Genomic DNA, 72089 nt, shown 5'->3' with positions numbered 1-72089 from the left:
AGAAACGTAACAGAAACCCATGGGGGAGGGGAAGGAGAAAAAAAAAAAAGAGGTTAGAGTGGGAGAGAGCCAAAGCATAAGAGACTGTTAAAAACTGAGAACAAACTGAAGGTTGATGGGCGGTGGGAGGGAGTGGAGGGTGGGTGATGGGTATTGAGGAGGGCACCTTTTGGGATGAGCACTGGGTGTTGTATGGAAACCAATTTGACAATAAATTTCATGAAAAAAATAAAAAAATAAAAAATAAAAACAAAACAAATGAATAAACAAAAAAAAATCAGTATCAGACCTATAAATACAGAGAACAAATTATGGTTGCCAGAGTAAGGGGTATGGGAAGATGGGCAAAATGGATAAAGAGACGTGGGAAATACTGGCCTCCAAATACAGGAATGAATCAGTCACAGGGATGAAAGATACAACACAGAAAATATAGTCAATGGTATTGTAATAGTGTTGTATGATGGCAGATAGCAGCTATACTTGTGGTGAGCATAACATAAAGTTTGGAGAAGCTGAATCACTATGTTATAAACCCCAAACTAATGTAACATTGTGTGTCAAATATACTCAAAAAAAAAAGGAATAAAGAAAATGTTATGACTTTTTCTGGGTTGAGTTCCTAAAATTATTGAATTAACATAAGTGAATTAAGGATCTAGTTTGCTCATTTCATTTTAGCTCCAGATTATGTACCTAAACATTAAATTTCAAGTCTCATAAGTAGGAGGCTAGAACAAGGGTGATCATGAGTTTATTTTAGACAAAGTGAACAAATCCATTGGTCCCACAGCTTCTAAAAAACAATTATTTTGAAGAGTCCACTACAGGCCATCTCAGAACTCATATAGGCTAGCATCCAGGAATACCTATCAGGCAACCAAGGGAGTAACCTAGAAACAAGCTTAATTAAATGCATACTAGTGGATAAATTGGAATCACTTGCACTGTTAAGACCCAGACTCTGGGTCTCTCAAAGCAGAGAGAAGAAAAAATAAAGACAACTTATCTGTTGTAATTCCAAGAGAAACATGTTGTGATTGCTAGGATATTCCCCCAGAGAGCATCTGCATCAGACAGCTAGATCTGAAAATCACTGTTCTGTTGGGTGTCCAACACTAGAACCAAGGCTTTATCAGGAGATTTCTAAAGCTGCATTTGAAAATAATGACTGTGTCTTTGGGGTACAGTGAGACTTTCAAAACTTATGACTTGATAGGCACTGTTTTGTGGCATGTACTGTGTTGGCCAAGAAAATAATGGAAGGTGGGCCATGGTTTCATTGACACTGGTCTCCTTGACCTTACTGGATAGATGAGGCAGACTACCCTCTCAAGATAAGGATCACCTGATGTACCAAAACCTCGTTACCATCTAAATGAAACAGCGAGTACAGGAGGAATCCAAGTGAAGAGACTGTGTAGTTGGCGGGGAATGAAGAAAGACTTCATGGACTAGGCTCAGTTAGCACATTCCCACTGGTACCCACTTCTTGAATCCTTCTCTTCACCCATTTGGTCTTGGCATTTCAGTTTGAAGTATATGTCCTTTAGCCGCTGGTAAACTTCAGATTCCGATTTAGGGCATTTAAAGAAATTGCAGCTATAAGTTCCTATTCTTAGCTCCACCTTTCTGAATGTTCAAATGTCTGCCCAAGAAGCTCTTCTTCAACTCAACACAACACTAGCTATGCTTCCACTCACATACATTCTAAGCCCTTTGGTCTTCCTCTGGGACACCTTATCTCCATCTATTCACTCCCTCTACTCCATATTTTAATGTGTTTTTACCCTAATAATGCCTCTGGAACAGTCATGTTTTCCCCCAAAACAGGTATTGCTTATTTGTGCATAAACCGCTGGAATTTCTACTTTTCCTTTTGCTCACCCCTTTGAATGAAACAGTTCCTGAATGATACATGATTTTTGCTTATCTGTGAAATACCAGAGAATCTCTTCACTCTTATAGTTCACTTGTCAAGTTGGATTTAAATATCACAGTTATCTATCCACAACACAAGATAAAAGTACTCTGGGAGCCTTTTAAATTTTCCAAGACATATGCTATAGTTGTTATCCTTAAGTGGTACTGTTAGCATTATTAAATAGTCCACTAACCGCTGTGGGAAAAAGGCACTTGAGAAAACCTTGGAGTGTAAATGGGAAGAATGTTGATGAGAAGTGAAATCATTATGTAGGGTTGTTTCAGCAGTGTGGAAGGAAGCATGTGCATTTGTCTTTAGGAGCATTGCTTTGATGACTCTAGTGAACAGCAAATTAGTTTATATTTGTGAAAGGCTTTGTTGACTTATTTAAAAAATATTAATTTATTTTGAGAGAGAGAGAGAGAACACAAGCCAAGGAGGAGCAGAGAAAGAGGGAGACAGAACCCCAAGCAGAGCAGGCTCCTCACTCTCAGCTCAGAGCCCGGTGAGGGGTCAAATCCATGAACCCTGAGATCATGACCTGAGCCACAATGAAGAGCCAGTTGCTTAACTGACTGAGCCACACAGGCACCCCTGTTTACTTATTTTAATGAAAGTATTTGTTAACGGTTCTATTTAGCTATTACCAGATACATCACACCTTGCTATAAATAGGCACTCCTTTTATTATAATCTGTAACATGCACAGTTACTTATTCAACCTAAGCGTGCAGGAGTCCAAAATGCAGTAGGCACAGAACAGGAACAAAGGGTAGGATAATGAACAAAAGGTCTCTGTCCTTACATTTTAGGGAGGAATCTATTTATATATTTACTAGTGTGAGTATGTGCTTATACCTATTTTAGAAGAAAAGTGCTGGGTCATAATGGAAACTTAAAATAAATGACCTAGTGTGAGAGTGATTGTTATTCGAGGAAGATTTTCCTGAGAATGTGAAATCTACACAATGCTCCCAAAAGTAAGCAGGAAAGAAAGAGGATGAAGTAGGGCAGAAGAGGAGTCAGGAAAATCCAGTGAAGAATGGTAGCATGTGGAGACCTCTGAAGCAGGAGGTGGCATGGTGCATTTAAAGAACTTCAGAATATCCAGTGTGGCCAGAAAGCAGAGAAGACTGGTTAGAAGTGAATGTGGAGAGACAGACAAGGGTCAGGTCATGCAGTGTCGTGTTCATCATATTGACAATTTTGAGTTTTATCCCAAAAGCAACGTGACCCAGTAGATCTGGGCTCTGGCAATTTTAGCATTACATGTATATAAAATATAGCATGAATTACCTTTGAATTAAACATGCCTAATTGAAACATGTGAATGAAATAATACTGTGAATCTCTCTTCTTTTAGATATCTTTCCCAAAAGTACCCTAAGAATTTTACCTGAGGCTTTTATAACACTCATCAAGAGAAACTGTCCTTGATTATTGAACAGGCAGGGTAGAAAAGAAGCTGGTTCCATAGAGCTATGGCTTGAATGTCTGCTCTTGTGTTATTACATTTTAAAGTCCATTGTGTGTGTGTGTGTGTGTGTGTGTGTGTGTGTGTGTGTGTGTGTGTGTTTTAAGTGTATTTAGTTTTGAGAGAGAGGGAGCCTGAGCAGGGGAGGGGTAGAGAAAGAGAGAGACAGAGGATTTGAAGAGGGCTCTGTGCTGACAGCAGACAGCCCACTTCAGGGCTTGAGATCATGACCTAAGCCAAAATTGGATGCTTAACTGAGCCACCCAGGCACCCCTAAAATCCATTGTTTTGAGGACTCAAGGTTCAAAGAAGATCGTCATGGAAATGTGACAAGAGAGATGGGGGTGAGTGGGTGTCAGTGAGAATGTAATAGTTCTCTTAAAACCTGAAGAAGAGAGGAGCTCCTGGGTGTCTCAGTCGGTTAAGCACCCAGCTTTGGCCCAGGTCATGATCTCAAGGCTCGTGAGTTCGAGTCCCACGTCAGGATCTGTGCTGACAGCTTGGAGCCAGGAGCCTGCTTTGGATTCTGTGTCTTCCTCTATCTCTGCCCCTTTCCCACTCATGCTCTGTCTCTCAAAAAATAAATAAATAAACACTAATTTTTTTTTAACGTAAAGAAGAGTTTTACCCACTCCTAACACAGACTCATCATCAGTCAATGTTTGTCATGTTATACCTGTCAACCTGGAAAGATGTGGGTTTTAAATGGATTCAATATTAATTTGAAGTTTACAATCTGAAAACTAAACACACCCCTGAATGTTACTAAAGTCAGCGTCTGGAGAATCCTTTTAGCTAAGAGAGTACCAGCATAAGGGAGAAAAATTTTTATTGATTGCACTGATAGTGCTGCTTTCTAAGATTCATTTGGAGAATATATATATATATATATATATTTTTTCCTTTCTTTTGATGTAGACTTGTTGTACCCACCTCCTTGCCTAGAATATACTGTCTCAGTATTGCTTCCCCCATTGTATCTCACAAACCCTCTTTCTTCATCCATCTGCTGAGTGCTTTTTTTTTTTTTCTGGTTTTGACTCCCATTGATTTCTTTACGGAGGTGAAATTGTACAGAGGAGATTTCCTCAAGAATTGAATCCAGGAATATTATATGAAGAAGAACTTCCTACTCTTCAGTTCTATTACGTGACAGAACAAGTTTCCAGGAGCTATAGTATGAGACCAATCACATGACTTATTTAAAACTCAACCAGATAAAGTCAGGGTGAATGTGCTGTCAGGAATTCCCTCTTTTCAACTACAACAGAATTACAAAGACAAAAAGATAATAAAAGGATTTTTTTTCTGCCATTTGTTTTTTCTCCTAAGCTGAATTCTGTACTTTCTACTGAAATCAACTGATACAAATCAGCAATAATAAAAACAAGATTCTTCACTTTTCTGATGCCAAATTTATCAAGAATTGGAACAAAAGAAGGATTGAGCCACTAAGGAAAATCATCAACTATGAAGAAGTAGTCCAATCTCATGAATGAAAATCTGAACTCTGTGTTTTGGAATGTGGGCCCTAATTCTCCTTCTCTTTCTGATTCAGGAAGAGAATCACAGATCAAAGAAAGAAAAATTGCATGGGAACGGGCAATAAGTCCTGACAACATCTTATGATAAATATGTCTGATTATAAGTCACTTCCTACAATGTCTATGTATCAATTTTGTCTGCCAAATGTGTAATTAACTTAAATTAGTATCTGTTTTGCTATTAGGGACTGAGATGATTTCTCTCTTATCCATTTAATACTTATAGTGCCACTACTCCTACTACTACCTGCTTCTATTACTATGACTATGATTTTGATTATGGCACACACCCACCTAGAAGAACATCCCAGAAAATTTTCCTAACCCAAATTATGTAAACTATATACATTTCAGTTTAGAATACAACTATGCCTCTAGTACTATAGTGTCATGGTTTTTCACTGTGATATCAGAAAGAAAATACATTCTTAAAATGCCCTGAACTTTTAATAAAAATGCCACTATGGTTTCATGAATCAGCAGACTAATTAAATGTAACTTTTAGTTTCTGGAGCACTTTCCCAAACACTCCATCATTTAAACTTCAGGACAATCCTGTATGGCATGTATTATTATTAACTTTATTAACGTATGAAAAAACTAAGGTTCAGGAAGAGGAGAGGTTTGCTCCGAGGGAGAGTAAGTCCAACCTAAATCCAGCTTGGACTCGACGGCCTTTTACTCTTCCCCTTCTAGATACTTGCCCTTCTCAAGCATTTGGGGGGCTTCGTTCTTTAAAAACCATTCAGGTGGCAAATTGTATGTGCCAGTTACACTTTCCTTCTTCAAAGTCCTCCTCTACATGTTCTGTTTCAAAACTACACACATAAATATAGGTAGTATTTCAATGAAGCGCTCAGAAAAAAAGATAGAGCCTTATTTATTTGAAAGTATTTTATTTTTCATTCACTGGGAATTCACATTCACATACGAATTCACAGTTCCTATGAATTGTATGCCTTTTGGATGAAGTAATTAATCCTTCACTTCACTTCATCGCCCAATAACTGGATATATTCTTTCTGCTCACTCTGTAGCTTCCTCTGACCCTTAGTCTTCTTAAATGGTTCTATTTACCCACCAGGTCAAAGAATGTAGCATGTTTCTCTGTGATTTGAGAAAAGAGTCTATGATTGAAAAAAACGACTAAATTTTGGTTAGTTTCAACAGGTAGAGGGGGTAATGTCTATCTTCACTGAGATATGAGCAACAGATATTTGCATCAATTCATTGCTTATTGTCAGGTAACCATCAAAAACTAAATCTTGATCTTAAAAACGAAAAAGAATAAAAGATATAAACTGGCAAACAATGAAATAATGAATGCTTTGGTTAATGTGGAAAGAGCAGAAAAGAAACAGTTATTTCAACAAAGATCATACATAGCACAGTGTTTTATCCATTGGCAGGATGAACTAGTTCTACATAAACAATAATGTAAATGGATGTCACAAATATTATTTTCAGTGAGGGAATACAGACACAAGAGTAAATGCTGTGAAATTCTGTAGGTAATTTCCAAGAAAAATGTAATTTAAAGTGATTAAAATCAGAGTAGAGGATACCTCTGGGGAAACATATATATTATATTTATTATTTATATTATATTATTTAATATATTCAATTAAATTTGTTTATTTAGCATGTCATATAATATATATACTATATAGCAACAACGTGATTAAATTTGCATTTTAAAAGAATGCTTATTGGGCGCCTGGGTGGCTCAGTCCATTAAGCATCTGACTGAAGTTCAGATCATGATCTCATGATTCGTGAGTTTGAACCCCGCATTGGGCTCTGCACTGACAGTGCTGAGCCTACCTGGGATTCTGTCTCTCTCCCTTTCTCTCTGCCCTTCCCCTACTTGCACTATCTGTCTCTCACTCTTTCTCTCTCTCTCTAAAAATAAATAAAGTTTAAAAATAAATAAATAAATAAATAAATAAATAAATAAATAAATGCCTGTTTGTTGGATCTCTGGAGGATTGAGTGAAAGAGTAGAGGAGCTGGAGTCACAAACCTACTCTACAGGCTATTTAAATAGACCAAGTAAGAAGTGATGACAGCAGAGACAGAAAGAAAAATGGCAATGACTATTAATAATGCTTAATGGATACCTAGCTGTGAAAAATAATGGTAAACAAAAAAAGATAAGGGTTATTTTCAATAATGATAATCTTAACGAAGATGATTCAAACTAGGTAAATAATTCATCAAATTTAAGAAGGAGCTCATTGTTTTCCTCCTGTGTTTTCTGTGAAAATATAGAAGTGAGTATGAGTGGGATTCACCAGGAAGATGTTTGTCTGGTGAGGTAAGCCTGTGAGTCATTAGCACGATCACATTCTAAGTGATTATCACATTAAATATTATCCAGGGATACTGTTTAGGGCAGGAAATTTTTAAAAATAAATAAATGAATGAATAAAGGATTAGCAAAGAAGTAAAAAGTGAAGAAAAGAAAAGAGGAACATCTAGGGAAGCACAATAAGATCCAGATGGTCACAGAAGACAAGGGAAAAAGAGTGTTTCAAAGATTAAACGGTCAGTGGGATCAAATCTACAAAAAATTTACAGATGTGCCTGGGTGGCTCATTCAGTTGAGCATCTGACTCTTGACTTCATCTCAGGTCATGATCTTACAGTCTGTGAGTTGGAGCCCTGAGTCTAACTCCATTCTGACAGTGCAGACCTGCTTGGGATTCTTTCTCTTTCTCCCTCTGCACCCCCTTTCCCTGCTCTCTTTCTCAAAATAAACTAATAAACCTTAAAATAAAAGAATCTACAAAGCTCAAGTAACTTGATATTTTACTTGTGGTTATCAGTTATACTTGTAAGTGAAGGGAAATTGGTAGTGTGGGTGGTGACGGGAAAACCGACAACTATGCACCATGGAAAGATTTACAGGTGAGACATAGAATATGTGAAAATGACTGTTCACATAAATTTAGAAGATAAAAAAAAGAGGTTAAGAACTACATGCATAGGTTTTTAATTAATGTCATTTTAATAGTAGAGAGACTTCTGGCACTGTACTGGAAGCCAAAGTATAGCTGAAAGAGAAAAAATTAACAAGAGAAAATGAAAGAGCATGGGATTAACAACCTTAGTGACAGAAGTGCAGGTTTCAATGCCTTTGACATTGGAAGAAAGACCTTATGGACATTGTAGACATAGATAGACTGCACACAGAGACAGAAGAGGTACCTTCTCAAAAAGGAGGAGATGAAGGAGTAAGTCTAGTGTATACAGCAAGCAGGGAAGGTTTAGATTAGATTGAGCAGAATGGAAGAGGTATTACAACTTTTTGTTCCTTATTGCTTTTTGTTTAATGTTTATTTATTTATCTAAAGACAGTGTGAGCAGGGGAGGGGTAGAGAGAAAGGGAGAGAGAGAACCCCAAGAAGGCTCCATGCTGTCAGCACAGAGCCCGACACAGGTTTCAATCCCACAAACCATGGGACCATGACGTGAGCCAAAACCAAGAGTTGAATGCTTAACCGACTGAGCCACCCTCACACCCCTCCTCTTCAGCTTTCTAATACCTTGCCTGAAATATTGAAACATAGGAGTAGGTAACCATTCAGATTTGAAGGGTAATTGTAACATAATGAGAATTAAATGCTACAATTCTCTAAGATCAAGAAAAAGCATACCAACTATTCATTGTTCCTAGTCCCAAACATCCACAGCACTGGATGTGAACCCACCCCTCTCAATCAATGGCAGCCCCTCCTCTGTATGCATGCTTTAAATAGTGTGGGACTAGGGTGAGATGAGTCAAGCACTCATTTCAGAGACAGAATTTAAGGAGGTAACAAATAACTCAGTAATCAAGACAACATTATAATGCATTATCTGAAACAAGTGAAATTAATGAACAACAACATACTGAAGAAAATACAATTTTTATTAAAGATAGGCTCCAGTCCTAAACTGCATTACCTTATCTCACCCTAATTTCCCTGCTTCTGGAAGTCAGCCAGTCTCCTAGCTCCCATTATCACTTCACCCCCCAAAAAATATATATATATATATGGCTGGTTCCTTGCTTTCTTCTAAATGACTGAGCTCTGCAACCAAACTTGCCTTTTTCTTAGCAAGCAATAAAGAGGTTTGTTTCAGATATATTTGACTACTCATCTTTTTCCTCAATCCAAGGATAATAGAAGGACATCTATATTTTCTGTGTTAGTCAAGGGTTCCTAACCCAATCTTGCCATTAATATGCTTTGAGACTTTGCTAAACTTTGTCCTCTCTGGGTATCTTTTCACATGTATTAAGCAGGCTTTTAGGTTTGTAATAATAAATGATTCTTTGGACACCTTCAATGAAGAGCATTACTAGAGGAATCGCAGAAATAAACTTGGGGTTGCTATGGTCATGGACCCTTAACCCTTAACCCTGAGGCATACAGCAAAACTTGGAGAAAGCCCAAGGAAATAATTCTGCTTCTTCTATGACAGGGCCAAAGCACTGGTGACTTTCTTTTATTTATTCTTTAATAACAAAGATACAAACATTTAAAGTGAGGCACTTCCCTGGTAGTTATCTTTCATAAAAAAGAAAATTAACCTTTGAGAGCTAACAAATTATCTCCAATCATCACACTAACTCAGTTACTTTTTTCTACACAAAGCAAAACTAACAAACAATTTTGGGCAAGACATATTATTATGAAATTACCTCAGTCATTGTTAGCTTGGAATGCTAATAAAAACAGAATGCATCAAGCACTAATAATGCTCAAGGCCCTGATCTTTATTTAAATTTTCTTTTGATCTTTATATTAATTCTGCAAGGAAGTTATTGTTATTACCCCATTTCACACATGAGCAAACAGGGAAGAAAGCAATCCAAGTTTGAACAGTTATAATGGAGAAAAGCCAATATTTCAGCATGGGCCATTTTGCTCTGGAATGCACAGTGCAAAACACTATGGGCTTTTGCTTATAAATAAGGTTTATCACATCAAATCAGATTTAAAAAATAAGTTAAAAAGGTGGACTAACGGGGAGGGGTCAAGATGGTGGAAGAGCATAGAAGGTTTTTGTGTGTCTCTCATCCCTGAAATGCAGCCATACCAACACTAAATAATCCTGCACACCTAGAAAACTAATTTGAGGATTAACACAACAATCTGCGCAACCTAAACCATAGAATTTGGCAGGTACACAGCACAGAGAAGTGAAGTGGGGGAGAGAGAAGCCAAGGAGGGCAAGGAGCTGTTTTTGCTTGCGGAGAGAGGATGGAGATGGGGGAAAGTATGAGAAAAGCACACCCCCCCCCAAGCAGCTGGAGAGAAAGTGGAAAAGTGGAACCAGCCACAAGAACTGAACAAAAAAGGGAGAAAAGAGAAAGGAGAGGGTTTAAATTCCATTAAGACTCTATAAACAGGAGGGGGGGGCAGGCATACAGGATGAAACTCCACAGCTTGATACGTGGTGGAGCTCTGGTGGGAAGGGTGAATCCCCAGGACAAATAGTGAAGTTCATCCAAGGGGTCCTCAGGCCACACGGGGAGAGGCAGTTACCCTGCTGGGAGGACATTTGGTAGAGGCTGTGTGCCTTCCCACAGGCAAAGGTCCCAGTGCACCCCAGAGAACAACCACATTCGCTGGTGTTAGAACAAGGACGTTAAGGGGGAAGGCTGGTGTCAGATGTGTGTTGTGATTTTCCATAATCCCTGAAATGCTGCTGTTACAAGATCCTGTGAAGGTTTTCTGGGACAGGATGGCACCCAGCTGCAGTCTCTGGGCATCGGCAGCACTGCAGTCTCACAAGTGTTCCTGGGCATGGGCTGGCACCTGGCCATTGCTCAGTGAGATCCTCCCCCAGAAGGTCTGAGGGGGGTCAAAACCACAGTCCCTCAGAAGTGACGGGTTGGGAAACAATGCCATTTGGGATAAAACTCAAGAGAGAGGTGCCACCAGACAGCCTGATGGCTTAGTTACAGACAGTGTAGAAGCAGAGAGTGGACAGAAGCTGGAGACAAAGCAGTGGTGCTTGACTCCCAGTCATGGAGAGACGGAGTTCCATTACTAGAGACTGGGTAGCAGGGAAACCAGGTGTAATTTCTATCGTATTTCATTCTGTTCGCTGGTCCTTTTACTCAATTTTTGTTTTGCTTTTCTTATTCTTAAATATAGAAAGAGAAAAAAATCTATTCTTATTTTCCTTTTTTATTAAAAAGATTTTTAATTTTTTCTATATTTTTTAATTTTTGTAATTTTTTAAAATTATATTTTACTTTCATCATTTCATTTTAGTCTATTTTATTGTATTCATTTTTTCAAATATTCAAATGTTTTCCTTTTTTTTTCTTTTTCTTTCTTTTCTTATCTTTCCCTTTTTTCTCTAACCTATCAAGCTTCTTTCAACAACCAGACCAAAACACACCTAGGATCTAGCATCCTTTATTTAATGTCTGTGTGTGGTTTTCATATTTTAATTTTTTTTTTACTTTATTAATTCTTTCTCATCCTCCAGAATGACAAAATGAAGGAATTCACCCCAAAAGAAAGAACAGGAAGAAATGACAGCCAAGGACTTGATCAACAGAGATACAAGTAAGATGTCAAAACCAGAATTTAGAATCACAATAATAAGAATACTCCGTAGGGTGAAAATAGGTTAGAATCCCTTTCTGCAGAGATAAAAGAAGTAAAAGCTAGTCAGGATGAAATAAAAAATGTTATAACTGAGCTGCAATTTCAAACTGATGCCACAGCAGCAAGGATGGATGAGGTAGAGCAGTGAATCAGAGATATAGAAGACAAACTTATGGAGAATAATGAAGCAGACAAAAAGAAAGAGACTAAGGCAAAAGAGCATGAAATAAAAATTATAGAACTCAGTGACTCATTAAAAAGGAATAGCATCAGAATCATAGGGGTCCCAGAAGATGAAGAGAGAGAAAAAGGGGCAAAACAGTTATGTGAGCAAATCATAGCGGAAAACTTTCCTAACCTGGGGAAAGACACAGACATCCAAGTCCAGGAAACACAGAGGACTCCCATTAGATTCAACAAAAATTGACCATCAACAAGGCATATCATAGTCAAATTCACAAAATACTCAGGCAAAGAAAGAATCATGAAAGCAGCAAGGGAAATAAAAAGTCCTTAAACTACAAGGGAAGACAGATCAGGTTTGCAGCAGACCTATCCACAGAAAATTTGGCCGGCCAGAAAAGAATGGCAGGATACAATATGCAGCCAAGAATTCTTTATCCAGTGAGACTGTCATTCAAAATAGAAGGAGAGATTAAAAGCTTCCCAGACAAACAATAATTAAAGGAGTTTGTGACCACTAAACCAGCCCTGCAAGAAAATTTAAGGGGACTCTCTGAGGGGAGAAAAGACAAAAAAAAAAAAAAGGCCCAAAGCAACAAAGACTAGAAAGGACCAGAGAACACTACCAGAAACTCCAAGTCTCCAGGCAACATAATGGCAGTAAATTCATATCTTTCAGTACTTACTTTAAACATCAATGGTCTAAACGCTCCAATCAAAAGACTTAGGGTAACACAATGAATAAGAAAACAAGATTTATCTATACGCTGTTTACAAGAGACCCATTTTAGACCTAAAGTCACCTTCAGATTGGAAGTAAGGGGATGGAGAACCATCTATTATGCTAATGGTCACCAAAAGAAGGCCAGAGTAGCCATACTCTCATCAGACAATCTAGATGTTATTTTATTTATTTTATTTTTTAATGTTTATTTATTATTGAGAGACAGAGAGAGACAGAGCATGAGCATGGGAGGGGCAGAGAGAAGAGGAGACACAGAAATTGAAGCAGGCTCCAGGCTCTGAGCTGTTAGCACAGAGCCCGACACAGGGCTCAAACTCACAAACTGAGAGTTCATGACCTGAGCCGAAGTCGGACGCTTAACCAACCAAGCCACCCAGGCGCCCCAGACAATCTATATTTTAAAATAAAAACTGTAACAAGAGATGAAGAAGGGCAGTATATCATAATTAATGGGTCTATTCACCAAGAAGACCTAACAATTATAAACATTTATGCTCCAAACATTCCCTCCCAAATATATAAATCAATTAATCACAAACATAAATAAACTCATTGATAATAATACCATAATAGTAGGGGACTCCAACACCCGACTTATAGCAATGGACAGATCATCTAAATAGAAAATCAACAAGGAGACAATGGTTTTGAATGACACACTGGTCGGGATGGACTTAACAGATATATTCACAACATTTCATCCTAAAACAGCAGAATACACATTCTTCTCCAGTGTACATGGAACATTCTCCAGAATAAATCATACTAGCACACAAATCAGCTCTCAACAAGTACAAAAAGATTGAGATCATAGCGTACATATTTTCAGATCACAACATTATGAAATCCGAAACCAACCACAAGAAAACATTTGGAAAGATAACAAATACTTGGAGACTAATGAACATCCTACTAAAGAATGAATGGGCTAACCAAAAAGTTAAAGAGGAAATTAAAAAGTACATGGAAGCCAATAAAAATGATAACACCACAGCCCAAAACCTCTGGGACGTAACAAAGACAGTCATAAGATGGAAGTATAAATAGCAATCCAGGCTTTCCTAAAGAAGGAAGAAAGGTCTCAGGTACATAACCTAATCTTATACTTCAAACAGCTGGAAAAAGAACAGCAAATAAAACCCCAAACCAGCAGAAGATAGGAAATAATAAAGATTAGAACAGAAATCAATGCTATCAAAACAAAAAAAACAAAAAACAAAAAACAAAAAACAAACAGAAAACAAAACAAAACAAACAAAAAAGGTAGAACAGATCAATGAAACCAGGAGCTGGTTCTTTGAAAGAATTAACAAAATTCATAAACCCCTAGCCAGTTTGATCAAAAAGAAAAAGGAAAGGACCCAAATAAAATCAAGAATGAAAGAGGGGAGATCACAACCAACACAGCAGAAAGCAAAACAATAATAAGCGAACAGTATGAGCAATTACATGCCAATAAAATGGGCAACATGGAAGAAATGGACAAATTCCTAGAAACATACACACTACAAAAACTGAAATGGGAAGAAATAGAAATTTTAAACAGACCCATAATCAGTAAGGAAATCGAATTAGCAATCAAAAATCTCCCCCAAAACAAGAGTCCAATGCCAGATGGCTTAACAGGGGAATTCTACCAAACATTTAAAGATGAGTTAGCACCTGTTCCCTTGAAGCTGTTCCAAAAAATAGAAATGGAAGGAAAACTTCCAAACTCTTTCAATGAAGCCAGCATTACCTTGATTCCAAAACCAGACAAAGACCCCACTAAAAAGAACTGCAGACCAATTACCCTGATGAACATGGATGCAAAGTCCTCAATAAGATACTAGCCAACTGGATCCAACAATGCATTAAAAGAATTATTCTCCATGACCAAGTGGAATCTATACCTGGGATACAGGGCTGGTTCAATATCCACAAATCAATCAATGTGATACATCACATCAATAAAAGAAAGGACAAGAACCACATGATCCTCTCAATAAATGCAGAGAAAGCATTTGACAAAATACAGCATCCTTTCTTGAAAAAAAAACCCTCAAGAAAGTAGGGATAGAAGGATCATACCTCAAGATCATAAAAGCCATATATGAAAGACCCACTGCTAATATCATCTACAATGGGAAAAACTGAGAGCTACCCCCCGTCCCCCAAGGACGGGAACATGACAGGATGTCCACTCTCATCACTGTTATTCAACATACTATTGGAAGTCTTAGCCTCGGCAGTCAGACAACACAGAGGAATAAAAGGCATCCAAATTAGCAAGGAAGTCAAACTTTCATTCTTTGCAGATGACATGACACTCTATATGGAAAACCTGAAATATTCCACCAAAAAACTGCTACAACTGATCCATGAATTCAGCAAAGTCGCAGGATATAAAATCAATGCACAGAAATTGATTGTATTCCTATACATCAACAATGAGGTAACAGAAAGAGAAATCAAGGAATCAATCCCATTTACAGTTGCACCAAAAGCCATTAAAATACCTAGGAATAAACATAAACAAAGAGGTTAAAAACCTATACACTGAAACTATAGAAAGTTTATGAAAGAAATTGAGGAAGACACAAAAAAGTGGAAAAATACCCCATGCTCCTGGATTGGAAGAACAAACATTCATAAAATGTTGATACTATCCAAAGCAATCTACATACTCAATGCAATACCTATCAAAATAACACCAGCATTCTTCACAGAGCTAGAACAAACAATCCTAAAATTTGTATGGAACCAGAAAAGACCCCGAATAGCCAAAGCAATCTTGAAAAAGAAAACTGACGCTGGAGGCATCACAATGCCATACTTCCAAGCTGTATTACAAAGCTGTAATCATCAAGACAGTATGGTACTGGCACAAAAACAGACACATAGATCAATGGAATGTACCCACAAACATATGACCAACTAATCTTTGACAAAGCAGGAAAGAATATCCAATGGAACAAAGACAGTCTCTTCAGCAAATGGTGTTGGAAAAACTGGACAACAACATACAGAATGAACCTGAACCACTTTCTTACACCATACAACAAATAAACTCAAAATGGATGAAAGATCTAAATGTAAGACAGGAAGCCATTAAATCCTAGAGGAGAAAGCAGGCAAAAACCTCTTTGACCTCGGCCACAGCAACTTCTTACTCAACATCTCTGGAGAAAGGGATACAAATGGAAAATTGTACTATTGGGACCCCATCAAAATAAAAACCTTCTGCACAGTGCAGGAAACAATCAGCAAAACTAAAAGACAACCAATGGAATGGGAGGAGATATTTGCAAATGACATATTAAATAAAGGATTAGTATACAAAATCTATAAAGACCTTACCAAACTCAACACCCAGAAAACAAATAATCCAGTGAAGAAATGGGCAGAAGACATGAATAGACACTTCTCCAAAGAAGACAGCCAGATGGCCAACCGAGACATGAAAAAATGCTCATCACTCATCATCAGGGAAATAACAAATCGAAACTACAATGAGATACAACCTCACACCTGTCAGAATGGCTAACATTAACAACTCAGGCAACAACAGATTTTGGCGAGGATGCAGAGAAAGAGGATCTCTTTTGCATTGTTGGTGGGCATGCAAGTTGGTGTGGCCACTCTGGAAAACAGTATGGAGATTTCTCAAAAAATTAAAAATAGAACTACCCTACGACCCAACAATTGTTCTACAAGTATTTATACAAGGCATACAGGTGTGCTGTTTCGAAGGGGCACATGCATCTCAATGTTTATAGCAGCACTATCAACAATAGGTAAAGTATGATAAGAGCACAAAAGTCCATCAAGGGACTAGTGGGTAAAGAAGACGTGGTATATATACATATATATATATATATATATATATATATGTATGTATATGTATATACCTATACACACACACATGTGTATATATACATATACATATATATACATATATATGTATATGTATATATATATACACACACACATGTGTATATATACATATATATACATATATATGTATATATACATACATATATATATGAATATATATATACACACACACATACAATGGAGTAATACTCGGCGATGAGAAAGAATGAAATCTTGCCATTTGCAACTACATGGGTGGAATTGGAGAGTACTATGCCAAGAAAAATTAGAGAAAGACAAATATCATATGACTTCACTTATATAAGCAATTTAAGATACAAAACAGATGAACATAAGGGAAGGGAAGGAAAATAATATTAAAACAGGGAGGGGGACAAAACATAAGAGGCTGTTAAATACAGGGAACAAATGGAGGGTTGCTGGAGGGGTTGTGGGAGGGGGGATGGGCTAAATGAGTAAGGGACATTAAGGAATCTACTCCTGAAATCATTGTTGCACCATATGCTAACTAACTTGGATGTAAACTAAACAATAAATACTTTTTTTTAAAAAGGTGAACTAGAAATATTAAAAAACTCTAGTACTTGGTCAGAGGACTATGTGTCTACAATTGCAAATCATATTATTTATAAGTAAGCCTTTTAATGATCGTACTAGAAAACAACATGGTAAGCTATTACTGTGAAATTAAATTCTAGAGATCATAAATGCATGTTTAAAGGCTGTTTAAAATTTGCTGTAATATTACATAAAAGGGTACTTGTGGCTTAGTATAAAATCTTTAGTATTCACATCGGATACTAATTCAAAAAGTGCTGTCTTGAGCAACTGCACTTTATAAAACATGACATACTCCCCATTTTTTGTGTTATATACGTAAAATGTGGATCTAGAAATGAAGTTCCTAAGATCGAAAACAGCAATGACAAATTTAAATGTCCACCTACATTCGCTACTCATAAGCTTTGTTGCAGTAGTTCAGGTTGTCTTAAAAGTCTTTATAACAGGGGTGCCTGGGTGGCTAAGCCAGTTAAGTGTCTGACTTCAGCTCAGGTCGTGATCTCACACAGTCCGTGAGTTTGAGCCCCGCGTCAGACTCTGTGCCGACAGCTCAGAACCTGGAGCTTGCTTCGGATTCTGTGTCTCCCTCTCTCTCTGCCCCTCCCCTGCTCATGCTCTGTCTCTCTCTGTCTCAAAAATAAATAAAAACATTTAAAAATTTTTTTAAAGTCATTATTATGTGTTTTCTTGCTGTGAAACAGGATACACACTTTACATTCAATGTGGTCACATATTTGAGCATACATATATATTTTTTAGACTCTCCACAAAGAAATACTGATTTCATTGCATCTTTACTTAGATATAGAATGACCTTTTTCAGCAGAGATTGAGACCACGTCTCTGAGAGACCATTGTTCCTCCTCTGCTCTGCTCATAGGTGATTTGCCTTAGTCCTGATGCCATCATTTGTGGCCACATAAATGGGCTCAGTTCCCCTCAGAATGCACTGAGACTGAGTCTGTAGGCATGACAAGCAATTGAGGCTTGATGGACACCTCCACTATCTGACCACAGTTCCCCACCTCTGCCAAATGCAGGTAGTATTGCCTGTTCCATTAGCTCCCAGAGAGATAGCAGAGCTTTCTCATTTCTTTCATCCAACTATTAATATTAGAGAGTACTGTAGGTAGGCAATTCTTCTTTGCAGTACTTAGTGGAATACCGGAATATGTACAATTTTCTTAGTCTGGAAAGCCTCTACAAATGTGAAGTGTTAACCACAACAGTCAGCAAGCCTGTCATGGTTTTTGCTTGCTCCCAATCCTGTCAGACCCTGGCCTGGAACTCTCGACATATTCTACTATTTACTGGTATGTTTCATGAATAAGGGAAAACTCCATCCAATCTCCAATGCCAGGGATACATGCCTTTTGGTTCCCCCACATATTTCAAATGCCAGCTGCATGCCTTTATATGCTTGTTATTCTTTCTCAAAGTACTGGATGTCAGAAAATACTACTCAGAACAGCGTGTTGTCCTCCCATTGCCTCTATATTCTGTAACTGGCTGGTGAATATAGGAAATGTGGAATAGCTTCAAGAGAACCAGGATTGTTTTTGGCCACTCTGAAGTCCAATCCTCCTACTTGCTTTGTGACTTTGAAAAGGCAGTTTACCTCCTGAGTATCATTTTTCTCCTTTGTAAAAGGAAGGGATTTCATGAAAAGATCGGAAAGATATCTTCAAGGTAAACAAATCTCTAAGTCTGTGATTGCATAGATATCAATAAATGTAATTTTCTCACTTTTACTAAAGGAAATTTGGGAAGCTAAATATTGTGGGGTCATTTGCGAGGATGTGCTCTATTTCATTGTCACTGCTACTATGACATGACAGCTACTTAACATCCCTATTCACATGTCATTGATTTATTTGTGTGCATAAAGTCAGCAGATGTCAGGCACCTGGGATTAGTGGAAGAATATGGTATTATGTGGCAGAAAATCAAGGGATCAAATCTAGGCTGTGTCACAGATCAGGAACTTATGTCATTTCACCTCTCTCTACCTCAATTTCCACATCCATAAAATTAAGGTAGTTATACCTAACTCCCAAGGTTGCCGTGGGGATTACATGAGGTGATAGATGTGAAAAATGAAGCATTTTTGCTGACCCATATTGAGTACCCATGACAGCTTAATTTTCTTTGCATCCTTCCTTAACATTAAACCTGGACAAATCTATAAGATCTATAATTATCCATTTCTCAAATAAATTTCTTGTCAAAACTTAGGCTGAATGAGTATCTCTCCCTCCTGATTACTCTAAGAATTCAAAGATATAAAATCATTGGAAATCACCAATGTTACTTCTCTCCCAACATTCACAGACAGTAAAATAAATGACTTAATGTTTGCCATAATGGTATATAAAAAATTATCTTTGGGAAGTATACGTGGAATAATAGAATCCAGAATTTTTGATGCAACATTATAAATACTACCACTTGACAGTCAATACTTTACTGATTTAAAAATATTTTTTTTTAATTTTTAAGAGAGAGACAGAGCATGAGCTGGGAAGGGTCAGAGAGAGAGGGAGACACAGCATCCGAAGCAAGCTCCAGCCTCTGAGCTGTCAGCACAGAGACCAACATGGGGCTCAAACGCATGGACTGAGAGATCATGACCTGAGCCAAAGTTGGACACTTAACCCACTGAGCCACCTAGACGCCCCAATACTTTACTGATTTTAAATATTATGTTTATTAGAAAGATGTACATTTCTTAAATATCACCCAGGAATTCTCCATTATGTCATCCTCCTGTTACATATTGCTTTTGGACACGTACTGCTATTTTCCTCTATTTTAATTCACATATACATTTATAGAAAACTGAGATACATATCAGTAGCTCAGACGTTAAGTCTCTCAATTATTATGTGTTATTTAATCTTGAAAGTGGTAAAAATCCAGGCTGTGTGATTGTTATTCCTGATATTATAGCCCCTGACTCTACTAAAATATCTACATTATCCTTGGCTCATGATAAGAAAGCATTCTGCATAGCCTTTCTTGTTGGACGTCCATATTCCTGACCTGAACAGCTAATTACTAACTGTTTTAAGGTCAGAGTGTCAAGTCTGGCAGAATTATTCCCTCAAGGATCCCATCACCATGTTCATACTTACTTTGAACTTGAGTCATATGTTTAATGCTCTAGACACTTTCCAGAGCTATAGTTCTCAACCTGGATAATAGATTGTAGGGAAGGTAAATCATTTTCTGTCTCTGTTTAGTCAAGCCAACAAAAGTAATCTGTTGCTTTGATAACTATGGGAGAGTACCTTCCCCCACTTTTGATTTCATTATTGTCATCAATAATATAAAGGAATTGGACTAATTGACGTTTGCCGTTACATCATCTTCTATATTTTCCGACTTTAAGTATTTTTGAGTAGCTATTTTGTACCAGGTTCCATGGGTTTCTAAAGGAAGTAAATGCCCCTGGCTAGAGGTAAGTAAGTAAGATTCTCCTACTCAACGACTATGTATGGGTACTGAGGCTGTGGTATAATCAACCAGGAGAGAATGGAAACAAAGAATTAATTGCTCTGGCTATGTGTCTTCTTATCAGACCTTCACCCTGAGAGCAACAACGAGGAAGTGCTTAGGTATGCCTGTGCTGGGCACACAAATAAAGATACTTCTATCTCCTTGTTGAGGGCATATAGGACAGTGGAGAAGTTACCAACCTAAGTATGAATTAGAGGAAGTTAAATATTCCTAAACCAAAATAACTTCACCACTCACTGCCCATCTCTCTGATCTAACACACATTTAATGAGCAGCCATTCTGGCCCGACATTGAGCATGGTGCAGAGTACTCCAGAACAAATGAGAAACAGCCACCGCTCTCCAAAAACCCAAAATCCGAGACAATGACTATTCTTGCAGGAAGGAACCTTGGAAAGATTAACACATTAAGAGTTATATGTTGAAAAGTCTTGTGTTCAGAATAGGACCTCTAAACTGTATGATTTAAGAGCAATTACTTAACTCTCTGACCCTCACTTTCCTTAACTATACACATAGTCGATAATGGTTTTAAAGACCTTAGAGGAGAGTAAGGCAATGTGAGAAGAGAGCTCCAGAGTTATGATATGATTCAAACAGCTGGGGTAGGAGATTCCAGGAAATCAGATACACACATATGAACTACATATTGGATATTTAGCCATCAGGGCTGAACAAGGATTCAGTTAGCATGATCAAAAATATGCTGAGTCATCAACAGTGGGAGTAAGGAAACAATCTGAGATGTCACTGTGGGAGTCTTGGTACGCTCTTCACAACTCATGTCAGCTTCAGTACTTTTGAGATACAAAGTTAGCTAAGCATGGATGTCAGCTGCATGGTCATTGCCTTTTAGATAATACAGTGTGGGCTCTGGGTGCTATTTTAGCCTCAGGTGTTTACTCTTCATGTTTCATGTTGTTTTCATATGACGTAGTTCCTGGAAATGAGGTCAAGGCAACAGACCAGAAGTTAATATCCTTATTTAAAATTTTGTGCACTTGGGATGCATTTGAGAGTGGTGGGAGAGAGAAGGGAACAGGTCAGTTGCCTGCAAAAGCCACTGCATTTCAAGAATATGGATACCTTTCTGATTCATTCTGGGACTGATATGCACAACCTGGGAAAACTAGGAGAGAGGGAAAGTTCTCAAAATATCCCCTAGAAGAAAGAGCATATTCATCATCTGATGACAAGGCAGGGATGTACCTTCCTGACAGTATATAAGATGTGATTGCCCAGCTGCCTCCTGGGTTTGGACTCCCCACCTTCTGGCTGTTTGGCTGCTGCACCATCCAGCCTCAGGAGCCCATACTCTTCATGCCTACACAGATGATGAAATGGAGACATAGAGATAAAGAAAGAGTCCACGTTTGTTCAGCTTGAATTAGTGAGTATCTATTTTTTACCGATTTAACCCTTGTTTTGAAGTCTGGCTGCCTGGGATGCCCTCTCCTTGAAGGCTCTGCTGAAATGACTGGGGCCAGTGGAAGGGAGAGCTTGCTAACCAGAGAGCCTTGCTGCAGGTTGCTCTGGAACTCATGGGGCCTTCCCGGTAACCAGAGGGCACCAAAGTTTCCCTCTAGGACATGATTTTGCCCCAGGCACAGTCAGAACCAGCTTGGGGTGCTCTTTGGTCAAGGGTGCCAAAAGACTTTTGGTCTTTTTCACCTGGTCCAGAGGGACCAGGAGCAAATACACCCCAGCCTCACCCTCAAGGAATATAAACCTCCACCCAGACTGTCCTCACACTCTTCCTTCATAAGAAAGGCTGGTCAAGGTTGCTGGTCAGCCTTGATCACACACACAGACAGAGCCTATGCTAGATCTGGCCTTGTGAGGGTGCCTGGGATCTTGTCCTCCCTCATCACACCTTCCTAGTTCTGCTGTTCATTCCTCTAAAATAAACAGGTCTTGATCAAACACACACACACATGCACACACACACACATATGCACATACATACACACACATAAATACACACACACACACAGTTTAGGCGCATTGTGTAGTTTTTACCAAGAAAAAAATGTTCAATGACTTTAGACAATTTCCATGCAAGGTCAATTATTGGGGCCATTTTGGTATTATTAACTATGCTAGTAAAGCCGTTTCTGTTGTGGTGGCAGTTGTGTTTTAAAAGGCATTTGCAAATGGTCAGTGTAAACCCAGTGCATGTTTGAGTAAAACTATTCCTTAGGGCCAGCTGCCACCTAATAATGGTTATGCAAAGGTGGGTGGGCCTACTCTGTTACCTTAGAATCCCCTTTTTGTTTTGCTGCCCAAATCTAAGTAAATAACCTTGCGAAAAAATAATTACCCTTTTACTAAGAGGTAATTTTTACCCTCAGAACGCCCTCTAAAAACTCATTTTACATAGCAATTTTTTTTAGCCATCGAAACTAACCTTTTATAAGTAAAACACTATTGTTTAGATATGTTTAAAAGTACTTTTTGTAATTTATGTTTTATTTAAGAATTGTGCCCAATTTTATTATTTCACATGAAGGAAGCAAGAAATAAAAGTAAGTTTAACCCTTCCTGGCTCCTGACCACTGCTAGTCCACTGGCCACTAATGGTACTTCTTATTCACTAGAGTACTGACGTTTAGAAAGACAGTTACAAGATGAAGGTGTGTCTGAGCTATTATATATAATTATAAAAGCTGATGCTGTAAATTCCAGTCTCGACAGTAGAAGTGAAAATTCCATCAGAAGTAGGTAAGATTTCCTTTGGTGGGTCACACCTTCTCCACTCTTAGCCCACATGTTCTGAGTAGAATTGACCTTATTCACGTTTGCAGGAAATGATACTGAATAGTACAAGTTATTTCTCCAAATGTGGACTATAAACCATGTCATGAGCATCCCTTGGCAACCTATTAGAAATGTAGTGTCCTGGGCCCTGCATCAGACCTACTAAATCAGAATCTGTCTTTTGAAACATTCCTCAGGTTAATGGACATCAATCATCATAGTCCAAGTCTAAAACAAAGGTTCTTAAGTCTGGGCAGACACTGAAATCACTAGGGAGTTTCAAAGGATACTAATGCCTCAGTCACAGACATACAGGCTTAATTAGTCTAAGGTTGGTGTTTTATTTATTTTTGAGAATGAGAGCACAAGTGGGGCAGGGGCAGAGAGAGAGAGAGAGAGAGAGGAGGACAGATGATCCAAAGAGGGCTCTGCACCGAGAGCAGAGTGCCCGACACGGGCTTGAACTCACCAATCCTGTGGTCATGACCTGAGCCGAAGTCAGACGCTGAACCGACTGAGCCACCCAGGTGCCCCTCAACATAAGTATTATTAAAATCTCTGCAGGTGATTCTAAGGTGCACACACCAATTTTCAACCATTGGAGAGCTTACCTCCTTACCTATAATGATTGCTTCAGATGTAGGAATTCAATCTAATCCAACCAATGAGAGGCTCACCCTGGGTATTTGTCTGATTCTGAAGGAAAGATAAGGTCTCTCTTTCAAGCTGGAGGTGAAGTTAAAAGTATATGGAATTCAGAAGAGATGTACAAGTGGACAGAGATCATACCTGCCTGGCAGCAAAGCCAACACATGGAAGAGAACAGAGCTGAGCAGTGAAAATGGAATGAAGTGGGTCCTGGTGAGAGTTTTCAAGCCTCACTTGAGGTCATTCCTGAAGCATTTAAGCTTTGCCTTGTCAGCTGGTACATTCCTTCACAGCTTATAATCATTTGGTTGTTTTTCTGTTTTGGGCAGCAGACAGTGCCCTAGCTGATAAATTCAGATCGAGGACCCTCTTACTAGACTCAATCTTTAAAGTAAAATATATTAACCCATAATAAGGTTATAGAATTTAAAGCTTAAAACTAGAAAGGAACTATGAAGTTCTGAATCAGTACTCGTACTTTATAATTGAGAGGACTGGGGGCTATAATGGGTTGAGAAAGCGTTCACGACAGGCAAGGGATGAGACTGGCCAGTAGGATGGGATGTAGAGCAGCAAGGTGGATCCCAGTGCCTTCAGGACACTTGAACTTTACTATTTGTAATACTCTCTACCTCACTGACATTCATCCTTGACATTCATAGCATGGACCTTTTAAATTCTCAAATTCTGAAACTCTCATAATCAATTACTAACCAGTGCTCTAAAAGTCACCAGCAACCTGGTAGATAAATGCACAACAAAAGGATTCTTTGATCAAGGAAATTTGGAAAGTGCTTTTTAATAATTTTTATCTCCTCTGGGGTTGTCTCAATTCACTTAAGTTTCTGATAAATGCTTCCGTAAAGGAAAACTGTTTAAGTTATCCTTCTCCCTCAAAATACCTATTAACATAACAGCTTTCTGAATTGAAGATTTAGTACACAGCTAGTGAGTAGTAATATGGCTCTGGAAGAGTTTTGGTTCATAAAAGGAGAAATGCCTGGATTCAGTTTCTCCCAAAGCAAACCCTGACAAAAAGATTTGCATAAAATGATTTACTTAGTAGGTGATCTCAGGGAGCAGAGCAGGACTAAAGGAGTAGATGAAGGAGGGGTGGGAGTAAAAGCCAATTAATCAGTCCCCATTTGATGGGGCTCGGACTTCTGAAAGGATAAGAAGGTAACAAAATGCTGCTTTCTTTTTTTTTAATTTTTTAAAAGTTTATTTATTTTCAAGAAAGAGACAGACAGAGCATAAGCAGGGGAGGGGCAGAGAGATGGAGACACAGAATCCGAAGTAGGCTCCAGGCTGCAAGCTGTCAGCACAGAGCCTCATGCAGGGCTCAAATCCATAAACCGTGAGATCATGACCTGAGCTGAAGTCGGATGCTCCACCAGCTGAGCCACCCAGGAGCCCCACAAATTGCTGCTTTCAAAGTAATCTTTAGTGGTGCAGATTTGGGGGTGATCACCTGCTTGGACAACTGAACGGATGGAGCGATTTCTCCTCTGCTCCTAGCTGTTTGCTATAATCCTGGGGCACAGTTCGCAGGCCTCTCCCCTCCTATCTTAGCAACAGTGGTCATCTCTGGAGCTTATTAGAGAATTTCAAGTCACGAAAGAAGAAAAGCCCCCCCTCCCCCCCACGCCCATCCCCACCACCTCTGATGCGGTCAGACTTCGTTTGTATTGATGTTTTGGACTCCAGTATCCTGGGTCTCACCAGAAGATAGAAATCTGATATTAGTGACTCTGGAGTCATCAGGATGATTTTAAATTCAAATAATCCTCTTAGACAAAAATGGTACATGTTGGTACCAAAGAAATGAAGGTTGACAGTTTAATTTCTCTAAATACTTTAAGCAAAAGGATGTCAGCTCCATTGACTCGTGTGGGGCAGGGTGGGTGGTTGCCTGGGTTGAGTATAATAGACTATGGCAGAGAAATATAATATTAAAACATATCTTTATAAAATTCTACATGGAGAACCTGGCAGGGACTCTTCTGGGTGAGCATTCCAAGTTGTATTTTGCCTCTTAATCTGGTCCCAGTCTTTACAGCAGGCTGAAATGGGTTGATTTATTTACTACTGCCTAAAACCCTAAAATGACCCTTTCTCTTTATCAAAATTTATCAAAGTGCCCCTTGTGTCTTCTGTACATCAGCACTTACACCATTCTTAAGAATGATGATGCTTCAAGTGACAGATATTTATAAAGGGCTCCTATCTCTTCCATTTAGAAACATCTCAATTTACAATCCCTCAAACATTTTGGGTGCAAGAGCCCTGACGTTATTGAAATAGGCAGAAGATTCATGCCACATCTAAGTTTTCTTTTCAAGACAAGGATTGCAATCTCAAATTAACTTTTTAGGCCAAATTTTCTCAACATGGAGAGCAGGGCTCACTGTGCACACAGGACACTAGAAACTACATGGTGGGGGAAAATGACAATGTGAAGAAAATCAGATCTTTTAATCTTGTATTTAATAATTTTGAGGGTAATTAGAAGAATGCCATTTTGCGAATGAAATAATTTGGGGGTGGAGAGATGGAATCATCCATAAAAATAAAAAAATATTTCTTCTTTGTTTATTTTAGGACATCTACTTTAAAGTATATACAACTGCCCTTCAGCCCAAGTATACTGAACACCATGATGATGATAATAATTACAACTACAATTTATATTAGCTGTATAGGAGAGTTTTTATACTAGAGACTGAGCTATGGTTTTTACCTATGTTAACTCTAATACTTACATGGAAGTTAAACTAGCATAGTATGTAAGTCATGAGGATGAGGAGAAATTAAAAAAAAACTTATACAAGAGGTAACATGTGTTTATACCATTAACTATGGCATTGGTATCGTTAAAATGAATTTCTAGGCTCAGGATGGAGCTCCTCCTGTCCAAGGTGTCACATCAGCAACCTGGAACTTACATAACTTTAGTGTGTCTGTAAATAATGCTCTGCACTGAGCCTCCCACATATATGACAGCTATTCAATGAGGCAATAAGCTTTCTTTCAATTTCTCTCTTTCTCTTTTTTCTTTTCCTCTCTCTCTTTCTTTCCCCGTGTCTCCCCCATCCCTCTCTTCCCCCTTTCCCTCTCACTGTGTACTTCTCTTTTTCTCTCTTTCTCCCTCTCCTTTCTCTCCTTCTCTCTCTTCTCTCTCTCTCTCTCCCTTCCTCTCTCTCTCTCTCTCTCTCTCTCTCCTATCTCTCTCTCTCTCTCTCTCTCTCTCTTTCCTTTCCCTTTCCCTCCCTTCCTCTCTTTCATTCTCTCAGTTTGGACCGTTAGTCTCTTCACAGGAAGATAAGTTTTCCCTAATCACTCCAAATGAAGAAGCTGAGTCACTTAGGAAAAACACAACAAAACAAAACCAATCAAAACTTTCCAAAGGATGAATTGTATTTCAGGTGGTATCAGTTAAACTGGATTTGAAAACTTCTAGTATAAGGAAAATACTTGCAGTTTTGCCATCTGGAATGGCAGAGGTGTGAAAATGTGGAAATAGACCGTGCATGTGCAAAAAAGACTGTGCAAGAGAGAGGTTCCACTCCGCCTGAGCTACAGTGGTGGAAGTTAAAAAGAGCTGCTTCAGTCTCTTATTCTGGAGTTGTTTGCATTTATTCACTCTCATCTAGGCTTGGTGGGGCTGAAACCAGGGCTCCACAGTTGATTTCTACAGCCACAAATTGGGACCTGTGGCTGTTGAGTCTGGGACTTTGGGGATGAGAAGGAATGCTTTTGCAAATGTGGACATCTCACAAAATTAGAACACTCTTTACCCGATGGACACCTTTTTCATGACATGGAACTTGTGCCTTTGGTCCTGGCTTGGACAGGAAAAGAGACAACAATGGAGTGGAAGAAGAAAAGTTGCAATACATGAAGAAAACATTTTCAATCCTGTGATAACCTTGCCTTCTCCAAAGTCTGAGTGTAAATTCTAGTTATGCTCTTTTGCAGTCTGAATCTACTTATTTATCCCTAATAAATGTATGATGCTGTTCTGAGAGGTTTGGGCACTTCTTTTTTAACAGGAAAATTGGTTCCTAATGAGAATCTCTTCTCATTTGCATGGGGATGGTGGTGGCCATGTTTGACTCTGACTCTCCATTACCTACCATGATGCTTAGCATGTAGTGGTTTCCCCATAAATGGTTAAATTATTTAATTAATTTATTGACTATTTAATCATTTGTTAGTGTTATATTTCTGGTAACAGATTACCACAAACAGTGAATTAAACAACACTCATTTATCATCTTATGATTTCTTCAGATTAGGAGTTCAGCAGGTACAGGTTTGCTGGTTACTCTGCTCAAGGGTATCATCACGCTGAAATCAGGATGTTGGTCAGGGATTTAATTCTCATTTGAAACTCAGGATCCTTTTCCAAGCTCACAGGTTATTGACAAAATTCATTGTTTTGTAGCTATATTACTGAGATCCCATTTTCTTGCTAGTTGTCAACCAGGGATAACCCTCATTTCCGAGAAAATGATCTCAATTCCTTGTCTCATGGCTCCAAAGGCAGTTTACAACAAGGCTATTTGCTTTCTTCCAGGCAATAGGATTACATATCTCTGGCTTCTTAATTCTTCTTTAGTCTGCTGTGAAGTGGTCTAATATAATGTAACATAATGGAATGACTATCCTATCACCATTTGCCATGTAGCACATAATTTCATCAAGGGAGTCCATCGTACTCATGGGCTCTGTTTCAGGAGAGAAAAGGACTATACAAAAGGTTGGGAAACTTGGGACATCTAAGAATTCTACCTACCACAAGTGGGGGTATTCATCATCTACATAATGAGGAACTTCATACATGAATTTCATGTGTCTTGTTTAAGATATCGTTGCATCAACCATCATGGTTAGTCTATTTCCCATATTTTTAAAAATCTATTTTTGTTATTAGTATGAAAAGTAAAAATTATCACTTCACCTGAAGGCATAGGAGTTGCAGGAAAGCTTACCCAAATTTGCACAGGTAGTTTGGTTTCTCAAATAGTCCCATTCTTGGTTAGAAGGGAGGCCCCTTTACTCAAAGCGTTCTCCTAATATTACCTACTGAATTTTGGTGACCCCTTGATAGAGAAAGAAATTGTTCACATTATATACTTGCACACACACACACAAAATTGGATTTTCCATCTATGGTTATCCAGTGTGACCACAAACCTTTTTCACTATTCACTGGACAATGACTGGTAACCAGAACCAAGATGAGCCAAGGTTCATTTGGAAATCAAACATAATGACTATACTTTGTAGAAAGGTCACTATGTGCTCAGGCATGTACCAGCCACCATGAAAAACACACACTTAGATAAAAATATCCCTTTCTGCAGATACAGGTGTAAAATACCTCCTTTCCTAGGGAGAGATACACAGGTCTTCATCAGTAGTAAGATGTAATTGCCATTCTCAGGGCCTTTTTAAGCATGGATTTTGATCATAATAAGGAATTATTGTTCTATTACAGAAAGTAAGGGCCTCTGGAAAAATACAAAAAAAAAAAAAAAAAAAAGGGAATAACATCTTCTGCCACAGTATCATACCACCTAGCCCAGACCTCCAAAGATGTGATTTCCTGGAGCTGCCAAGTCTAGGCCATGCTCTTCATCTGGTTTGTTCACTTGGACCTGAGAATCATTTGGAAACCTTCAAGATCATCCCTTTAATTTTCTCCATAGTGGCAATGTTGTCTAACATTTCCAGGGTAACGATGAGTGACTGTTTCCTCATGTAGTGAGGTCAGATTAATTCAGGTCCTACCTACCATGTCTTATTTTGTTCTGCTCAGATCTGGTTGTCCAAGGGCAATGATTTTCCTCCTGGGATGTAAGCTTGACCGTATCATTTTGCCAAAGTGTGGGGTGTTACAACATCTATTTTCATAGCCTCCAACTTACTAAGACTCAAGGATACCAGAGTGCTTCAGCTTCCCCACAATGAGTTGATAAACAAATCAACTGTAGGATGCTGAGTACCTATTGCAAAGGGCACAAAAAAAGTCAAAGCCATTATGTATTCCATTAAGAGTTTTTACATTTATGCAAAGTTTTACATTTATGCAAAGTTTACATTTATGCAAAGTTAATTATGATACATTAAAAAGTAGAAATCACAGTGTTTATCAAGTGAAAAAATGAATTAAAACACCCACAGCTCTACTGAAACTATGATTGGGTCACAGTCTGAGTAGACAAGGGATGGACACCTGGATACAGCTGGGTCAGTAAGAGTCTCTTTCCCACAATATTTGAATTATGGGAGTTTTTACTGGACACTTATTTATAATATTTACCCCCCAAAACACATAAAAAATGAAAAAAAAAGATAAGGAAGAGAGGGAGGGAAGGAGGGAGAGAGAGAAAAGAAGAGGTAGCTTTAAAGCTTTGGTTCTTGAAGGCTTTCTGCTGTTGGTTCCAGTCCCTCATAAGGTCCACATTCATGATGTCTCTTGGGTTGTAAAAGATACACTTGTGTTGTTCTAAGTCTTCTACTTGTTTACACTAGTTTCACTAACATCTATTACTTTTAACTAAAGGTATCTCACAAAGAGAGGCAGTAATCTCAATCTTCCAATGACACTTGCAATAGGAACTCAGAGAAAGGAGAGGTTTAGATAGACTGGAAATGTCAACATGGGATTTAAGTTAGTCCTGAAAGAATAAGGGTTAATTGAGAAGCCCAAAGGGATAAATGGTATTACAGGTAGTGTGGATAGTATGACCAAAGGCAAAGAGATAGTAATTGACATTTTGTGTATGGATACCATGAACCAATCTTGTCTCCACAGAGGGTTCACATCATATACCTATGACACATTTAGGCTGGAATATCAGAAATTCTAATTTTGTGGGAGATCAAAATGTTTGCCTGTTTTATTTAAGTTCAAACTGTTAGGTTTGCAACAATGAATCCTCATTTCTAATCAATGGTCAGTTACCCTTTTGCAAAATATTGTCACAAAAATGAGGAAGTCTTATGTGATTAAAAATGTCATGTACTTTGGGAGGCAGTTAGACCAGGGCTCTACACCAAGCTCCATCACTTAGTAGCTGTAAGATGCTGAGCAAGTTACTTAGTCTTTCTGAGTTTCAATTTTCTCATTTACGCAATAGGGGTAATAACACCTAGTATATAGAATGTAATAAAACTATGCATATATAATGATATTAGGGTCACTAAGATATATGATGTGACTTCCTTCTTGATTCATTCATTGTATACCTGCACTGTTGCTAACTCAGCACTGATCCAAAATGATGATGATAGTTATTGTCATGACAAAATGTGACCCAAGAGTTTTGCTAAATGCCTATGTGTCTTATGTATTTAATTCTCACAACAATCTCAAAAAAGATAAAGAGATCCAGTACAGAGTTATTGTTACAAAAATTTTTTGTTGTGCTTACCTCTGGAATTTCTTCCAGCTTGTTATTGATTCAGGGTAAGTGAGGATCTCCGGACGCTGAAATGGAGTTTGATTCTGCCATAAAAACAAATTCCCCTCCAACTTAGGCCATTTGGGTGGGCTTAATGAAAGTAAAATGTCACCTTCAGAACAACATGTATTTATTCTTAGGGCAAGTGTTGTATGTATGTTGGCACGGGGTATTCAGAAAGCATGAATAAGGATGCTTGTACTTGATAATTTGAGAAGAAAGAAAGAGATAAGGAAAGGAAGGAAGGAAGGAGTTGGCCTCCAGGTAGAGCTTTACTATAATTAGATTCATCTGTGACTCTTGGGCAAGTCACTTCACCTTCCTGAATTAGCCTTTCTTATTTGTAATAGGTAATTAGTTTCATAATGCACAATGTAATGAAGTTCATTGGTTTGAAACCATGGTTTTAATGTCCAGGCCCCCACCTCAGATCAATTAAATTGATTTTCCAGAAAGTAAAACCCATAAATAGATATTTTAACAGTATGCAAGTGATTTAAATGTGCAACCAGACTTGAGATCACTGAATGGATACTTTTTAATGTATAGTTTGTGTCTAAAATTCTAGGTACCATATAGTCATTACATTCTAGAAACAATGAGTAGGGGCAGTATTGTTGGAATTGAAAGGGGATAATGAAAATGATGTCTTTCAAATAGAAGTTATAATAGCCTAATTAGTTTGGGGAACTATTGTTTCAAGACTGAGTCAAACCTAGTGAAAATAATTTTGAGATACAAGCTGGTAATGATAATCAATTGGGAGATGATTCTTCACACAGATTAGTTTAATTCATTTATTCAGTAGAAGTTTTCGACCACCTATCATGGGCAAACCCCTACTGGGCATCATAGTAGGAACAGAGATAAATTAGACATGAATCCTACCTACATAGAATTTAACATTTGGTGGAAATTCATTATTAGCTCACAAGACATGCTAACATTTCTTTCCATGGGCATTTGAAAATATTTCAGAGAGGGAGGAGGTGATATTTGAGTTGAGCCTGAGCCTGTAAGAACAGATAAAGACACACATATATGTGGTTTGGGAAATGGGTGAGTGGAAGACCATTCAAAACAGAATTGTGTAATTCATGCTTTTCACTTTTTTTCTCAGCAGTACTGATTTTTGCATTTTGCCTCATGGGGTCTTATAATTCCATATCATTAATCAAGCTATTCACTTGATCTGTAAAGCCCTTTGCTTCTTTTTCAGCTGCCTCCTCCAGGAAACCTTCCTCTTACACCAGATTTGGTCCATCTACATACATCCCTGTGCTTGTCTCCACCATTATATTCACAATGTAATATCTTACCTGGGTTGAGTTCTTCCAAGTAGGAACTTTGTTCCAAACTGTCATTTATAGGTTTGTTTCTTTTACGTGACCTGGCTCAAAATAGGCCATAAATAAGTTAGATTGAACTGTAAAAACTAAATAATTTTTTAATGTGATAAACTATAATGATTCAATCCCTAGCTGGTTTGTCTAATATGATTTTTTTTTATGGCTGTACTTAACACACCACCAAATTTTAAGTTCTTTACAGGTAGGATCCTTTTCCTTGCCTTAACCTACAAAGACCCATGTGATATGCCTTCTGAATATTGGCCTACTATTGTTTAATACCCTTGTCCTTGTTTTTCACCCTGTGCTCTCCACACTGTTCTCTTTTATCCTTCTGTAGCTTCGTCTCTTCTTAGCATCATGGCAGTTATTTCTATTTCCTAAGACACTCTCCCTTGTCACATGGCTTACTCTTTCCCATTATTCTATTTTTTTCAAAATTTTATTTGTACATGTTTTCCAGCTTTACTGAGGTATGATTGACAAATAAAAATTATATATATTTCAGTCATACACTGACTTTTTTTAAGATGTCCAATATGATGATAATGTACCAATACATCCTGGGTTGATTACCACTATCAAGTTGGTTAACACCTCCATCACCTCACATAGTCACCATTTTTTTGTGTGTGTGGTGAGAATACCTGAGGTCTACTCACAGAGAGAATCTCAAGTATACAATACCACTATGCAGAGCATCAGATCCCCAGAACTTACTCATCTCATAATTGCAAGTTTGTAGCCTTTGGCCAACATGTCCCGATTTCCCCCACTCTCCATCCATTTTTATAAATAACAGGTAATACATAATACAATAAATAAATTAGTAAATAAATGACATATACAATAATAAATAAAATAAATACAAATATTATTGTTTGCTTTTTTGAACTCTTCTTTCTAAAAATGAAATAGATTTTTGGGGCGCCTGGGTGGCTCAGTCAGTTAAGCATCCGACTTCAACTCAGGTCACGATCTCGCGGTTTGTGAGTTTGAGCCCCGCGTCGGGCTCTGGGCTGACGGCTCAGAGCCTGGAGCCTGCTTCCGATTCTGTGTCTCCCTCTCTCTCTGCCCCTCCTCTGTTCATGCTCTGTCTCTCTCTGTCCCAAAAATAAATAAGCGTTAAAAAAAATTTTTTTTAATAAAAAAAAAATAAAAATGAAATAGATTTTTGAGAATCTGTGTTTGGCATCTCTGTTTTTTTGATAAATACCTGTGCCTGAGACATTTAGGGGATGAATAGCATCTGGGTAAGGATAAAAATAGGATGAGGAGGAGGGAGTAGATATGGCTGATAACCTTTAGAATTGCCTCCTGCCATTGAAAGCACTATGGAATGTTTCCAGTCAGGGTTCATACTACATTGTTTTAGAATCTTTTAAAATGACCATTGTGTCCCGAATTTCTAAAACATTTTAAACTCTTCAGTGTTATTCAAATATTAATATTTTTCAGTCTACACACATTCTGTAGGAATGTAGGGCAGTCACTTTAAGTAGAAGGCAATGAGGTTCAGAGAAGGTAACAACTTGCCAAAGGTCATATTACAAGTAAATGGATAGAAGCAGGAATTCATATTTCACTCAGACATTAATACCCTTAGATAATTTTGTAGTACTGCATCCCGTCTATATTAAAAATCACCCACACCAGTAGTTCATTACATGGTCCTATGAAATGTGTAATGCATTCTATACAACACAACTAAAGTATGGCAGAGTTAAGACTTCAAAAAAAGGATTACACTGAAAGGCAGAAAATCTTCATTCATTATGCTGAATTGCCGTTGCAAAATTACTCCAAATCATTACAAAAGGTTTTAAAAATTACACTCACAGCTGATGCCGCCTTGAAAATCTGGCATTTGTCCATGAACAGACTTGCTATTAGCTGAGCTCTGGCTCATTAAGCATCCTGAATTTGAGGCAAATTGTTTAAGATGCAACATGTGTGAAACCAGTATATTGATTAAGCATGACTTATGGCATAATCAAAATGCAACTTTATTTTATCTCTCATTATTCCTTTACAATATTGAGGAGCAGATCTTTTTCTTGCCCTGAGTAAAAATCCTCCAGGTTCATGACTTTTATGTTCATTTTTGGGGAAGAGAAAATCTCACTTTAAGTCACAAAGCAAATTTCAATCAAAAATTAGAATATCCAATCCAAGTTGAGTCAAAAGTTTGAATTTAATTTGCCATTGAAATCTCTCCTCTCCTCCAGTTGAAGACTACATCAACTCAAAATCTACTGTGAGAAAGGGATTTTACTTCTCTGCCACTGCAAAGGCCACTACTCAATTTATACAAATATATTCTGTTGGAACAGTAGGCCCCTAAATCTAGTGAATTGGCTTCAATTAACCTCATTCATCTTTGGATAAGCTCTTTGAAACTAGATGAAAAGAACTAATGTCTTCTCCTGACATGGCCTGTCACTATTCCTTAGGGAAACATTTGGAAAGATGTCTACCTCTCTTGCTGCCCTTCTAGCTAATGATCCCAAAGAAATTATAATGAACAATTTGGGCTCTCCAATTAGTTCTTTCCATTTATGCTTTACAGAGTTGGCTTTGTGAATTTGATACATCATGTTTTTTTGTTTTGTTTTGTTTTGTTTAATTTGGATTAGTATGTTAGAGAACTACAGGGTTTGCTTGGGGATGGTTCATTTCAAGACTAATGTATGAAATGGAACAACAAAAATAAAATATGCTAGGCGATTTCAAGATTATTTTGATTTAATAGTGTGTTTTAAGCCATGCCATAAAATAAATATTTTGGAAAATCTAATAAGGTTATGTTTCTTGGATATGTAGATTGAAATTTTCAAAGAAATTTGGAAAGCTTTCTATCATTATTTCTTTAAATATTTTATCTGCTCCTTTCTATGACTCCTCTCCTTCTGGTACTCTCATTATAACATGCTGGGGAGCTTAATAGTGTCCCACATTTATCAGAAACTTCGTTTATTTTTCTTTATTCCTCTTTTTCTCTGTGTTCTTTGGATTGTGTAATCTCTGTACATCTATCTAATGTCATCAAATGCTTTCTTCTGCCAGAAGAAATCTACCGGTGATCACTCCAATGAATTTATTTTTGATTGTATGTAATTTTCAACTCCAGAATTTACATCTGGTTCTTTTTTATAATTTCTGTCTCTGTTTTTGATATTACTTATTTGATATATCATCATCATACTTTTTTAACTTTAATCAGTGTTTCTTTTAGTGTTTTTGAGCATATTTATAATGACTATTTTTTTCTTTGAGAGACAGAGAGAAAGAGAGAGAGAGAGAGAGAGAGAGAGAGAGAGAGCGCTCATGCACATGAGCAGAGGAAGGTCTGAGGGAGAGGGAGAGAGAGATTCTTAAGCAGACTCCATGCCCAATGCAGAGCCTGACAGGGGGCTGCATCCAACATGGCCATGAGATCATGACCTGAGCTGAAATCAAGAGTTAGATGCTTAACCAACTGAGCCACCCAGGCCTCCCTAATGAGTACTTTTAGTGAGTAATGAGTACTCTAATGAGTACTTTTTTAAGTCTGTTAAATTTGACGTTTGATAAATCAGACAGAGAAAGACAAATGATTTCACTTACATGTGGAATTGAAAAACAAAACAAATAAACAAAAACAGACTCTTAAATACAGAGATCAAATTGATGTTTGCCAGAGGGGAGAAATGGGGGGGGGGGGGAGGGGGGCAGATAGTTGATATAGATAAAGGGGATTAAGAGGTATAAACTTCCAGTTATAAATAAGTCATGGAGATGAAAAGTGCAGCATAGGGAATATAATCAATAATACAATAATAGAATTGTTTGGTGATAGATAGTGATTATATTTCCTGTGATGATTATATTTATTTTGTATAGAATTATTGAATCACTATGTTATACATGGGAAACTAATACCATATTGTATGTTAATTATACTTCAATTAAAAAGAAATATGGCACACTTGAATGTTCTCACGGGCGCTTTCCATAAACTGTTTTTTTTTTTTTTTTCCCTAGTATATCGATTATTCTTTTCCACATTTTTGCTGGGCTCCAGTATTTGTGTGTGTGTGTGTGTGTGTGTGTGTGTGTGTGTGTCTGTGTGACATTTTGAATAATACATTGGAACAATTCTAGCACTTTCTTTCTCTTCCCAGGCCTTAATATTACTATCTTGCTTGCTTGTCTCTTTGTTAACTGTCCGAATTATTTTCCTAAATCTATCTTCCCCGCAACCCCAGGGCCCCAACACACACCCAATGTGAAGCCTCGGATTTGCTCTTCAGGGTACACCGACTTGTCCACAGTTACCCTAGGGTGATGGTGCTTATGGTGGAGCACTCTCTTTTCCTAATCACACACAGTTGTTAGCTCCACTAAATTGCTAACTAGTTGCTCTGTGGTTTTCAATAGTTCCTTGAGAGGTAACTTCCTTTACAGACTAATCCAATCAAATTTAGACTCCTTTCAAGGGATAGTTCCTGAAGTCTGTGACTGATACTTGACTCAAGAGAGTTCTTCCCAGCTGGCACTGTCCTCATTTGTCTCCACCAAAATGAGGACAACTCCCCGGTAGCCTTTGTCACCAATGAATCTATAGGTCTCCTCCCAAGTGCCTTTCACCGTGATTTTTACTGCTTTTCAGAGCGCTCTTAGGCTTGAACTTCTCTGTACTTCATTGCAATTGCAATCAATTTCTTGGGGATCAGAGATGAGATTAGAGCTCTGTTCTCTGGGCTGCCTCGCCCTGTGGGCAAAATATCTGACCCACTGGTCTGGTCTTGGAGGTAGGGACAATGACCGGCTTCTTTATGAGTGAAACTCCACATCGAGTTACTGCGTGTTCACTTGATACAAGGTGGGCGACGGTCCCAGGTCGCCTCTTCCTGCCACTCTCACCGAGGAATGCCCACCTTAAGATCCCACTCTTTGAATATCCTTGTAATTCTTCGGTAAATCCACAACAGCTCTGCAAAATACAGTTAAAATTTTTAAATATACATCAAAAAATGCCCATCTTCAGTAAATTTCCATAAATGAATTTTTGGACCACATCTATAAGTGAATTGTCCTAGAAAGTGTATTTGGGAGGTTGGGGAAAGTAACATTTATATGGAGGAAAACCCAAACCAAAACAAAACAAAGCATGTGTATCTTTACCAATTTTCTCTGGGAACTATTTCAGTCTGGATATCCATTTTTGCTTTTATGCTAGGCAGATAATCAATAATCTCTGACTAGAATATTAAAAACATTGTTTCAAAATCAACATTAGTTCTTATCTTTCCAATGTATTTATTCTCTTTCTTTTTTCATTTGCTTTATGGGTAAAACAAAGTTCCATATTTGTATAGGGACCTACTTGCAATCTTGTTTCCCAGCTGTGAAATAATTTTCACACATTTATCATGCCTAGAGAGGAGGTAGGAAGGCTTTTAGAAAGGACACTAAACAAATGCATCTGCGAATTTCTAAAACCATTGTGAGAAAAGAGAGAAACAGGTTTTCTGGGTTTTCACAAATAGTACTTGTGGCTCAGGGAGGTGGAAGGACCACAGGCATGTTGCTTTATTAGCAGGGCACAGGTCTGTTTTCCAAGGATAAGCTCTTACTCATGAGTAGTATGGGTATTTTTTGGAAGAATATTCTAGGTTCCTGTAATGATTGAACTAATCTACAATTTATGACACTTTCTTGTTCATAGAAACACTGAAATTTAATGGCTGAGATGGCTGTTTTGTTTACATTTGCTCATATTAGATTAATCTAAAGAGTAAATCTGAAGATTCTTCCAGGGACACCTGGGTGGCTTAGTGGATTAAGCATCTGACTTTGGTTCAGGTCATGATGTCCTCCTGGTTTATGGGTTCCACCTCCAGCTGGGGCTCTGTGCTGACAGCTCAGAACCTGGAGCCTGCTTTGGATTCAGGGTCTTGCTCTCTCTCTGCCCCTCCCCCATGTATGCTCTTTCTCTCTCAAAAATAAATAAACATTAAAAAAAAAAGATTCTTCCAAAAACACATCTTACAGAAGTAAAAAAAAAAAGGTTTGATTATTAAGTAATGGTTCCCCTGTTTTCTTTAAAGTGGTCCCACCATATTTTTCAATGAAGTTACCGCAAAGGAAACAAAGTACATATTTAAAAGATGTTTTTACTATTTTATTTTTGTGGCTATTACCTTTCTGACACTTACTTTTTGAATATTAGGTGCTTACATGTGCATACAGGAGTGTTATTACTTTTGTGAAGGCTGTGCAGGAATCTGAAGGCATTTCACCCTTCTAAAAATAAACTGTCAATTTGAAAAGTTTTAGAATTTAAAAAATACTTTGCAATTTCCGAAGTCATTTTTTCCTCCCTAAAATCTCCATTTGAACTTTATAACAGCAGCAGCATGAGAGCTGGTTTGGAAGCTATTATATTATACTCCCACAGTGGAAGAATTCTGGTCTCCAAAAGGTTTTAAAGGTCATTTAATCTAATCATTTCGTCATATTTTTTAAGACCATTTTTTCCACTTTCATTTGAAAATAGTACCAGACTACAAAAAGTGGCAAAAGTAAAATTATTGTATACTTTTTATTCAGCTTCCACAAATAAAAAACATACAACCATAGTACAATTTCAAAACTGGGAAATTAAATGTGATTTAATACTGTCAAGTGATTGGTAGACCTGATTCCAATTTTGCCAGTTGATTCACTAATGTCCTTTTCCTGGTCTAGGAACTAATCCAGGATCGTGCCATTTGTTTTCTTGTCTCCTAAATTTCCTTTAACTGGGGGAAGTTCTTCAATTTCTTTGTCCTTCCGGATGATGACATTTTTAATTCTATTGGTCCTTTATTTTGTGGAATGTTCTCCATTTGCAACCCTTTCATTTTCAAGTTTAAGCAACCAAGCTGATGACTCCTGAGATCTCACAGCAAATTAGTGGCAGATTTATAAACAAATATAAGGCTGCAAATTGTATGAAAATTTATCCCAAGATTTCAGAAGGCTTGTCTCTTACTAGAAGGGTAAAGACTGATACAAGGAACCGGTGAACCTACTCAACTATTATAACAGGTGCAATCAATACATGTCTCTAGTATATTCCTGATTTCCTATTAAATCTTGGATTTTGTGCTAAGCCACGGGACTGTAATAGTTTGCAAAAGCCAAAATGGTCCCACGCCCACAGTCTGAGCTCCTTTTTTGTTTCACCCAGGACTTTATCTTGTCCTAAAGAAGGTGGAAGGGTATGTTCACAAAACATTTAGAACATGGCTAGTAGCAAAGTGCTCTTTCAAATGAGTTATGCAAAAAGACTGGGTTTAGAATGAATGCTATAGAAGATCACGAAAAGGGAGCAAAGCATGGCGAGTGATGGAGAAACCTCTAGATACACATACCACCATTGGAGAGATAGATGATGGAATATCTATCTATCTATCGTCACACATACAACCGCACACCATTCCCTCTACTGTCCCTCTGGCGACCGTCCCAGGCCAAGATACATTGCCTGTGCTCTGGGTTAGATCAAGGTTCCAACTGACAGAGACTAAAGGGAAAGACAAGGAATCCCTCAATCCCTCTCCAGCCAAAGACGCTGGCAAGAGTCCTGGCTGCAGAGGAAATCTGGACTCCAGGAGGAGAGGACACAAGGGGAACAAAGGGAGAGGCGGAGAGCAGGAGGGGAGGGTCCCAGGCGCTCCCAGCCCGCTCCCAGCCGTGGGGAGAGCAGGGCGCGGACTTGGAGTCCCCGCCACTCAGGAACCGCGCCTGCCGGGGTCGCCAGACTCGGGCTCCCGCCCACGTGGCGCGCGGGATTCAACGCGCGACGCCGCCTCCGCCCCCGCCCGCCCCCTCCTCGGCCCAACTCGGACGCAGTCCGGGTCCTGAGCGCCCGACCCGCCCCCCGGCCGGCCAGCGGAGAGCCCCGCCCGGCGCCGCCTCCGCCCGCCCCCTCCGCGGCCCAACTCGGACGCAGTTGGGGTGCTGAGCGCCCGCCCCCCACGGCCGGCCGGCGGAGGGCCCTGCGCCGCCGCCTCCGCTCCGGCCCGCTCTCCGCTGCTCTCCGCTCCCGCGACGGGGAAAGTGGGCGCCGGCGGCGGCTCCCCCGCCCAGGGAGCGCGCTCCTCGCCGGCGCGGGGCTGTGGGTCCTCGGCGCCCAGGGCTCCTGCGGCGGCGGCACCGGAGGTGTCCCGTGGTCCCAGGGCCCCGCCCGGGAGACGCCCTCGCCCAAAGCCGCGAGGCCGGGCTGCGGCCACTCCCTCCCCTCCTGGAGAGTGGCTGGCTTTGCGCGGGGAGCCGGAGTCCAGCTGCCGAGAAAGCCCCGGGGGACTTTGCTCAGCGGGACCCTGGAACTCTTCTGCTAGAGTAACCGAGAGCTACGGGCTGCGGGGCTGGAGGAGCTGAGCTGACGATCCGCACGTTGGCGGTGACCGGGTGTCCGCACACAAAGGCCACTCCACCTGGGTGACCACCACCGCGTCTTTAGTCCCGAAGTGGCGGCGAGGCGCGATCGGAGAGGTGAGGGGTGAGGGGGGTAAGCGCTAAAGTGTATTGGTGCGTCGGGTGGGGAGGGGCCTATTAGGCTTCTGACTTGGGAACTGTGCAGAAAGAAACCACTGCCGGACTCCTGCCAGGAGCTGTATCACCTCCAAAATGTTTCCATTCCCCCGGGCCCTCGATCTTCTCCAAGCCCTAACCCTGCAAGAAACTTCTGAGTTAGCAGGTAAATCCTACACTCTGTCACCATGGTCTGAAGCCCAGACAAAGAGTGGATTTGTTATTAAGTGCCTGGGATGTGGGGGTGAGAGGGTTAACTTTTAGGGCAGTCTGACATTCTCAGGAAGGATTTCCCTTGTACTTGCTGCAAACTTACTCATGGGTCCAGTAAGTCCAAGATGAATTATTAGTAAGGGAATTGAGAGTGGAGAACTGCAGTGACAGGCTTTGTCCTTTGGTGCAGTCCCTCCCTCTGGGCATTCAGGAGATAGATGTAAGTTACAGAGAGAGTCTGCACGACCTTCTAAGAGCGCGCGCGCGCGCGTGTGTGTGTGTGTGTGTGTGTGTGTGTGTGTGTGTGTGTGTGTATGTTTAGAGCTGGGGCTTTTGCAGCTGGAGAATGGTTGATTGTTTTCCAGTGTGCTCCAGTCCTAGAAACATCAGTACACCAGTGACAGCAGCCCCCTGTCCTCCCCCACTGTGTGCCCTCCTTTGGTGAAGAGCATACATAAAGGATTGACCCTTCTTTATGAGGTGAAGGGATCCATAGATCACAGGAGGCTGACACTGGGGACAGTATGTGTGGTGGGCTTGGGATGAAAGCCAGTGACTTTTGGCCATGTCAGAGGACGTTTTAGAATTTGGGGAAGAAATCTGCCACTCCTCAGTGTCAGAGCTGTCGATTTAAAGTGAACCTGGAAACTCGTGGGCAGAGAAAACAACAGCTTTGGTGTTTAAGATTGAAGACCATTAACAAAGTGTGTGAAAGTTTTCTAGGCTACCATCAAGCAGACATTGAGAACATTAGGAACAAGGGCACACCAAAAATAAACATAAGTGAGTGGTGGATTTAATCAGGAAACAGAGAGATTGCTCTTTGAAATATGCACAGATTATCCTGGTTAGCACCTACTACTGTGTTTTCATTTGTAGAATAACTGCCAGAAGCCTTCCCAGAGACTTGGTACTTTAGTTAGGCACATTGCGAGCTTCTGAGATGGAAGTTTCGAGTATTGTAAGATTTTTCTGAATCTTACAAGTATTGAACAGATTTTTCTGTTCATTAGGAATTCTGTGGGACATGGGTTTAGAATGTACTGATGCAGGGGCCTCAGTTGGTTAAGCGTCCCACTCTTGATTTCCGCTCAGATTATGATCTCATGGTTCATGAGTTCAAGCCCCACATTGGGTTCTGTGCTGGCAGCATGGAGCCTGCTGGGATTCTCCCTGCATGGGATTCTCTCTCTCTCTCTGCCCCTCCCTGGCTCACACCCTCTTCTCTTTCAAAAAATAAACGTTAAACATTTTTTTTTAAATGTATTGATGCACATCACAGTAACAACATTTAGTATTTCATAGCCCTGTCCTGAGAGCATCCAGAATACCCTAGTGTCTAGCCTTGAGGACACAGGTTCTGGTTCATATGTTGTTCATATACACGTTTACTTCAACAGTTGCAGCAGAGATAATTTCCATGGAGCTCCTGGAGACCTTTGCTCTCCCTGCCTTTAACAATCGCACATCCTTAGTATCATTACCACTAAAATTATTCATTCTGCTTAAATTTGAAATTTTAAAAACTTTCTTCCTTCTTCAAGTAGTTAACTCAGAATTTCTGGCTGTAAAGGGGAAGTTTCAAACACATCCAATACGAAGTAAAGAACTTTGGTCTAGAAATACATATTGTTATCCAAGCTGCAAATTATCCCTTACCTCGTCCTGAAAGATTTCAAACAGAATGAGAGAGGGGAAAATGCATCTTTGGCAAACCAGATACTTGTGTATTTAAGGACTTACTAAGATGTATTGCCTGTGTGTGTGTGTTTGTGTGTGTGTGTGTGTGTGTGTGTGTGTGTGTGTGTGTGTTGCAAGCATGGTCAGATGCAGATGATTACAAGTCATATAGGGACAATGTTTTTCAAATCTTGGATGGGTTATGTGCAGGAAGGAAGTCTACTAAGGTTACTTATTGTAGTAATAGGTATGGTGGCTGTCAATGTTTGAGCACTCAAAGTCTGCTAACTTGTGAGCTTTCTCTTGATTGAAGTCTGTCATTTCTTAATCTTAACCCCCCACACACCCCATACCTTCGCGCTCGCTCTCTCACTCTCTCTCTCTCTCTCTCTCTCTCTCTCTGTCCTCAGGAGCAGAGGTAATAATCAGTTTCATCTAGCCAGATATATCTGTTTCAGCATCTTGGGGGAGATAAACTTACTATTTTTGTGAATTGGAGTGCGTAGAATCAGAAGTAACCTCTCAAATGGAGGCAACTTGGTGAAATGAAAAACAGAGGGGAGATTTGAATTCTAGCCCTATTTATTTGTCACGTACCTTGGGCAAATTGACATAAATCTGACTTTCGATTTCTCATCTGTAAAGCAAGGTCAGTGCCAATCAGGATTAATCGACAGAATGACACATCTTGAGGCACATGAAAGGGCATTGTTGTTGTCAAGTCCTAAACACGTGTGTCGCTGCTACTTCCAACACTTTTCTTTCTCTCAGATCATTAAAGGGAACAACAGTTCATCAACCCCAAATATGAAAACAAAATCAGAAGGTCATGATTTGCCACTTTGATTTCCTCCCCCCAGAAAGAAGTGGGGCATAGGTGTCACACATCCTCTGGATCTGTCTCTTTCCGATCTTTAGCTAAAAGCCGTAGAAAGACTAATGGTTATACTAACACCTGAATCAAAGGTATGCTGATTATAGACTGCCCACATAACTTTCCAAAAATTCGGAATGGTTTTCTTACCTCCTTTTCCTCTTCTTCCTGTCTACTTTCTGTGCACTTTGCTGATGCTCTTGGGACAGCCATTTGAGGATGTACCTTTTGCCTTGCACGTGATCAGTCCTTTCTTTATTATGTATATGTGTGTGTCTGTGTGTGTGTGCACGTATGAGACAGAGAGAGAGGGACTGAGAGAGTGAGTTCAGAGGAATTTTCAAGATTTTGAGCCATTATTTAAATTCAGGTATTGACATTTGCAGCTTTGGCATACAGGCAAGACTTTTTTGATGAGAACCATGGCAAGATTTGGACCAAATGAGGGAATAGTGTAGCATGCAAGATGCCGAACAGATCATTTGTCAGGAGCAGGAACGTATTGCTTCTACACAACTTATTTTATACATGATCTAACTTTATATGATTCTGTTCACTGCCTGGTGGGGTGTGTTGTGTGTATTATTCTTTGTTCCACCGAGTTTCAAAATGCTAACTAGTACTAGTTCATTAATCCCGATGAAATTCTTGGTAAGTATGTGGTAAGCGTTAATATCTTTTCCTCACATTTTTATGCTGAATATAAGTGTATGTTTCAGTTTCTTACCCCCATCTCTTTCTCACTGGCAACTTTGCTCAGACAGTCCTCTGCATACATAACTTATGCCATTATGATGATATTAATGTTGCATTTATCAAATTGCATGACCATCTGGTTTTTTGACATGTATGTCTTCTCCTTCAGCAGTTTTTAGACCTGACATGTATCAACACAGCCTTGGCAATTAAACCAGGACAGTATTTTGTTTGAAAATGCATTATATTCGTCATTTAAAAAAAAATTCACAAATTTTGTGAGGCTTAAATGATCACTTATGTTACAGCAACTAGGAAACCATGGTTCAGAAAGAATAAGTCACGTGTTCAGGCTCTTACGTGAGTGTCAGGGACAGAGCACAATTTGGAAATTTTTTTGATCTGACTCCCAAATTAATGCCTGCCTTGTGGATTTTAATGTAGGCCATAAAAATCCGAGGCTGTTAAGATCTGTTTGTAAAATTATGCGTCATGAATTAACTTCAGAGGAGTTCAGGAAGAGGCACATCCTGGTTATGGATGCTCCATCTTGAGAAAAAGGAATGCTTTTAATACATACCTGGCAAATTTCATTCCTTAGTTCCAGTAGTGATTACATTGTTCTCATACTGTCCTCTTCATCTTTAAAGTTTATTTTTTAATTTATTTTGAGAGACAAACCAAGCAAGGAGAGGTGGGGCAGAGATAAAGGGAAGTAAGAGAATCCCAAACAGGCTGACATGGGGCTCAAACCAACAAACCCTGAGATTGTGACCTGAGCCGAAACCAAGAGGCGAACACTCAACAGACTAAACCACCCAGGCGCCCCTTTCTTCGTCTTCAGAGAGCCTTAAAAGTCAACACTTGAGTGATTCACTGAGCACAAGTTCATAGGAAAATTTTGAGTTCTAGTCTTAGTTCATTCATTTCTGAATCAACAAGAAATCTGATTTTAGCTGGACATTGGCTGTGAAAACCAGGTTTGGTGATCATTTGTATAAGGTTTTTTTTTTTTTTTTTCAGTTGACATTTTAAATTTTAGTAGAATTGACTTTCTTTAACAAAGTTATAGTTTTTCTTTTCTGATCAGGCTCTGGCCCTAATTATGAAGGCTAGTGCATTGTGACATGGAAAGCAAGACGCTGTAGAGGAAGAAAGTATAAGATGTGGAGGCAGATGGACCGGTTTGAATCTCCTCTCTAGGAATCTAGACTATGTGCTTTCTGCTTTCTGATGACACATAGTCAGCTTTTTCTCTGGAGCTCCATCCAGGTCAGAGGCAATGTTTTAGTGTCTTCCATTTGAGGGTATTGAGCTCTTTGTACTTGTGAGTAAAGTTTTGGGGAAACAAGGATGATACATTGATCTGTGTCCTTGACAGTGAGCAAACCTTCTATTTCACATGATAGGAAATACCTATCTCCCTTTTATTCACATACATATATGTGTACAGAAATTCCTAAAATTTGAAACCCACTATTTAAATCAGGTACTAGTTTTCCTAGTAAGACATAAAGACATACTAGTTTGTTTTATATCACTTTTGTGTTGGCAAGCATGCACTCTTTAGCTACAAAACGCATAATCTGAGAATAGGAATTAAGCTTCTTTTTGGAATTTGCTTGTACCTTCTATATCATTAAATATTGACTATAGGGGAGGTGGGTTGGAGGATGTGTTAAATGGGTGATGGGGATTAAGGCTGAGCACCAGGTATTGTATGGAAGTGATGAATCACTATATTGTATACCTGAAACTAACATTACACTGTCTGTGAACTAACTGGAATTTAAATAAAAGCTTTTTTTAAAAAATTGACCCTGGGGATGATTCACATCTTTATCTTAAAAAAAATATATGAATAGAATAGAATAGAATTGGACACAAAACCGTAGAATTAGGCACAAAAGTATTTAGAATGTTTTCTTATTTGTATCAGTAATGGCTAACATGTAAGGAATACTATGGGCCAGGGACAACACTAACAACATTATGCAAATAGTCTTATTAACTTTTCATTCTACAGGTATTTGCTGAGCACCTGGTATGTTCAGGATACCGATAAAGAAGTGTGTGTGAGATGGTGTAGAAAGTCATGAACCTTTATACGAGACTGTAGAAGAAGCAGGTCATCTGATGGCAGGACTGCTAGGGAAGTAAAGGTGAGACGGGGGCCTTCTGGCTGGGGTGGTTATGATGGCTTGTGACAAGGGTGATACTTAAATTGGATCATGAGTAGTAGTGAGAACTTTAAAACGGGAGTTGTGAGAGAGCCATAGCTCGGGATAGGCAAAAGAACTGAGGAGCAAATGTGGAGAGGACAGATTAAAATTCCTTAATCTACAATACCAGTTTTGAATGAATATGGGTATATTGCATGCCTAATGAGAAATTGAAAATCGGTCTCCCCCAAAGCAAAAATAAAAACAGAAACAAACCCATGCCGTCCCTTGGAGATACGATTGCCCTTATTTGCACATTTACATCTCATCTTGAATATCATTGCTTTTTTTTTTATCCTGACTTTTTCCTCAAATACAGTTTTCAAAACAGAGACTGTTGTATTTAGTAAACTCTGTCAGAGACATCCTGAGCCAGGCTACCCAACTGCCACTTTGCTTTATGTCTTTAAATGTATATACAAATTCCATGACTTTCCTCTCTGTGTATGTTGACTATTGTCCCATACCTCTCAAAAGTATGAAGAATGCACGTGTGTCTCCAAAGGCAAACTGGCCACATGTCATCCCTGCGATGGCCGGAGGTGATGGCCTGGAAGAGCTGTGGCCAGTGAGGAGGGACCAGACTCCTTGGAAGATGATGGCCACTGCAGAGTGCACACTCCACTCAGATCAGGTGCGTGTGTAGAAGAAGAAGTTTCCTTCTTTCCTCCAACGTGCTTCCAATTGGTTTAGGAATTAAATTGACATGAGGCAGATTAACAGGATAAAAAAAAAAATAACACAGTGCACACAGAGGCACAGTAATGATATTGAGACTTCAAGAAATGACTGGGGCAGACAGTTTTTATACTTTCTCAACAAAGTGACAATAAATCTGTGAGGAAGTAACAGGAAAAGAAATGTAACTATGGGAGCTGCAGTTAGTAAAGAATTCTAAACAGAATTTGGACTGGGATGGTAAAATAGTAAAAAAGTAACAAGGGTTGTGTTTCAAACCTCCTTGGCTCAAATTTCCTATCTCTGGTGATAGAGATTGTCTTTACCTCCCATTCACATTGGAGATTTCTTGCTTTCTGGAGACAAATGCAGGTGTTGGGGCGGGGGGTGGTGGCAATCAGAGTGCACTTTTAACCCTGGTTGTCTCTCAGATAACTTTTAGTTAAAATAATCAATATGTCAATGTAGCACATTTGGGAGCAGCTGGCTGTTGGCCCCTACAGAGGCAATAGTTGAAGCTTGGCAAGAAACAAAGGTGAAATCTTACTACATGAGGTTATACTGAAAGAATAGGGCTTACTCTAAAATCCGGGTGGGAATAAGAGGACCTGAATACTCTTGTAGGAAATCCTACCTGTACTTTTACATGTACATCAAAGCTGTCATGTCTCTGTTTCTGCTGAGATCTACTGAGTATGTTTATACTACCTTATATCAGTAATGTGCCTTTTTACTGTTCAAAATGCTTCGCTCTGGAAGAATTTTGTCATATACTTCAGTTTATTATCATCATAGTCCTCAGAGATGAGAAGGACAGGTATTATTGCCTACACGTTGTGGGAAATGAAGCTAAGGGATGGCTGGTTGAGCAGAGAGATTTACATGCCAGGTGTTGGAAGAAGAGGGGCTAGAATGTAGGACACAGAATTCCATGGATACCTGGGCTTGCTCAGGCTTTTTTGCCATAGGTTAAGGAGTGAGCTATGTTTTGCCTGAAGCCTGCATTCCTGCCCATTGGGGACCACCAGTGGGCACAGGGTTCCTGGAGTCCAGGAGAACAGATAAAAGTGATATGTGCTGGGCTTTAGAGCAAGTTAGGTGGTTGAGAGTGATTGAGGGGTCATCATTAGCCTTTAGAAAGTGACCAGACAAGGTGCCAATAAGATTTACTTCAAGTCAGGTGCAATTGCCTGATGATACAAGTGTTATTTTTTATGCTTTTTATGCTGACAATTGTACATCAGACATCAATGGCTTCTTTGGCTTTTCTTGTATCTGATTGAGGCTGGCTGTTGGAGACAAGGCCAAGGGGGAGTTTGTTGAACATGAGAGCAACTCTGTTCCACCCAGATACGCTGTTTACATGACATAACAGAAACTGACTTTTAACAATGGTAGTAAAAGTCACCATGTCTTTTGAGCACATTGCAGAACATCACTGTTATTTAATTTAATCCTTACAACAACCCTGTGAAATAGGTATTATCCCCGTTCTACCATTGTGGAAAGTGAGGCTCAGAGTGTTACTGACTGGGCTCCTTGGGAGTTACTACAGAACTACCGAACTCCTTGTAGTGTTAGTACAGAATAAATGGGAGTTCCAGGCAAGGCTTTTATTGGGGCTTGTGCTCAGGCACAAGGGTGACAGAACAAAGGAGAGGATCCTTCAGGCTGGCTCTCAGAGCAGAGGCTAAGGAAAGTTGCTAGAGGCTGGTGGGAAAGAATTGACATCCAAGCATGTAGAGTGGGGAGAGATACAGGAGGTTGGCATACAGGTGCAGTGGGCAGGACATGCTTCATCATGCACTGCATGTCTTGTTAAATCTTGTTAAATCTCCACGTTTGGGTGTGATTTTTTAGTGTTATAATGAGGAAGAAAGTTGGTGAAAGGTCAGGTCAGCACTGGGGTCCACCTTGGCACAGACTGGTTTGGTTCAGTCTTCACCAGTCTTCCTGGTTGAGTTCCTTCTGTGGTAAGCATCCTTCTTCCATATTTCTACAAAGTATGCTTCTCAGGAGGCATAGGGTTTCAGCTACCAACAAATGCTGAATTTCAGGGTCAGAGTTGAGAGGACCCAAGTCCAGTCCCTGCTGGGTCTTCAAGAGAAAGCTGCCACAAATTACCTAGCTGAAAGGTGGTAAACCAGGGATTCGAGTTTTGTTCTGACTTTGACTCCAGAGTTCTTTCCTCTGTCACACTGCCCTTTTTTATGGGTTCATTTTGAAGTTTCTTAGGGAATTCATGAGTCAGTTCAAGTGATGGTAAGGAGGACCCTTGGCATGAAGAGAAAAATCTACTTGTGTTCCTTTCCACATTAGTCTGTTCTCAGGTTGTTGACCTCTTTTTCTTCTTTTCATGATGTCCACCCATTCCTATGCATGCCACATGTAGCGACACCAACATACCATCTCCAGCTTGCTCTCCAGGAAGAATGAATACGTGGAAGATGGCGTTTGATTCTTCCTGCTGGCTGCTGACCCTAGAGAGACATCATGGGCAACATGGACACTCACTTCAACATGAGGCTACTGAGACGTGTCATCAGGTAATTGGCCAGTCATGCTGTGCCCAATAGCTGAAGGCTTCCCGATAGCTGAAGGCTTGATGGTTCTAGGCATCTTCCCTAATTACGATGAGAGAGGACATGGGAACCCAAACTCATGGGTCATCTGACCCAGGGCTTGCCTGTTTGAAAGGTCAAAGGTCTTCTGTTTAACTCTTCACTTCCCACACTCTCTAGATTAGAATCAAGGCACTTTTGTCACTCTGGTTTGGAAACGCTGCTCTACTCGGTACTCGTCCTGCCCTTCATGTTGCTGGGTAGGTGGAGGGATATTGAACTGGGCAACCTTGGGTTCTCCAACTGGCAACCAAAACTACATTCAGGGATGGTCCTCAGGCCCCACATTTAAATAATCCGTGGTGTTTTAAGTAAATTTTGCCTGTAGAATTAGTGTTCATTCTGTTGATGGGTGTAGGGGAGTGAGCAAGGATATTTATGTTTTAATAACCTCCAAATGATTCTTATTAACACTAAAGTTTGAAAAACATTTCCCTAGAGGATTCTTCTGTAGGCTTCCATGAACTTTCTGAGCTTGCCTACACATTGTGTGTACTTTTTTTTTTCTGGAAAGAATTGAGGTCCACAGCTTTCAATAACTTCTCAAAGGAATCTGAATACAGTGGGGTAAGACCCTCTGAAACAGGCTGGTGGACAGATGATAATGTACACATAAGGTGTCAGAAAGAAGAAAGACGATATTTTTCCCTGGGAAGCAGTTTTTCTACTGTTGAAACAAATACTTCATTTTGTAGTTTTGTAATTTTGTAGTTAACATTCCCATTTTGTAGTGGGACCATCTTGGTACCATCTTTCTTGGTTATCCACATAAACAAGACTTGTGTTCTAAGGCTAAAATACGGTGTACTCTTTTCACTATAACATATTGATCAGTAGCAAAGACTTTGGAAAAGGCTTCTTGGGTTTGAAATACCGCTTTATCATTTATTAGCTCTGTGACTTCATGAAAATAACTTACTCTATGCCTCTATTTCCTCATATGTAAAAATATTCTTCTTAAAGGGCTCTTCTTAACCCCTCTTAAAGGGTTGTTACAGTTGTAAATGGGTTGGTGAACATATAGCCCTTAACACAGTACCTGGCACATAGTAATAAACATTAGATCTATTATTATTATTATTATTATTATTATTTATTGTTGTTACTGTCATTCAATTAATAACACTCATCATAGTATATCTAATGTCCACAATGTCCACTTAGCAGATATGTAATATATATTATCTCTCATCTGTAATTATGCTGTCTCCTTTGTCCATTTTCACATCTTAGAGCACTGAGGTCATCTCTCTCTTTTTTTTTTTTTTTTTTTTTTTAGAGAGAAAGAGTGCCCACATGCATGCCAGCAAGGGAGAGACAGAGGGAGGGAGGGAGGGAGGGAGGAAGAGAGAGAAAGAGAGAGAGAGAGAGAGAGGGGATCTTAAGCAGGCTCCATACCTAGTGTGGAGCTTGACATGGGGCTCGAGCTCACAGCCATGAGATCATAACCTAACCCCAAATCAAGTGTCATCCACTTAGTTGACTGAACCACCCATGTGTCTCCCCTTTCTTATCTTTAAAAAGTGTTTTTGTTCTTTTTTCTATGTATCCCTCACAGCATTTATACCTATTCACTGAGAGCAAATGCTTGCTAAATTCTTGCTGGGTGATTTTGGATTTTGGTTTTTTTTTTTTTTTTTGGACTTTTCTTGGTCCTCAAAAGCAAGAATACCCATGACCTTGTGCATGAATGTAATAAAATATTATACAGCCATTAAATGTATTGTAGACCTGTATTTAATGTCTTAGCAAATTTACACAGCAAAGCAAAAGTTAAAAGCATAAAATTTTAAAATAGTAGGATTTTAAGTTCCATGAAGGTAGAAATCTTTGCCTGTTGTGTATATATCTTAAATATATAACAGGGCATCTGGTACATAATAGAGGCTCAGTATACTTTGTTGAATACAATTCTATTTTTGTAAAAGAAATAAAATGTAGAAAAATTTGGAAAAATAGGACTAAAATATTATCATTGATTATGGCTTTTTAACTATCATTTAAATTGTGGGGGTTTTGGTGTTTCTTCTATGAATATATGCTATTTCTGTTACTTAAAATATTTTATTTTTTTAATTAATTTTTTTAAGTTTATTTATTTTGAGACAGAGAGAGAAAGCATGAGTGGGGTAGGGGCAGAGAGAGCAGGAGAGAGAATTCCTAGAAGGCTCTGTGCTATCAGTGTGGAGCCTAACAGGGGACTGACTCACAAACTGTGTGATCATGACCTAGGCCAAAATCAGGAGTCAGACGTTTAACCAACTGAGTCACCCAGGCACCCCCCAAAATATTTTAAACTTAACAGAAAAGATTATGAACCTTATACGCTTCATTATGCTTCATTCAAGGAACCTAAATTTGACCCCAGAAAATCTCTCTCCAATAACTAGTGTCCGTAGATAGTTTTGATGAAAGAGGTGGTAAGGTCACTTTGTGTTTTTTCTTCTTGATTGTGTGATAGCAGACATTCTGGGCCTTTCCTCATCAGTTTCTTTAATTAGAAAAGAGGCAGAGTTACTTGCACCAAGACTGTATACAATACACTAGACATTCTGGTGACCTGTAATCCCAACAAAGAAAAAATGTATCTCAATTTAAATCTCAGACATTCCCTTGATCTTGATATTCATCTACGTGTTTACCTACACGTACATATTCAAATACATACACACACTTACACTGCACACCGTTAACCATATGTATACATTGTGAGTCAGGCATTCATATTCTACCTGAAACTCCTTACCCATGAATGTGAGTCATTAGAAGGTGTCACATGGCTGTGGAAAAGAACGTGGCTGATTGAATTGTTTAGATCAAAGGCAACCTCAGACAAAGGGAGAGAGAAAGAGAAGGTAGAGAGGGGCTGAGGTAGAGAAAGAGAAAGACCAAAAGACTATGATAGAACCAAAGTGAGAGAGAGGGAGGAGCAGAAGGGAGGGAGAGGGAATGGGAGCGGGGCAAAGAGGCTATGTCAGAAGCATGGAGACCAAGAGAACCAAAGAGAGAATCAGAGGCAGAGTGAGAAACTGAGGAAATCCAGTGACCATGTAGAACTTGTAGTTCATCAGTGTTTTGACAAGTTCCAGAGTAGAACTTGATCTTACATTGACTAGAACTTTTCCTACTCATGAGTTTGTTTGTTTTTTTTTTTTTTTAAGTGTTGGTATAAGTTCTAGTTTTCTTTTCGTAGGTACCATGTCTTACTACTAAAAGTCCCAACACATATGCCAGATTGTGGGGCACAGGGTAACCGGTAGCCACCACAGTCCCCTTTTGAAGGTGTGTGCATGTGACTTCTGACTTTACAAAGAGAAAGGTATTTCGATTTTTTTTCCTTTGTCTTGGAATGGGTTTTACTTTTGAAACAGTATTCACCCTAGTGGTTAGATTCTGGCAGCCCACGAAAGCCTAGACTGTGTTAGAGCTTATGCTGTAATTTAGATGTCCAGAGGGTTAATTTTATAGGCACATCTGGGCATACAGTTAGAATTAGTAATTTCATTCCTGGTGAAAACTGTACATTTGAGGAGATGTGGGGGCCCCGAAGTCTTGGATGTATTTGTTTTCTTTTTTGACTCTGTAGGTGCTCAACAAAGGTAGTTGGTAGCTTACCTAACCACATACGTTTGTTCTTTATGGCAAAAAACAAAGTGACTTAGTATTTTTTTTTTCTCTTTGAAGAAACTAGCACAGGTCAATCACTGTGTATTTTTGCTGTCTTTAAAAGGTGCATTTTGTTTAGCAGGGCTGCATGAAGGGTACACTCAACTAACAACACATTTTATAAGAAATTTTTAACAGTTGTTAATTTGGGACATGAGACCATTGCGCACTACAGGGGCAGGCAGCCTATGTCCCCTGGAACAAATTTGGTTTGCTGCCTGTTTTCCAAAGTAAAGTTTGATTGGAACACAACCACATTCATTTGTTTTTGCATATCATCTTTAGCTGTTTTTTGATGCACCGGCAGATTTGAGTAGCCAGGACAGTGACTGTATGTCACTGCAACACCTAAAATACTTCCAATATGGCCCTTTGCAAGAAAAGTTTTCTGACTACGGGCCTAGATCATGGAGAGGAATTGTTTATGCATTCCTTTTATATTTGTCTGTGCTGTTTTGATTTTTCCCCATGTGTATGTATTCCTTTTGTAATAAAACTATTAAAACATCTTAAGTGATTGTGCTATTGTTAAGATGTAGCCTTTGCCCCCGAGGTTACATAATTACATAGTAGAGGAAGTAGACAGCTATGCAGACACAAAAAATGCAATTTATAGAGTGATAAGTGCATAATAAGTATAATGAAGATTGTGCAAAGTCCTGGGAGAACAAAAATGGGTGAGAAGTCAACTATCGTCTGTGGGAGAGGGAAGGAGTGATGGTATAAGGAATTGATATTTGAGTTAGCCTTAAACAAGATTAGGGATTTGCCAAGCTAGGGACTGTTGGGAGAGGAAAGGATATCTAGAGCCATTTTCCCCTCCCTTTTATGAGACCTAAGTCCACCTTGTGGTTCTTAGTGCATTTAACAGGATGTGATGAGTCATTCTTCCTTTTTAGTCTCCTCTATGTCCATGCCATTTGGGACTCAGTCTTTAAATGCCATGTTTGATTTCCTTTTTCCTTTTGAGCATCACGTCTCTGACTAGACCAAAGAATCTGACTTCCCAAACAGACTTGCCTTGAATCTTAAACATTTGCTCTCTCATCAATTCACGGTAGAATTTCACTAGCATGTTGTGAGGGAGTTGTGATATTTGTTATGTTGCTCCTTTTATACAAGATGGGAATGGATGATTTGTCATTTTCTTGGCATGTGTCCTGAACAATGCACTGTTGGGATCCATTATGACAAGTCCATTATCATTTTCTCTTAGTGCACTATTGTTACACTGGGAAATATGATGGTATTCGAAACAGGGAATGACATCATTATTATCAACAGCCAACCTGTTAAATACATATAAATGTAAGAGTACCTAAGTCAGGTACTCTTATCTCTTGATTTTTAACCTTACCAGCTTTCCCAGAGCTGCTCCCAAAGAAGACAGTTAACTCTTACCAGACTTTGTAAAAATTATTTTTTTCTCCAATGACTCCTATCCATCTCTTCTTTCCACCAAAGAATTTTTTTAAGTATACATTGAAAAGTGTCCATATTGTTACTGTGCTGCTTGTAGGATTTTCATAAATGAACACACCTGTGGAGCCAGCATTCTAGTCAAGAAAAGAACGTTAGCAGCTCCCCAGAGGCTTGACTCGTAGCCGCCCCACCGTAGTCAGTAGTCAGTTCCTTCCCTTAGGATAACCTGTTTTGACTTTAAATAGCATAAGTTAATTTTACTTGCTTTAAACCTCATATAAAGTTTGTATAAATGGAATCTAATTCTACATCCTTTTTTTATACCCATCTTTTTTCAATATTATGTTTTTGAGTTTCTTTCATATTGTATTTGTTTGTGAATTATTTGAAGTTATATAATTTGAGATTAGTATGAGTTATCCTTCCATAAATCTTCTCTTCTTTGTCATTTGGTCAACATGAGGACCCATATCCAATGCTGAAGGCAGTTGTGCCCAGCTTTAGTAGATACTACTAAATATTTTTACAAAGTAATTCTACCAATTTATACTCTCTTCAGTAGTAAATAAGAGTTTTGGTTACTACACATATACCAACACTTGATATTTTCCATTTTTTCATTTTATCTTTTGATTATGGAATATGATTACATACTGATTTTAGTGTTTCCATGATTACTACTAAAGTTTGTTGTTCATTTGGATGTCCATATCTCTTTTTTGCAAATTATTTATTCAAATCTTTTGTATTTTATTCTGTTTCCTGTCTTTTTCTTATTGATTTTTGGAAGTTTTTGTTTTTTGTTATATTTGTTGTTGTATATCAAATCTGGCTGAGTCATTTGTCATACATACATATATTTTCCTATATGTGATTTGACTTTTCACGATCCTAGGGGTGCCTTTTAATGTATAGAGCCTCTTGACTGTAATTTATTCCTGTATAGTTACTGCTGCTCAGAACTCTTGAGGGACTGGTTTAAGAAAACCAGACTACATCAAAGTCATCAAAAATGTTTTCCTATATTTTCTTATAAACTAATACTTTATCTTCCACATTTCGATGTATAATGCATCTTGAATAGATTTTTGTGTGTGATATAACATAAAAGTAAAGATACATATACCCATGACTTTTCTCCGTGGCCATGCAGTTGACATAGGATTACTTATTGGTACGATCAGTTTCCCTTTTTCTTTATTGAGTGATCTTTGCCATAAATGTGTTGACTTATATTTATCAGTGTCTTTCTGGTGTCTCCATTCTGATCCATTAGTTGGTTTTTCCTTATGTTAATGTCATATTATTTTAATTATATGGCTTCATCATAGGTCTTTGTATTGGCCATCTTCACATGTTTAACAATCGTCTATTATATGCTAAACAACATAGAAAATAATTCAGAGAATACAAATGATTGTTTCCAAAAGAGAAGTTTCCCTTTTCTTCTGTTAGGATCATAGGATGGGGAGCAGACCACATTAGTCTTATCAGGGACTGATCTGGTTTTGTCTGGGTTTTAGCGTTGGTAAGATTCAGTCTCTCTTGGCTAGCCCCTGCTGCCATGGTGTGATTCTCCATGGCTTTCTACTGAAATCCTGGTGTCTCTGGTTTCTTCACCCCCAGAAAACAGTTAAAAATTAAATTTTATTTTTTTTTCACAGATGTTCATCTTAGCTTTGATCTTTTTTTAAATTTTTTTTTACATTTATTTATTTTTGAGAGACAGAGTGTGAGTGGGGGAGGGGCAGAGAGAGAGGGAGACACAGAATCTGAAGCAGGCTCCAGGTTCTGAGCTGTCAGCACAGAGCCCAGTGCAGGGCTCAAACCCACAAACTGTGAGATCATGACCTGAGCCGAAGTCAGACGCCCAACCCATTGAGCCATCCAGGCGCCCCATAACTTTGATCTTCTCTCCAAGCGATACTCTTCTCTTGTCTTCTTTCCTTTCCTTTCCTTCCTTCCTTCCTTCCTTCCTTCTTTCCTTCCTTCCCTCCTTTTCTTCCTTTTTTTCTTTCCTTTTTTGGTGGAAAATGGTTATGGTTTGGTGTCCACCAAACCCCCAACCTTGTCACTCCAGCAGTGTAAAAAAGCAGAAATGGCTGCTAGTCTATCTATCAACTATGGAACTGTAGCTTTCTGCCAACAGTCCAGACTGGTTCTCAGACTCTAGGTTTTACCAATATTGGAATGTGCTCCCAGGTGAAATATGATTTAGATTCTCGGTATCAATTCACCATGCCTCCTAAGGCCTTCATGAGTTCCCTGCAGTGGGCCTCTGCCTCCTCCTCCTGGTGGGTTGCTTTTTTCCTTTCTTTCCTTTCCTTTTCTTTCTTTTTTTTTTCTATTTTAGTGTTGTTTTATTTTTGAGAGAGAGAGAAAGAGCATGAGTAGGAAAGGAACAGAGAGAGAAGGAGCCACAGAATCCAGGCTCTGAGCTATCAACACAGAGCCCGACATGGGGCTCTGACTCACTGACCACGAGATCATGACATGAGTCTAAGTCAGAAGCTTAAATGACTGAGCCATCCAGGCACCTGTGGTGGATTGTTTTCTAACTACAGCAAGACTGCAGGTTTGCTTCTTTGTGTTCCTGTGCATCAGAATTCAGCAAAAGTCTTGTGTAGCAAACTGGACATACAAATCTCTTAGAATAGAGGCAAGGTGAATAGTCAGAAGGCTAATTTAGGTAGGAAGTTATGGTGGCCAGAATTAGCAGGTTACTTATAAAGATGGATGGATGTAGGATAAAGTGGAAAAATTTGATACAGATTTTAGGATTTATAACCAGTAACCACGGGGGATATAGGAAGGAAGGTGGGGAAAGGAAAAGTCAAGGCAGGTAATGCACATATTTCCATGTATGGCAGTTGTGTGGCCAATGGCAATGTGTGTTGTGATAGGGGATGAATTAGGGGTGCTGGATTTGGGGTTGCCTGTAAGGCGGTAGAAAGGCTGCTCTAGTCTGCTGTACTCTGCCTGTATTTGTACCTTGCAAGACAGGTGAAGCCCCAATACCACTGAGGGCAACTGTGTGTGTGTGTGTGTGTGTGTTTACATATGTTCATGTGCATTCATGACTTCAGCTTGTTTAACTTGTTCACAAGAGTCAGTCTCCTCTGGCTTCTGTCCTCACTGCAATATTTTGAATCAGTGGTGACCATACAGAGGCTTTTGATATGGGGGATTTTCTGTTGCTTGATTGAGTCTTGTGTGGTGAATAAACATGTGGTTTATCTATAAAGTCCATCTTGGACATCAAATACAAATCACAAGTGTTTTCCTACAAGTGCTTTCTGGACAAAATTAAGGTGTAGGTCAGAGACTCAACCAGTATTGTCATGAGCAAAGCAATCCCCAAATTTAGTGACCCCACAGTGGTTCATTTTAAACTCATCAACTCTTCATGGTGGCACAGAGATGAGCTGCCACTCTTGATTCCTTGTATCATCTGACCATCTCTCTGAAGCTTCCTGAATGAGGTATACATGATTAGTTCAAATGATCAAGGAAAATACGTGAATCAGGCTGCGGTAATCCTTAAATAAGTTCTGTCAAGAGAATTGGTGAATAACCTGAGCTCTAGCTACAACTGCTCAGCCAGTTATGTACTGAGCCTACTACTAATGGAATCATTTGTGTGCTTTTCCACCCTTTCTTGAAATATCCTAATGTCTCAATTCTCATAAAAGTCTGTAAGATGCACATGCTAATTCTACAGCCAAGAGAACTTTTTATGTTAGAAAGTTAATAAAGAAACCCTTCAAAATCTTTTGCCCCACCCCCATAGACTATTAGTCCCTTAAACTGACAAGTGTCCTGGAATCTTACAATGAGAGGTTCATTTATTCAATCTGCAATGAATTAGTAAGTGAATGAGAAATGAAGGCTGCCCCTTCATTGCTGATTTTCTTCTCTCACATCTTGCTTTCTCAAAGTTCTCCTTTATTTAAGCATCTCAGGAGAGAACTGAAGATGAGGATTGGGTCTCGATGTGGGAGACTGAGAGGGTGCAAAGTGGTGTATAAGGAACATAGAGAATGTGTGCCTGATTGATCGTCAGTGATTTGGCCGGTGCCTCACCGTAATGACCTTTAATGCTCCATTCCCACTGGAGGTTATAAATGTGACTGGTGGAAAAACCTAAGAAATAAGCTAAACTGTCTTTGTAGAAAGCATGCCTTTTGATTGAATTGAGGAGCTTCCGTTAATAGTAATAGTCAACAAAAAGTATCAGGGCTATTTAGGTAAAGCAGGGACTTTCTCTCACTGATGAACTTTTAACAGAATCCCACAAGGTCTTATTTTCTATCTCAGTCTGTATGGCGAGGTCACCCCAAGGCTCGGCATCTCTGAATATCCAGGTGTCTGCCAGTGAATCTCTTGCCATTCTAGCATGAGTAGGTGGCTTCCGGTCAAGTCCAATTCTTCTGAAAACAGACTGCTGTTTTACACTGTCTTGACATCACAGAATTCCTTGTGCTGCTGACTGACTTCAGAGCTTTACTGAAACTATCCCTGTGACATTGGTAATTCCTTAAGTGCCAAGGACTGGCTGAGTTCGATCCTACCATAGCAACAGCTACTTGTGTGATCCATATTTTTCTTTCTTTTTTCCTTCCTTCCTTCCTTCCTTCCTTCCTTCCTTCCTTCCTTCCTTCCTATTATCTATCTTATCTATCTATCTATGTATCTATCTATCTATCTATCTCCAGAGGCTCATTTTGATTAAAAAAATGAATCTGTTCTATTCCTTTTGAAAAGGCTTGCCTCCACCAATTTTACTTAGTCTCTGGATTTTGGGTTCCTCAGTGTCTATGAGAAGGTAACATGGAAACCATACCTTAGAGAAACCAACTTGCTTCCTTGAGAAGGACATTGTTTTCATGAAAAGTGATGGCAAGCATCAGTAAAATTATATGAGGGAGAGTAAAACATCTCATTATTGTAGAGTCAGGCTTATCCCATTTATGAGCTCCATTTAATTAATTTTTAAAGGCTAGGACATTTCAAAAAATTTTATCAGCCTCTGTTAAGGTCAAAGTGTTAAGACTCACGTTTAAATGCTTTAGAAATTGTGTTTCAAGAACTCTCTTTTCCATTGCAAGAGGTAAATTGAAATGTGAAGTGGAGGGACCTGGGCTGATTCAGGAGAGCTGATTCATCTTTCTCTACTGTTAACTGGGTCTGTGACCTCAAATATCGTGCTTACTTTCCATGAGTAAGGACATAAAAATACCGTTTCCCAAGTGATTGAGAGCGATCCATAATTTAGGACAATGGCTGATGCGGTGAGGGCCTGACTCACTGTAGATGTCCAGTAAATGTTTGGCTCATCATCTACATCAATTTTTCCTAAGACATTTTGTTCAAGAAGCTTCACGAAATGCTAATGGTTGTGATTTGTGAGCACTAGTCCAGGATATTCTTTTTAGGCCAGGGGACAATTGTCCGACCTCATCCTAGAATACAAGAGTTTTAAGGTCAATTTCATTCATGTGTAACTTTGGGCAAGTTACATAACCTTTCTTGAGCATTTAATTCCCTCATCTGGGCTATTAGCACAGTCCTGCAGTCCGGTGTAACTTGGGCTCTGAGTGAGACTGCTCAAGTTTGAATCTCCGCTCTACTATTTAATCAATAGTAAATTTAGTCTAAAACCTGGGACTGGCTGAGGAACCTTCTTTGTGTCTGTTTCCTCATCTGTAAAATAAGCATAATGATAATAAAAGCCATCTCATATGATCTTCAAGAGGCTGATGTGAACCAACATGTGGAAAATGTTCTAGAGAGTACCTGTCACATGCTGCATGCTCAATAAATGTTAATCGAATGATTTTTATTTCTTCTTAGACTTCGCTTGAATGAAATCACCAATCATGGAAAATCAGAATTCTCAGTACACTATATTTTTTAATGTTTGTTTATTTCTTTTGAGAGAGAGATACAGAGAGAGTGAGCAGGGCAGGGGCAGAAAGACAAGGAGAGAGAGAATCCCAAGGAGGCTCAGTGCAGAGTCTGATAAGGGGCTCGATCTCCGCAACCGTGACATTGTGACCTGAGCTGAAACCAAGAGTCAGACTCTTAACAGACTGAGCCACCCAGGTTGAGCCCACAGCTAATACAGTGTTAAAGCCATGGAAGTTCTCTGAAGAAAAAGAAATCTATCTAGTGCTCCCAGATTTATTTTATCTGATTTTGTTTTCCTCTCTCTCCACCACCTGTGCCCTGATTCCTCTTGTTGGCAGAACAGCAGCAAAAAAAAAAACAATAACAACAACTACAGTCTGGGGCCAAACTGCCAGAAACCCAAGAATGGAGATGACCACCCCTCCTCTCTAGTCTTCTCCTCTGCTCCTGGGCTTGTTTTTGTTGTTGTTGTTGTTGTTGTTGTTGTTGTTGTTGTTGTTTGGTCAGGAATGCTTCATAAATTTTCTAAGGAGCCTCATAGCTGTCAGCAGCCTTTTTTTCTGGAAACAGAGGCAGTAGGTTCCTACTTCCCTTATGGCAGGCTCATGTTCTCACTCGGGGCATCAAGCTTTTCTTCATCCAACTGGAAACACATGGTCTGCCCCTTCTTGTTTCAGCAGCTCCCACCCCCAACCTCAGACCAAGTGAAGACAAGTAGGGCTGCCTCCTGGAGGAGTCTCCCTGAGCCCTCTGGGGGAGTTCAGAGTGCCTCTCAGAAAACAGAACTTCGGATTGGACTGTGGCTTCAGCTGCGACTCTTTTTTCCTGGCAAACTGTGTGTCAGATGACACAAGAGAAAGCTCCCTGCGGAGTGTAATCCAGTCACAGACACCAAAGGTTGAGGGGAAGTCGCCATTTTTCCTTCCTGTTTACCCCTCAAGGGTCTGTCTCCCTGGATCTTTGGGTTATTGGCATCCTGGCTGTGTACATCGGCCTTGGTATTTGAGTGCACGAGCCGGTGCTCCCAGCACTGACGGTGCGTGGTTCTGCCACTCCAGCTGTGTGACTTTGGGCCTTCAGTAAATGTCTCTGAGCTTCAAATTGCTCATCCGGATGATGCGAGTAGTCATGCCTGTCCTGTTTGCTTGATCAAATAAAATCTCAACTTTGTGAATCTGAAAGCACAGGGTCCCAGAGCTTACATGCTACTCAACGCCACGTTTGTCTGCTGCAGGCAGCCACCAGCTTACTGGCATCCTGGGCAAATGATCCTGCAGCATCAGCCTGAGCTCTGGCTGGAGAGCTGCCCTCCTCAGAAGCTTTGATTGTTAGAAAGTTCTTCCGTAGACTGGGCTGGGCCCAAATATGAACCCTGCAGTAACTTTTACCTGCTGGTCTCTGTCTCCGTCTCTTCTCTGGACTCAACAATACATTTTATCCCAAAGGTATTCTCTATATTGAAAACTACTGTAAAAAATACCACCACAATTTTTTTTAATTGGTTATTAAGTCATCTTTTTAACTTCTTTGCCTGCCCTGCCTTGGGGTTCTGATCTGGATAGACCGCATGGTGCGGGGTGTTCCTGAACTTTCTTAGGGGTCCTTGTGTCATTGGTTATAAAACTTTTCTTGAAGTTCCCTGGGAGCAGTATTATTAATAGTTACTAATGGCAGATGGCCTCACACAGAGTGGGAACGCACAAATTTCAGAGCCATAATTGGAAAAACATGCTTCTTAATATGATTTAAGTTATTTTACTTAACTTGGAAGTAATTTGCACCTCTGTCACCTTGGGTTATTTCTTTTTATTCTGAATAATACTAGAGGTATGTCAAATTTCAGTAAGAAAAAAAGACCTTAGAGGATACGGAGAAAGAGAATCTCTTTTGCACTGCTGGTGGGAATGCAAACTGGTGCGGCCACTCTGAAAAACAATATGGAGGTTCCTCAAAAAATTAAAAATAGAACTACCCTGCAATACCCAGCACTACTGAGTATTTATCCAAGGGATACAGGTATGCTATTTTGAAGGGGCACATGCACCCCAATGTTTATAGCAGTGCTATCGACAATAGCCAAAGTATGGAAAGAGCCCAAATGTCCACTGACAGATGAATGGATAAAGATGTGGTATATATATATACAAAGGAGTATTACTCAGCAATCCAAAAGAATGAAATCTTGCCGTTTGCAACTACGTGATGGAACTGGAGGCTATTACACTAAGCAAAATTAGACAAATATCATATGACTTCACTCATATGAGGAATTTAAGATACAAAACATGAACATAAAGGAAGGGGAGCAAAAATAATATAAAAACAGGGAGGGAACAAAAACATAAGGACTCTTAAATACAGAGAACAAACAGGGTTGCTGGAGGGGTTGTGGGAGGGGGGATAGGCTAAATGGGTAAGGGGCATTAAGGAATCTATTGAAATCATTGTTGCACTATATGCTAACTTGGATGTAAATTTAAAAATAATTTTTAAAATGCCATAGATATGTTTAAAAAATAGGTGAAAGGAGCTGAAGCAAATATATACATCTTTATGTATACATACATATGTAAGAAATGTATACATGTATGTGTTCATATATATATATGAAATAATGTACGTATTAGGAAAACTGGTCACTTACATAGCATCATCAACTTAGGAGTTCTTGTTACCTAATATAGGCTGTAATTCTGAATATCATAAATGCTGACTCCTAAAAGTTACATTTATGACTGGGATTATAAAGTATAATCAGACATTCTATTCAGTATTATAGATGTGCAAAGGTACTATGTTTTCCTTTAGAAATAAAAATTTATAGGGAAAAAAAGAGCCCAAGAGAAGAAAAGATCTAAGGAATAAAATAGAAGTCATTTGTAGCCCATCTCTTTGTAAAAAAGTAAAATTATATTTTTATACCTATACCTTTATCATGTGTCTGCATATATGATTATGTGTTTATGTGTAACTGTTGAAATTATGCAACATGTGGTTCTGTAGTCCTACATTTTGCTCTCTTACCGAATATTATATTGTCTTTTCCTGTGCCATTACCGATTATTTATAAGTATTATCATTATAAGGATTGCATCATAATATTGAATGAAAACACTAAAATTTATTTAATGAATTACACCTTATTGTAATCCTTAATTTGCAGCCAGTTTTTAGGAGTTTCTCGTTGAGAAATGGAAATTGGGAAAAGGCAACACTTGTAGATTCCTGCTGGAGGATTTTCTTTCCCAGGTGTTGGGGTAATCTCTTCACCCCATTCTTCATTTCTTAATTGGGCAGAGTTAACAAGATATAGATCAAGTCCTGTTAGAGCTGGAAAGCTGAAAAACATGGGTTGATTTGTGTGTGTCTGCAGTTCACATATTCAAATTTAAAATGCTATGCTGGTGATGTATCTGATTAACAAGAGGTTTCGGTTTGTTTCATTTACTTATACACATTGGATCCAGCAAGGGCTTGAGTGACCCCTTTCCTCAATAGGAAGACTTTCCCTTGATCTAGGAAATCAAGGAAATTCAAGTATCAAGAAATTGCTGTCCTTCAGTGTCAGAAAGAAAACTTTCAATGCACTTGAATCCCCAGGTGGAAATCAAGGAATCCCAGATATGTTTTCCAATGACAAAATCTGAGGCTCCCTTGCTTGTTAGAGCATAGCCCTGGCAGCACAAAGGATTCACTCCCATATAATCAGATCGGTCTTCTGGGGAAATTGAAAAGGGGGCAATACGCCACTTCTCTGCAGACTTATAGACCAATCACCAAGATAGGGGACTAGAAATCTGTTTTTTAAAAGTCTCCAGTGAATTTTGTCAGGTAAATTTAAGAAATGGATCTTATACAATAAAATCACAAAATTACACAAAAAAATCATACACAATAAAAGATTTCTAGGCCATCAACTTAGCCTGAAAGACAATCGCTTTACCCTGCCCCACACCTATATTTCCAAGGAGTATTAGTGTCTTAGATACTGGGCTTTGCTTAAGTAATCGTTTCGTCTTTGGTAACTATCAAAATCACATGACTGGAAAGGCTTAGCTTCATAAACCTGTAGCAAGACTGATGGAAGGGGTTTTCTCCAATATAGAAGTGATCATTTTTGAAGGAAGTCACCCACATCTCCCCAAAGGCACTGCCACTCATAGAGAACCAGCTGCTGCCTCCATCATGGGCCAATACTACCCTTGTGGAATGGATAAAAACTATGTGTTATCACCTATGGGGCCTGGCTGATTTGAGGCAATAGCATATGGTGAACTGTTAAAATAAAACCAGGCAGAAACTTGTAGTTGCTTAGTCTCAGTAGAATTCTCAAAAGCCGCTACAAATGGCTAAGCCCAGACACAGCCTTACTCCATATGTGTTTTATCTCCAGCCCGGAGGAACAACCTTATTGGGCCTGGTGTGCTGGGATGCTTCCAACATTGTCCAGACTTTTCTGAGGACACAGGTTTCTGTTTGTGCAGATGAGAAGCTGCTAATGGTGTATCTCTTGTGCCTGTTAGGAAAGATGAAAAGTCACCTCCCACAACGACCTGGTTCCAGTAGTGAGGATGCCTGTATCTGGGGACAGGTGTCCTCATAGTGGTAGGCTGTGGTAGAGAGGAATAAAAGTTCTAGGTTCTTACCTTTCCCTGTGGTATAATTTCAACAACCAGAGAGGCCAGATCCTTTAACCCTCTAACTTTGGTCCTAATGCAGACAAAAATAATAGATAAGAATTATCTTATAAAAACAAGGAAGAGAGAAAGTTTGAGAAGGAGGAGTGGGAGAGAGATAGGGAAAGCCTTCTCTCTTCTCCACATTTAAAGACATTCAGAAGTGTGGGCTGCTTGAAAATAAGAATTGCTTCTCTTTTCTTTGTTGTGCTGCCTGCAAGAGGAATGGATGTTTTCTGTCCCTTCAGTATTGCGGGGTTGTTAGATTTTATGGGTGGCAGGTAGAGGTACTTGGCGTCCAGCAGAACAGGAGACGCAGCAAAGTGGGGCCCCCCCTCCTTTCAAGTGTTGTCCCTTGCAAGAAATGCAGGTGGGCCTCGGGGCTCTTTGCTCACTGCCTGTGTTTCCTGGAACATTCGGGAAATAAGAGGCAGGTTTCATGAGCATGTGCCCCGTTTTCCCAAGGGAGAGGGACACAGCCAGTGTAGGTAGAGCTGACACCCAGCAGAAAAACTGGGCCCCAAACAGGAGAACAGGAACCAGAGGGACAAAAATTCCAGGGGTATCCCACCCTGCCCCAACTTGAAGAGAAAACTCAGGTGTTGCCTTAAACACATGTATTTGATTGTAATCCTTGTTTCCTTTTCTTATCATTCCACTTTTTTTCTGACTACAAAAGCAACACATACTTGATAATAATAAGTATCTAGCAATATAAATTATATCTAATGTGACAATCACCCATTATTAAATTACCACTTATAGATACCCACCATTAACTAGTTTTTTTTTTCTTTTGATGTTTTCAGGAGCTTACAAAATGATTGTGTATGTATTTATAAAAATAATGTTTCAACAGAGACACCCACCCAGAAAAATCAGTTCATACATTGAATATTAAGCAACTTGCTTACTTTTACCCTGAAAATAGATTTCATTTTTTTTTTGTTTAGACCTATGTTGCAAATCTACCTCATTCTTTTTTTTTTTTCTTAAGTAATAGATTTTATTTTTAGAGCAGTTTTAGAGTCACAAAAAAAAAAAAATTGAGCCGAATGAGAGTACCCACATAACCTCCCCTCGTCACAATGCAGGCTCCTTCACATTCGATATCCCACAACATGGTGTGCATTTGCTACAGTCCATGAACCAATGTTAGCACATGATTATCAATCATAGTTCACATTAGGAATTATTCAAAACGTTGTACACTTTATGGCTTTTGATAAATGGATAGTGACATGTGCTTACTATTATAGCATTATACAGAGTAGTTTCTCTCCTAAAGATTCTCCATGCTCCACCTATACATTCCTTCTCCCCCTGAACTCCTGGCAACCACTGATCATTTTATTGTCTGCATAGTTAGGTCCTTTCCAGAATGTCATAGAGTTGAAATCATATAGGATTAGGCTTTTCAGATTGACATCTTTCATGTGGCCATATACATGTAAGGATGCTCCGTGCCTTAATATAGCTTGGTAGCTCATTTCCGTTTCGAGCTAATATTCTATTGTGTAAATGCACCACAGCTTATTCACCTTTTGAAGGACATCTCTGTTGATGCAAGTTTTGATAATTCTGAATAGCTGGCTGTAAACATTTGTGTACCGGTTTTTGAGTAGACCTAAGTTTTCAACTCACTTGGGTTGATACCAAGGAATGTTAGAGCTGAATTGTATGATAACAATATCTTTAGTTTTGTGAAAAGCACCCCGTCTTACGGTCTTTCAAAGTGGATTGTGCCTTTCATAGATCATCCCTTTGCTGCTATATTTAAAAGGTCATTGCAAAATGTAATCATTAAGATTTTCTTTTGTTAATCTCTAGGGATTTTATAGTTTTGTATTTTAAATCTGTGTGTCTGATCTATCTTGAGTTAATGTTTGTTAATTAATTAATTTGCATGTGGTTGTCCAGTTGTCCCAGTGTCACTTTTGAGAAGACAACCCTTCCTCCACAGAATTGCCTTTTGCTTCTTTGTCAAAGGTCATTTGACTATATTTCTGTGGGTCTATTTCTGGGCTCTGTGTTCTTTGCCAGTATGGTACTGGAACAAAAACAGACACATAGACCAGGGGAATAGAATAGAGAACCTAGAATTGGACCCACAAATATATGGCCAACTAATCTTTGACAAAGCAGGAGAAAGTATCCAATGGAAAAGAGACAGTCTCTTTAGCAAATGGTGCTGGGAGAACTAGACACCCACATGTAGAAGAATGAAACTGGACCACTTTCTTACACCATACACAAAAATAAACTCAAAATGGGTGAAAGACCTAAATGTGAGACACGAAACTATTAAAACCATAGAGAAGAAAATAGGCAACAACCTCGACCTCAGCTGCAGCAGTATCTTGCTTGACATATCTCCAAAGGCAAGGGAAATAAAAGCAAAAATGAACTATTGGGACCTCATCAAGATAAAAAGCTTCTTCACAGCAAAGGAAACAATGAACAAAACTAAAAAGCAACCAACAGAATGGGAGAAGATATTTGTAAATTACATATTGGATAAAGGGTTAGTATACAAAATCTATAAACAACTTACCAAACTCAACACCTGAAAAACAAATAATCCAATGAAGAAATGGGCAGAAGGCATGAATAGACACTTTTCCAAAGAAGACATTTAGATGGCCAACAGACACATGAAAAGATGCTCAACATTGCTCATCATCAGAAAGATACAAATTGAAACGACATTGAGATACCACCTCACACTGGTCAGAGTGGCTAAAATTAACAACTCAGGAAACAACAGATGTTGGTGAGGATGTGGAGAAATGGAAACCCTCTTGCACTGTTGGTGGGAACGCAAACTGGTGCAGCCACTCTGGAAAACAGTGTGCAGGTTCCTAAAAAAATTAAGAGTAGAATTACTTTACAACCCAGCAATAGCACTGCTAGGAATTTACCCAAGGGATACAGGAGTGCTGATGCATGGTGGCACTTATACCCCAATGTTTATAGCAGCACTTTTAACAATAGCCAAATTATGGAAAGAGCCTAAATGTCCATCAACTGACGAATGGATAAGGAAGATGTGGTTTATATATACAATGGAATACTACTTGGCAATGAGAAGGAATGAAATCCTGCCATTTTCAGCAACATGGATGGAACTGGAGGGTATTGTGCTAAGTGAAATAAGTCGTTCAAAGAAAGATATTACATGTTCTTACTCATATGTGGAATTTGAGAAACTTAACAGAAGACCATTGGGGGAAGGAAGGAAAAAAATAGTTACAAACTGAGAGGGAGTCAAACCATAAGAAACTCTTAAATACAGAGAACAAACAGGGTTAATGGGAGAGGGCGTGGGGTGGGGAAATAAGTGATGGGCTTTGAGGAGGGCACTTGTTGGGATGAGCACTGAGTGTTGTATGTAAGTGATGAATCATGGGAATCTATTCCCGAAGCCAAGAGCCACTATATACTCAGTATGTTAGCTAACTTGACAATAAATTATATTTAAAAAGGTAGTTAAAAAATACATAACATTGGTCTGCATTGCCAAAAACTAAAATGTGTGTGTGTGTGTGTGCGCGCATGTGTGTGTGTGTATGTATGTAATCTGAAAACTTCTTTTTTAGGATTTAGTTGTCTCTACTGTATCCTGAAGTCTCTTCTGTCTCACCTGCTCGGGAAATGTAAGCCCTGAATTGTAGCTGATTTGAAGTTTAAACAGACTATACCTCAAGTGTAATGGCAACTCCAGTGTTCGTTTACCAGGCCATTAAGCCTGTCATTTCCCAAGGTAGCCTACAGAGCAAAGTTTTATTTAATTGTTCAAGCATAAGAAATAAAATATAATAGGTGCCCTCCTGGTCTGAAGCATTTTCCCCGGACCTTGCCGTCAGTTAACATTTAAGTTATAGAGAAATAAATTTGGTGAGATGGCCCCATGAAGACTGAAGACCACAATCAAATGGTAATACACATATCTCAAAAGGATGATTTCAGGATAAACATGTGGCATGAAAGAATTATTTTTCCTCACGTTTAACTACATATTTTTTAAATATTTGGAGAAAATGGTCATTAAGCTAAAATTACAAAATAAATCCAGATGAACAGGCCCTATTTCTTTGACTCACCTTTTTAGCTATTAAAGTTTCATCTTTATACCAGTAATCAGTATAAGTCTAGCACTATCATTACTAGTTTCCAACAATTATCAGTCATTCTCATCAATTGATACAGAGAAAGAAATTTTGTCAGTCAGGTTTATAAGGAATTGCAACTGTGATCACCAATCTTGAGCAAGATTTTGACCTTGCTCTCCTTCAATAATTGGTGATTTTCTAGTTCCTTACAAGAGATGTAATGGAATCCCCACAAGGGTCCTGTATGAGGGACTAACACTTTGGCTTTGTGGAGGACAGATAAGTTTAAAAGGAAGATGTGTTTCTCTATTTTCAAGTACTATAGTTTTTAATCGCAATGTTAGTTAAAGGGATAGACGTTAAAAATTAAATAATGTGCAAAGTCTATAAAGCCACAGATAAACCAAGTAAATAAGTCTTAGGAGTTAGGTTGGCAGATCTGGAGGTGATGGACTGAACAGTGATCACCAACCCTAAGGGGGCAGCAGATGACCATCTCCAGCTAAGTGTTACAGTATTCCAAAGAGAACTCAGAAGAGATGAAAATCATCAAGTCTGTTTCCGCACTTAAGCAAATAAATGGCTTGCTTTGGCCAATAAAATGTGAGAAGGTATTATTCATGCAGAAGCTTGAAAAACTGCTTGCATGGGTCCATCTCCTCATTTGGAATCCTGCTACCATGAGTACAAGCCTAGGCTAATCTGCCTGAAAGTGAAAGACCCAAAGAGTAAGGAAATGTATCCCAGATTACCAGCCTGGAGCCAGCTAACTCTCAAATATGAGGAAGTTCAACCAAAATCAGTAGAAACACTTAAGGAGCTGTAGCTGACCAGAGACAACACACACACGGTGAGTCTAGCTGGGCCTGGCATCGACCAGTAGAATTGTTCAATCACCCCACAGACCCATGAGAAATAAATGTTAACTATTGTTTAACAATGAGGTTTTGTTGTTGGTTAGACAGCATTAATGTGGCACTAGATAACTGGTATACCAGTCCATGGAAACTGGTCAGTAAATATTAGATATATATGCTCGTATTTCATTGGTTCTATAATGGTACCATCTTGATATTTCCAGAAGCTGTCTGTAGAAGGTTTTTGCCCACTATAGTGCCAAGGTTTTGGCATTGTAACTGCCAACTGGATGATATTGACTATTATATTCCACTGATTCTAAGATGCATCCAGAACTTTGAAGATGTTAAAATGCAAAAATCCTGCTTATTGTAGAAAATTTCACTAAGACTCTTCAGAGTAGTGGTGATTTGTGAGTATAGCTGGAGCCCAGCCCCTCAGATCCAGAGCATGCTGTGGAAATAGAGGTTGTCAGCATGATACGATGTGGAATCAGAACTTCAGGTTAATGGGAACAGGGGACCTGGAGAGAGTGTGGCAAATGATTCCCTCCATTCAAGCATGTCAGTGCTATCATCCTCTATGACCTCCTAGGAGACCAGAGGAGGAGTATTTTCGGTGACTCATGAGTATCCTCTAAACTGCTTAAACATCACCAGAACAAAAGCTCAGACGCAAAGCTTTTTTTGCTCTTATAGTTTGAAGGTATAAAATATGCCCCCTAGGGTCTCCTTATGCTGAATTAGGATAGTGTCTAATTAAGCTGCCCATAACTGGTCCTGGGAAAGCCAGGGAGAGTTTAAATACTATAATTAAAGGCTCTCATTGTATGTTTTGCCTTTTATGTTTCCTAACGGTTTGTAAGCTACCCAGAGACAAATTAATATTTTATTCCATTACCTCCACCTTTTACTATCTTTAATGCAGTGGAGCAAACAGGGTTAACATTGGGCATTTAATGGATGTTTAACAAGCATCACAAGAAAACCAATACTGTCATTTCATTGTTATACATCATTTTGGACCAAAAACATTCCCCAGGTTGAGTCCCACCCCTGACTCCAAATAATCTTCCCCTGCTGAAAAAAAAAATGCTCTTAAAATAAAAATCTCTGAGGATCACTGCAAAAATAGATGTCCCTAGACTGTTTGGGAAAAAAAAATGATGGCACTACAGGGATCCTGACTGCCCTTTCCATAGCAAAATGCTTTAAAGGGCAGTTATCAGTCAAG

At 39.2% G+C, this 72089-nt stretch overlaps 1 protein-coding gene across 1 annotated transcript; it reads left to right on the top strand.

The window, feature by feature from the left end:
* Nucleotides 1-39067: 39067 nt before the first annotated feature.
* LOC109272878 (translation initiation factor IF-2-like) lies at nucleotides 39068-62536 on the top strand. Its single transcript, XM_053910127.1, has 6 exons — nucleotides 39068-39132; nucleotides 40258-41189; nucleotides 46718-46853; nucleotides 47391-47547; nucleotides 49922-50137; nucleotides 61154-62536. The coding sequence occupies exons 1-2, from the start codon at nucleotides 39068-39070 to the stop codon at nucleotides 41033-41035; spliced, it is 843 nt and encodes a 280-aa protein (XP_053766102.1). The 3' UTR covers nucleotides 41036-41189; nucleotides 46718-46853; nucleotides 47391-47547; nucleotides 49922-50137; nucleotides 61154-62536.
* The last annotated feature ends 9553 nt before the right edge of the window (nucleotides 62537-72089 follow it).

This window comes from Panthera pardus, unplaced genomic scaffold, assembly GCF_024362965.1.
Source record: "Panthera pardus isolate Hobbes unplaced genomic scaffold, ASM2436296v1 HiC_scaffold_22, whole genome shotgun sequence".
Lineage (NCBI taxonomy): Eukaryota > Metazoa > Chordata > Mammalia > Carnivora > Felidae > Panthera > Panthera pardus.
The sequence above is the reverse complement of the archived record's forward strand: the minus strand, read 5'-3'. Positions and strand labels throughout refer to the sequence as shown.

What these genes read in the sequence shown, in the direction of transcription:
- LOC109272878 (XM_053910127.1), top strand. Translation starts at nt 39,068, where the DNA reads ATGAGAGCTGGTTTGGAAGCTATTATATTATACTCCCACAGTGGAAGA. An exon ending in AGAATTCTGGTCTCCAAAAG is followed by an intron (nt 39,133 to 40,257) that starts GTTTTAAAGGTC and finishes ATCCCTCTCCAG; the next exon opens with CCAAAGACGCTGGCAAGAGT.